The sequence below is a fragment of the Heterodontus francisci genome, unplaced genomic scaffold, assembly GCF_036365525.1.
Source record: "Heterodontus francisci isolate sHetFra1 unplaced genomic scaffold, sHetFra1.hap1 HAP1_SCAFFOLD_1406, whole genome shotgun sequence".
Classification (NCBI taxonomy): domain Eukaryota; kingdom Metazoa; phylum Chordata; class Chondrichthyes; order Heterodontiformes; family Heterodontidae; genus Heterodontus; species Heterodontus francisci.
In genome coordinates, this window is record NW_027140464.1 from 21940 (window position 1) to 84669 (window position 62730).

At 43.5% G+C, this 62730-nt stretch overlaps 1 protein-coding gene across 1 annotated transcript; it reads right to left on the minus strand.

Annotated features, from left to right (window-relative positions):
- Nucleotides 1–32230: 32230 nt before the first annotated feature.
- LOC137359897 (nucleoside hydrolase-like) lies at nucleotides 32231–58481 on the minus strand. The gene is made up of 6 exons (XM_068025555.1): nucleotides 58228–58481; nucleotides 56715–56905; nucleotides 45124–45303; nucleotides 44257–44368; nucleotides 38258–38394; nucleotides 32231–33323 (listed from the first exon to the last, which is right to left on the minus strand). Exons 2-6 carry the CDS (start codon nucleotides 56895–56897, stop codon nucleotides 32976–32978), a joined length of 960 nt encoding a protein of 319 aa, XP_067881656.1. The 5' UTR covers nucleotides 56898–56905; nucleotides 58228–58481; the 3' UTR covers nucleotides 32231–32975.
- Nucleotides 58482–62730: the final 4249 nt, after the last annotated feature.

A 62730-nucleotide genomic window follows, 5' to 3' on the forward strand; every position in this document is an offset into this window, starting at 1 on the left:
TTAGAAGAATGAGAGGTGATCTCATTGAAACATAAAAAATTCTTAAGAGGACTTGACTGGGTTGATGCAGGGAGGATGTTTCCCCTGTCTGGTGGGTCTAAAACCAGGGGACACAGTCTCAGAATAAGAAGTAAGCCATTTAGGACTGAGATGAGGAGGAATTCCTTCACTCAGAGGGTGGTGAATCTTTGCAATTCTCTACCCCAGGGGATGGTGGAGGCTCAGTCATTGAGTTTGCTCAAAACAGAGATTGATAGATTTCTAGATATTAAAGGCATCAAGGGATATGGGGATAATGTGGGAAAATGGCATTGAGGTAGAAGATCAGCTATGATGTAGTTGAATGGCAGAGCAGGCTCAAGGGGCTGAATGGCCTCCCCTGCTCCTATTTCCTGTGTTCCTATGAGTTCTCAACATTGACTCCAGATTCTATGAAGTTTCATGGCATCAGGTCAAATATGGGCAAGGAATCCTCCTGCTGATTACCACCTACTGCTCTCTCTCAGCTAATGAATCAGTAATCCTCCATGTTGAACATCACTTGGAAGAAGCACTGAGTGTAGCAAGCGCATAGAATGTACCCCAGGTAGGAGACTTCAATGTCCACCAAGAGAGGCTAGGTAGCACCACTACTGACTGAGCTGGGCGCGTCTTGAAGGACTTTCGGGTTTCACAGACTGAGCAGACCCTCCCCTCACTTCTTCCCTACCTCCAAGTTAATATCTAGTCCATTGTAACTGAGTAAGTCAAACTTTATTTTTATTGCATGGGATTCTCAATTTTTAGTTGTAGGGGAATCTAATTTCATATTTCCATCCATTCACCAAGAAAACTGTAAATCGTAGAGGTAATGCATTTTGGAAGATCTAATACAGTTGGGAAGTATACAGTAAATGGCAGAACCCTTCGGAGTATTGACAGGCAGAGAGATCTGGGCGTACAGGTCCACAGGTCACTGAAAGTGGCAACGCAGGTGGATAAGGTAGTCAAGAAGGCATACGGCATGCTTGCCTTCATCGGTCGGGGCACAGAATATAAAAATTGGCAAGTCATGCTGCAGCCGTACAGAACCTTAGTTAGGCCACACTTAGAATATTGCGTGCAATTCTGGTCCCCACACTACCAGAAGGACGTGGAGGCTTTGGAGAGGGTACAGAAGAGGTTTACCTCGATGTGCCTGGTCTGGAGGATATTAGCTATGAGGAGAGGCTGGATATACTTAGATTGTTTTCACTGGAACGACGGAGGTGGAGGGGTGACATGATAGAGGTTTACAAAGTTATGAGTGGCATGGACAGAGTGGATAGTCAGAAGCTTTTTCCCAGGGTGTAAGAGTCAGTTACTAGGGGACATAGGATTAAGGTGCGAGGGGCAAAGTTTAGAGTGGATGTGCGAGGCAAGTTCTTTACATAGAGGGTGGTGAGTGCCTGAAACTTTCTGCTGGGGGAGGTGGGGGAAGCAGGTACGATAGTGATGTTTAAGAGGCATCTTGACAAATACATGAATAGGATGGGAATAGAGGGATATGGACCCCGGAAGTGCAGAAGGTTTTAGTTTAGACAGGCATCAAGATCGGCGCAGGCTTGGAGGGCCAAATGGCCTGTTCCTGTGCTGTACTGTTCTTTGTAGACATTGATCATCAAGTTCTTCCAAATAATGTTACATATTGTGTGGCAGGCATGAAATATGGGTTCCCCTGCTCCTCCTAGCCCCACAGAGTTAGGTTCAAATCTTAACTTTGAAGGAATTTTGCTTCTTCCCCAAGAGATTTTACTATGTGGGGCTGTTGCAATGGGTGCTTTGCTCAATCCACAGTATGGCTATAATAAAAACAAGAAATGCTGGAAATAGTCATCCGGTCTGGCAGCATCTGTGGAGAGAGAAGCAGAGCCCTGAAGCATTTGCTCTGCTTCTCTCTCCACAGATGCTGTCAGACCTGCTGAGTATTTCCAGCATTTCTTGTTTTTATTTCAGATTTCCAGCATCTGCAGTATTTTGCTGTTAAAATGCCATTGTGTTCCGAATGCTGTCTGGGACCTTGATTGGCATGGATTAATAAAACCTATGCCTTGGTCAAGTGGGCATATTGTCTCGGCAGGTGGGAATAGAGGACGACACTGGCGAATGTATTTTGAAGGTGCCTGGCTGCTCTATAACCGCCGGGTAGGGTGGTTTCAAATCACGATCTTCCCACCCACTGGAAGTGCCCTGAAATTTGCATGTCAAAACATTTCTCCTCCGACGGGCTGGGACACATTCTACAATCGTCCCACTCAGATGGAAACTGCCCCCCTAAAAACTTAAAAAATTTCACTAAAAAGATACTTAAAACAAAATGTTTCACACTTAAAAACAGAAAACTATACGATAGCATTTCCCCATCTCTCAGATCTATCAACAATACAGTAACAACCTGTGTATCTCTCACATTGCAGCACTTTCAATCATTTAACTGTCCGCCATGTTGTCATGAAAAATAATCCGCTCTTGATCCGTCAAATACTAAATTTAGTCCAGCAATATAATGATAAACAGAAATTCAGCTCATTTGTTTGATGTAGGAGACAGCATTGAAGTTACATTGAAGCATGGCATGATAAGCAAGTTTTTCCGTGCAATTTGCAGAGCTAAAGCTCCTTTAAAATTGCACTGTGATGGATTTGTACCTTCAATTCATTAGGACAATTATTTTGGGTTGGTCAAACATATAATGATACCCATTTTCAGAAATTCTGAATATGTTTCCATGGGAAACCTTGGTGCAATATTTGTGAAAAATACTACTGCTGTGTTCAACCTAACTTTCAAGGGTTTCAATTCACAGATCAACAGGGCAAGAATAATTATTCTGGTGATCACTCATATTCATTGCTGCTGCATTAAGAGGTCCTGCCCTTGGTTAAAGGACAGAATTCAGAGGAGCTGTTCTGTTTAAATCATGTAAGACAACCCACTAATGTGGGAAAGTCTAATGTGTTCATTGTTTTCTGTCCTTACAAAAAGACAGGTTGTAGTGATTGAAACGAATGGCTGTGAAATAATGCAGCATATTGATTTGTGTCAAGCCTCTTCTTTCCAAGTGTGTTCTCAGTCCGATTTCGGAGATTGAAGAAGTACATGTGAAAGACATGACTGTCTTATTTGGGTACCTTTGCTACACTTGGTTCATGCTGTCGTACAAACAGGTGTAGGGCATGACAAATTTGTAACACCTACTATATGCATTGAATATAGTTACTCCAGATTTAGTTTACTAACCCAGGAAATTGCTGTCTGGTCAGCATGATTGTTTTGTTCAAAGAAGTTTCTGAGCCATTAGATACAGTTGGGAGGGAGTGGTCATAGAAGTCCTCAATATTGACTCCAGACCCCATGAAGTCTCATGGCATCAAGTCAAGCATGGGCAAGGAAATGCCCTGCTGATTACCACGTACCGCCCTCCCTAGCTGATGAATCAGTACTCCTTCATGTTGAACACCACTTGGAAGAAATACTGAGGGTAGCAAGAGCACAGAATGTACTCTAGGTGGGGATCAATGTTCAACGCCAAAATTGGCTTGGCAGCACCACTACTGACCGAGCTGGCCGAGCCTGTGAGAGGTGATGAGAGAACCTACTTGTCCTCACCAATCTACCTGTTGCATCAACTAAATTTCCAAATTTGCTGATGACACAAAATTAAGCGGGAATGTAAGTTGTGAGCAGGATGCAAGGAGACTTCAAGGGGACCTGGACAAGCTAATTGAATGGGCAAAAACATGGCAGATGGAATATAATGTGAATAAGTGTGAAGTTATCCAATTTGGTAGAAAAAAACAGAAAAACAGTATTTCTTAAATGGTGACAGGTTGGGAAGTGTTGATATCCAAAGGGACCAGGGTGTCCTTGTTCATGTGTCACTATAAAAGCTAGCATGCAGGTGCAGTAATCAATAAGGCAAATGATATGTTGCCCTTCATCGCAAGGGGTTTTGAGTACCGGAGTAAAGAAATCTTGCTGCAATTGTACAGAGCCTTGGTGAGACCGCACCTAGAGTGCTGTGTACAGTTTTGGTCTCCTCATCTAAGGAAGGATATACTTGCCATAGAGGGAGTACAAAAGAGGTTCACCATACTTATCCCTGGTATGGCGGGATTGTCTTATGAGGAGAGATATGAGGGAACTGGGCCTGTATTCCCTAGCGTTTCGAAGAATGAAACTTACAAATTCTTACGTGGCGTGACAGAGTGGATGTAGATAGGATGTTTCCCCAGGCGGGTTAGTCTAGAACCAGGGGACATAGTCTCAGAATAAAGGGGTAGGCCATTTAAAACTGAGATGAGGAGAAATTTCTTCACTCAGAAGTTGGTGAATCTTTGGAATTCTCTATCCCAGAGGGCTGTGGAAGCTCAATCATTGAGCATGTTCAGGACAGAAATTGATAGATATCTGGATAGAACTGACAATAAGGGATATGGGGATAGTACAGGAAAGTGGCATTGAGGTAGATGATCAGCCATGATCTAATTGAATGGTGGCACAGGCTCGATGGGCTGAACGGCCTACTTATGCTCCTATGTTCCTATGCAGATGCACCTGCTTACGACAGTATTGGTAAGAGTGAGCCGCAGTGGAGGCTTGCTACCTGACCCGAACCCGAAGGGACCTGACGACATGTGTCGGGGTCGGGTCGAGTCGGGCTCATCTTCAGGGTCTGGCTTTCGGGCTCGGGTCAGGTCGGGCCAAGTCCAGGTTGGGTCGGGTCAGGTTGGACACACACGGTAAGTGGTCTGCTGGTAAGTATTGAAATTAAAAAACTTACCTGAGCTGGGAGTCCGGGACGAAACTGAGTCTGCGTAGTGAACGAGTGACATCACTATGACATCTTTGCGCATGCGCTGCAGCTTCGTGGAGCTTCCCAGTCGGAAGGTAAGTAAAGGGATGGTCGGGTTGGGTCGAGTCAAGTCGGGCAGGTTTGTGTCAGTTCGTACTCAGGCAAAATCAAAGGGGCTCGGGCTGGGTCGGGCTTGGGACCGCTATGGTTCAGGTCGGTTCTTTTTTCCCGACCTGAGCAGGCCTCTAAGTCACAATACCGTCTTCACACTGAGGACTCCCTCCATCATATGGTGTGGCGCTACCACTGTACTAAATGAGATCTAGCAGCTTAAAACTCAGCATCCATGAGGCGCTGTGGGCCATCAGCAGCAGCAGAATTGTATTCAACCACAAACTGTAACCTCATTGCCCAGCTTATCCCTCACTCTACCATTACCATCAAGCCAGGGAGAAGTGTAGGACAGCATGCCAGAAGCAGCACCAGGCATACTTAAAAATAAGATGCCAATCTGGCAATGCTACTTACATGTTGGACAGTGGAATCAACATGGTGTAGACAGAACTAAGCGATCCCACAACCAACGGATCATATCAAAGCTCTGCAGTCCTGCCATATCCTATTGTAAGTGGTGGTGGACAATTAAACAACAGTAGTAGGAGGCTACACAAACATCCCCATCCTCAATGATGGGGAGCCCAGCACAACAGTGCAAACAACAAGGCTGAAGCATTTGCAACTATCTTCAGTCAGAAATGCCAAGTGGATGATCCTTCTTTGCCTCCTCCTGAGGTCCCCAGCATCACAGATGCCAGACTTCAGCAATTCGATTCACTTCACGTGATATCAAGAAATGGTTCAATGCACTGGAAAGGCTAAGGGCACTGACAACATCCTGACTGCACACTGAAGACCTGTGCTCCAGAACTAGTTGCGCCCCTAGCCAAGCTGTTCTAGTACAGTTGCAACATTGGCATCTACCTGACAATGTAGAAAATTGTCCAGGTATGTCCTGCCCACAAAAAGCAGGACAAATCCAATCCAGCCAATTGCCATTCCATCATATACTCTCAATCATCAGCAAAGTGATGGGGCCGTCGACAGTGCTATCAAGCAGCATTTACTCAGCAATAACTTGCTCATTGATGCTCAGTTTGGAGTCTGCAACAGCCACTCAGCTTCAGGCCTCATTACAGCCTTGGTCCAAACATGAACAGAAGAGCTGTATTTCAGAAGTGAGGTGAGAGTGACTGCCCTTGACATCAAGGCAGCATTTGACTGAGTGTGACATCAGGAGCCCTAGTAAAATTAAAGTCAATGGAAATCTGTCCACTGGTTGGAGTCATTCCTAGCACAAAGGAAGATGATTATGATTGTTAGAGGCTAATCATCTCAACCCCAGGACATTGCTGCAGGCATTCCTCAGGGTTGTCTCCTCGGCTCAAGCATCTTTAGCTGCTCCAACATGAGGTCAGAAGTGGGGATGTTCGCTGATGATTGCACAGTGTTCAGTACCATTTGCAACTTCTCAGATACTGAAGCAGTTCATGTCCACCTGCAGCAAGACCTGGACAACGTTCAGGCTTGGGCCAATAAGTGGCAAGTAACGTTTGCACCTCACAAATGCCAGGCAATGACCATCTCCAACAGGAGAGAATCTAACCATCTCCTCTTGATATTCAATGTATTATCATCGCTGAATCCCCACCATCAACATCCTAGGGGTTACCATTGACCAGAAACTGTACTGGACTTGCTGTGTAAATACTGTAGCTACAAGAGCAGGTCAGAGGCTGGGAATTCTGCAGCGAGTAATTCATATCCCGACTCCTGAAAGCCTGTCCACCATCTACAAGGCACAAGTCAGGATGGAATACTGTCCACTTCCCTGGATCAGTGCAGCTCCGACAACACTCATGAAGCTCTACACCATCCAGGACAAAGCAGACTGCAAGATTGGCACCCCATCCACCACAGTAAACATTTGTTCCCTCTATCAGTGGCAGCAGTGTGTATCATCTACAAGATGCACTGCAGCTGTTTGCCAAGCCTCCTTGGACAGCACATTCTAAACCCATGACCTCTACCACCTAAAAGGACAAGGGCAGCAGATGCATGGGAACACGACCATTTGCAAGTTCCCCTCCAAGTCACTCCATTCTGAGTTGGAGCTATATCACCATTCTTGCACTTGCTGGGTCAAAATCCTGGAACTACTTACCTCACAGCATCGTGGGTGTACCTACACCTCATGGATTGCAGCAGTTCAAGCAGGTGGCTCACCACCACCTTCTCAAGGGCAATTAGGGATGGGTAATAAATGCTGGCCTTGCCAGTAACACACATCCCATGAATGAATAAAAAAAAATTAAGTTTGGTTGGACAAATGGGATGCAGGTAAAGCTGAATATGTATTATTGTAAAATAATTAGGGAACTGGAAAACTTTGTACACAACAGAGATATGGGGCAGAATTTTATTGAAATAGATCCATTCACAGTGAGTGGGGTAGGAGCAGGGGTCTGGCATTGGGTCGTGAACCTGTTTGTTTCAGCAGCAGGCTTTCCAATGGCATTATAACTCAGCCACAGCATTAGCATCCCGTTCCGCTTTCCCTACCAATCACAGAGTGTGGGCGTGATGACAAACCACACTCTGTCAAAGGAAGGATTTTTAAAGTTAAAGGGACCCCAGAGGGGTCAGAGTGGTTGAATTCTACGTTGCTTCCTGCCACTTCAGCGACCACAGGAATGAGATGTGGAAAGGCTTCCCCTGGGTCTCTGACTCTTCCCTGGAAATCCTGCTCTGGGATCATAAGAAATAGGAGATTCGGCTCCTTGAGAAGTCCCCTGGACCTGAAGGCTGATCTGATTGTGGCCTTAACTCCACTTTCTGCCAGCCCCCATACCCCTTGACTCCCTTGTAGATCAAAAATCTGTCTAATTCAGCCTTGAATATATTCAATAGCCCAGCCTCCACCGCTCTCTGGAGAGGAGAATTCCAAAGATTGACGAACCTCTGAGAGAAGAAATTCACCTCATCTCTGTCTTAAAAGGCAGACCCCTTATTTTGAAACTGTGCCCCACAAGGGGAAACATGCTCTCACCATCTTGTCAAGCCCCCTCAGAATCTTATACGTTTCAATAAGATCAACTCTCATTCTTCTAAACTCCAATGAATATAGACCCAAACTGCTCAACCTTTCCTCATAAGACAACCCCTTCATCCCAGGAATCAGCCTAGTAAACGTTCTCTGAACTGCTTCCAATGCAAGTATATCTCTCCTTAAGTAAGGAGATCAAAATTGTACACAGTACTCTAGTTGCAGTCTCATCAATGCCCTGTCCAGTTGTAGCAAGACTTCCCTATTTTTATACTCCATCCTCCTTGCCATAAATTCCAACATTCCATTTGCCTTCCTAATTATTTGCTGTATCTGCATACTAACTTTTTGTGATTCGTGTACAAGGTCACGCTGGTCCCTCTGTACTGTCGCATGCTGATGTCTCTATGTAAATAATACTGTTTTTCTATGCTTCCTGCCAAAGTGGGCAACCTCACATTTTCCCAAATGATACTCCATCTTCCAAATTTTTGCCCACTCACTTAACCTATCACTATATCCTTGCAGACACTTTGTGTTCTCACAACTTGCTTTCCTACCTATCTTTGTATTGTCCGCAAATTTGGCTCCAATACACTCGGTCCCTTCATCCAAGTCATTAATGTAGATTGTAAATAGTTGAGATTCCAGCTCTGATCCCTGTGGCACTCCACTAGTTATAGTTTGCGAACCTGAAAATTATCCATTTATCCCGACTCTGTTTCCTGTTAGTTAGCCAATCCTTTCTCTGTGCTGATATATTAGTCCCAGCACCATAAGCTCTTATGTTTTACAGTAACCTTTTATGTGGCATCTTATTGAATGCCTTTTGGAAATCCAAATACACTACATCTACTGTTCCCCTTTATCCACCCTGCTTGTTACATCCTCAAAGAACTCTAATAAATTTGTCAAACATGATTTTCCTTTCATAAAACCATGTTGACTCTGCCTGATTACATTATGATTTTCTAAATGTCCTGCTACTTCTTCCTTCATAATGGATTCCACCATTTTCCCAGTGACAGACATTAGACTAACTGGTTTATAGTTTCCTGCTTTCTGTCTCCCTCCTTTCTTGAATAGAGGTGTTGCATTTACGGGTTTCCAAACCACTGGGAATTTTCCAGAATCTAAGGAATTTTGGAAGATCACAACTAATGCATCCACTATCTCTGCACCCACTTCTTTTCAGATCTTAGGATGCAGGCCATCAAGTCCAGGGGATTTGTCAGCCTTTAGTCCTATTAGTTTTCCTAGTACTTTTTCTCTAGTGGTAGTGATTGTTTTAAGTTCCTCCCTCCCTTTTGCATCTTGATTTTCTAGTATTCTTGGGATGCTTGTTGTGTCTTCTACTTGAAGATAGATACAAAATATTTGTTCAAAGTCTCTGCCATTTCCTTGTTTCCCATTGTTAATTCCTCAGTCTTATCTTCTAAGGCTGACCCTTACTTTAGCTACTCTGTTCCTTTTTATATATTTCTAGAAGCTTTTACTGTCTGTTTTTATATTTCTTGCTAGCTTGCTCTCATATTCTAATTTCTCCCTCTTTATTTTTTAGTCATCCTCTGCTGGTTTCTAAAATTTTCCCAATCTTCTGGCCTAACATTAATATTTGGAGCATTATATGCCTTTTCTTTCAATTTGATACGACGCTTAACTTCCTTAGTTAGCCACAGATGATGCATTCTTCTCATAGAGTCTATCTGCATGGACTATATCTTTATTAAAAGTTATGAATTATCTCCTTAAATATCTGCCACTTCTTCTCTACTGTCTTACTTTTTAATTTATTTTCACAGTCTACTTTAGCCATCTCTGTCTTCATACCCTTGTAATTGCCTTCATTTAAGTTTAAGACATTAGGTTCAAACTCAAACTTTTCACTCTCAAACTGAATGTGAAATTCAATCATGTTATGATCACTCTTGCCTAAAGGATCCTTTACCATGAGGTTATTTATTAATTCTGTCTCATGACACATTACCAGTTTGAAAATAGCCTGCACTTGACTACACTTCCTCACACTCTGTTTCCTGTAAGGCCTCCATCCTCTTCTCCCAGTTTCTCGGTCTCCGACGTATCTGCTCTGATGATGCAACCTTCCACAACAGTGCTTCTGACATGTCTTTCTTTCTCCTCAACCAAGGAATTTCCCCCACTGTGGTTTACAGGGCCCTCAACCATGTCTGACGCATTTACCGCACTTCTGCCCATACCCCTTCCCCTCCCTCCCAGAACCACGACAGGGTTCCCCTTGTCCTCACTTTCCGCCTCACCAGCCTCCATATCCAAAGGATCATGCTCTGCCATTTCCGCCACCTCCAGCATGATGCCACCACCAAACACATGTTCCCTTCCCCATCAGCATTCCAAAGGGATCATTCTCTCTGCAACACCCTCGCCCCCTTCCCATGGCACCTTCCCATGCAATCCCAGGAGGTGTAATACTTGCACTTTTACCTCCTCACCATCCAAGACCCCAAACACTTCTTTCAGGTGAAGCAGCGATTTACTTGTACTTCCTTCAATTTAGTATACTGTATTCACTGCTCAAAACTGCTCTGCCTCTACATTGGGGAGACTAAACGCAGATTGGGTGACCTCTTTGCAGAACTCCTCCGTTCAGTCTGAAAGCATGATCCCGAGCTTCCGGTTGCGCCATTTCAACACACCACCCTGCTCTCATGCCCACATATCTGTCCTTGGACTGCTGCAGTGCTTCAGTGAACGTCAACGCAAGCTCAAGGAGCATCACCTCATCTTTCGATTAGGCACTCCATAGCCTTGCGGACTCAACATTGAGTTCAAACAATTTCGGAACATGCCTGGCCTTTTTTTTATTTTTCATTTCTTTTTCAAGTATTTTACTTTATTTTATTTTTTAACCATGTGTCTGTTTTTCACGTGCTTTTGGACAGAGCTGTTCATTATTCTGCCATTAACACTCTCTTTGAGTAATGCTTTGTCTTTAACTGGAACTATTAACATGCTCTTTGCCTTTGTCCCATGACATCTTTCTTATTTAATCTCTCCTGCCCTCTGCCCTATCACACACCTTCCCTTTTGTTCTCTTCTGCACCACCTTTGCTAGTTCTTATCTCCACCCAAACCCTGATTCTACATCTTGATCTTCTGTGCCAAGATAATTTCTCACGACTGCACTGGTCTCATCCTTTATTAACAAAGCTACCTCAGCTCCTTTTCTTCTCTTCTTATCCTTCCGAAATGTCTAATAGCCTTGAATATTTAGTTCCCAGCCTTGGTCACCTTGCATCTATGTCTCAGTAATGGCTATCATATCATACATTGGTCCCAGTGACGTTCAGGTGAAGGCCATCCAAATGGTACTGCTCCCTCTTTCCCCAGTACTGTGCCAGTGCCAAAATCCATTTCTCCCACACCAATCGTTTAGCCACACATTCAACTCTGATCTTATTTAACTTATGTCAATTTGCTCATGATTTAGGTAGTAATCCAGAGATTATTACCTTTATGGTTCTGCTTTTTAATTTAGCCCCTAGCTGCTCTTACTCCCTCAGCAGAACCTCATTCTTAGTCCTACCTATGTCTTTGGTACCCACATGGACTGCGACAACTGGATCCGCCCCCCACCCCCACTCCAAGTTCCTCTCCAGCCCCAAGGAGATGTCCTTAACTCTGGCACTTGGCAGGTAACACAGCCTTTGGAACTCACACTCTCAGCTGCAGAGAACAGTATCTAGCCCCCTAACTATACTGTCCCCTACTACAACTACATTCCTTTTTACGCCCCTCACTTGAATGGCCCCCTGTACCATGGTGCTGTGGTCAGTTTGCTCATCCTCCCTGCAGTCCCTACTCTCGTCCAGACAAGCTGCAGGAACCTCAAACCTGTTATACAAGTACAAGGGCTGCGGCTCCACCATTGCTGCCTAGCGTAAGGGGGTGTGAATGCCTCCTGGAACAAAGTGGCCAGGTAACTTTCCCCCGCCCTGATGCATCACAGTGTCCAAAACTCAGACCCCAGCTCATTAACTCTGGGTTGAAGTTCCTTGAGCTCCATACACTTATGCAGATGTGATTGCTGTGGATCACATTGGTGTCCACCAGCTCCCACGTGCTCCAACTGCAACACATCACCTGCCCTGCCATGTTTATTGTGTTTTATTTAACTAATTAGGGATCTGAGGGACTGAAGTGAAGTGCTGTTTCCCACAGTCAGGAGGGAGACCAGCCTCTCAAACCAAGCAGGCAAGGATGGAAGTGGCCAAGGAGTGAGTAGCCAAAGTGTGGTCTCTCGAACCTGATACAATGCCCCAAGATGTTCAATGCTTTAATAGGACAGGAAAGGTGAGTGGTATCCCACTTTCAGATGTCAACCCCCATTCTCTGACTTCCCCAGCATTCTCCTGCACAGCACTCCTCAGACCAACACACCTTGCAGCTCCACTGATTCCTCTCTCTCCAGGAAGCCTCTCATTCCCATCTGAACAGCTGACATCCACACTTATACTCATCTTTGACATCCCGCACTTATTCTTCACAATCACCCTCCACAACTGTTGTCATTCCCTCCTCTCCAGACAATCTATTTCTCACAGTCATAACTCTATTTTCTCTTGTTGCAGAAGAGAGCGCACGCTCCAGGGAGAGGCAGAGAACCGGAGGTTGCCCTCCATTGAGTACCACCGTGACAGCCACTGGCAGGTGTCTGCCCACTTGGTATAGACAGTGAAGGAGGCCTTGCTCCAGGAGGCTGCAGATGCCAGCAATGACCTACCATGAAAGCCTGAGCCTCATGAGGCACTAGTGCTCAGATATGTTGAGAAAACTGATTCTCTGGCTGTATATCCTGTGTTGGGGTATCGCCTCCTTCAAGCTGGAGCTCTGTGTCCATCCTCACTGTCCTGTGGAATGGCATGTAGCAGCGGAGAAGGCAGCTGGTGCATTCTGCTGCTGCTGCTGTTAGTATTGCTGCTGATGTTCCCTTTGTTCCTCATCAGAGGCCCAAGGTTGAGCTGCATAAGCTGGTCCCATGCTGCAGTGAAGGCTGACAGCAGTGAAGTTCAGATCAAAGTGAGTGAAGTCCAAGATAGGTGAAATAAGTTCCAAAAATTTGGAAATCATCTCTGAAGCAGTGAAATCAGGCTCTCAGAACAAGTGCTATGAGTACAAGCCTTTCACCTAGGCTGATCAGTAGCTAGGCAATTTCACTGTTTAAAAGCTTTCAAGCCTGAATGGCTTCCTGCTGTTTGCTTGCTTTGTTGACACTGCTGAATTCCACACAGCTTGGGAAACCTGTGTGCTGGCTGTTAAAGATGAATCCTGGGTTAAATGCACAATTAATTGATTATTTAAATATTTAAATTACTTATCCAACAGATCCATGGGGGTTTCCCACTTTCTTCCAAACTTGCCTCAGTAAAACCCAGAAGTGGGCGAGATAAAATCGGATTTCTGACCCGCCGGTACTCTTCTTGACTTTAACCACCCACCCCTCCAGCCCCCATGCTCGCTTCCAAATCGCAAACCCCAACCCCCCCCCCCCCCCACGCCCTTGGCAGTTAAAATTATGCCCAAGGAATCAGTTGCATACAGTGAGATAAACTTTCTAAATTTCTAATCTAGAGAATATTATTTTCAGAGTTTCCCTAATAACTCATTGGATAATATACACATGACACACTTCTGAGCCATAAAGTCCAGGAAGCTATCAGCTTTGATCCCTGTTTGCTCCAGTCAGTTAACATCAGCCAATCAGGCACTTTTTGTAGGACAGGGGAAGAAAAGTCCATCACAACTTGATTATATCGTAAGTACATGAAATGAATATCAGGTGAGAACTGGATCAGGTTCAGGTGTGAAGCCCCCATGGTTGAAGAGAATGACACAAACAAGGTATATGACATACTTTCCATGTTTCCTCCCATGATGTACAAATGTCTTAACTTCGATGGAAAAGTGGGATCCATTTTAAATGCCAGGGCAACATTGGTCAGGGGACCAATAGCCACAAGAGAGACCTGTAGGATAATAAACAAGTGCTTATCACAGTGTCTGCGATATGTTAAAGTTACAGTAGGCTTGTAAAATATAACAGATACTATTTGCATTCTTTTTCAATTTTACACATGCATTTATACTAAGAATTAGTTTTTATATTTTGATTTGTTGCATCAGTAGTTCAAATACCATCCTGATGTTCAAATATGCTTGTTCTTATTAAACAAGCTTGAGCTATCCTCATTAGATGCAACTCTGTGCAAAATCTGACATCACCAATCAAAACACAAAAAGTATAGGCCATATTGGTAGCCAATCCTTGAATAGCTAGATGTGAAGGGCAATATGTTTGTTATGCCAGTATGAGTATCCATTTTAAAGTTCCCACCTAAAGATATTTTTAGGGTAAATAAAGAGCAATTAGCTCGTCTGGTAGGGGAGTCAAGAACAAGTAGGGCAAAACCAAATTAGAGCGAGGCTGTTCAGTGGTGATGTCAGAAGGCACATCTTTAGAACAAAGAAAATTACAGCACAGGAACAGGCCCTTCGGCCCTCCAAGCCTGCGCCGATCCAGATCCTCTATCTAAACCTGTCGCCTATTTTCTAAGGGTCTGTATCTCTTTGCTTCATGCCCATTCATGTATCTGTCTAGATACATCTTAAAAGACGTTATCGTGCCCGCGTCTACTACCTCCGCTGGCAATGCGTTCCAGGCACCCACCACCCTCTGCGTAAAGAACTTTCCACGCATATCCCCCCTAAACTTTTCCCCTCTCACTTTGAACTCGTGACCCCTCGTAATTGAATCCCCCACTCTGGGAAAAAGCTTCTTGCTATCCACCCTGTCTATACCTCTCATGATTTTATACACCTCAATCAGGTCCCCCCTCAACCTCCGTCTTTCTAATGAAAATAATGCTAATCTACTCAACCTCTCTTCATAGCTAGCACCCTCCATACCAGGCAACATCCTGGTGAACCTCATCTGCACCCTCTCCAAAGCATCTACATCCTTTTGGTAATGTGGCGACCAGAACTGCACGCAGTATTCCAAATGTTGTCGAACCAAAGTCTTATACAACTGACCTGCCAACTCTTGTACTCAATACCCCGTCCGATGAAGGAAAGCATGCCGTATGCCTTCTTGACCACTCTATTGACCTGCGTTGCCACCTTCAGGGAACAATGGACCTGAACACCCAAATCTCTCTGTACATCAATTTTCCCCAGAACTTTTCCATTTACTGTATAGTTCACTCTTGAATTGGATCTTCCAAAATGCATCACCTCGCATTTGCCCTGATTGAACTCCATCTGCCATTTCTCTGCCCAACTCTCCAATCTCTCTATATTCTGCTGTATTCTCTGACAGTCCCCTTCACTATCTGCTACTCCACCAATCTTAGTGTCGTCTGCAAACTTGCTAATCAGACCACCTATACTTTCCTCCAAATCATTTATGTATATCACAAACAACAGTGGTCCCAGCACGGATCCGTGTGGAACACCACTGGTCACACGTCTCCATTTTGAGAAACTCCCTTCCACTGCTACTCTTTGTCTCCTGTTGCCCAGCCAGTTCTTTATCCATCTAGCTAGTACACCCTGGACCCCATGCAACTTCACTTTCTCCATCAGCCTACCATGGGGAACCTTATCAAACGCCTTACTGAAGTCCATGTATATGACATCTACAGCCCTTCCCTCATCAATCAACTTCGTCACTTCCTCAAAGAATTCTATTAAATTGGTGAGACATGACCTTCCCTGCACAAAACCATGTTGCCTATCACTGATAAGCCCATTTTCTTCCAAATGGGAATAGATCCTATCCCTCAGTATCTTCTCCAGCAGCTTCCCTACCACTGACGTCAGGCTCACCGGTCTATAACTACCTGGATTATCCCTGCTACCCTTCTTAAACAAGGGGACAACATTAGCAATTCTCCAGTCCTCCGGGACCTCACCCATGTTTAATGATGCTGCAAAGATATCTGTTGAGGCCCCAGCTATTTCCTCTCTCGCTTCCCTCAGTAACCTGGGATAGATCCCATCTGGACCTGGGGACTTGTCCACCTTAATGCCTTTTAGAATACCCAACACTTCCTCCCTCCTTATGCCGACTTGTCCTAGAGTAATCAAACATCTATCCTTAACCTCAACATTCGTCATTCTCCTCGGTGAATACCGATGCAAAGTACTCGTTTAGAATCTCACCCATTTTCTCTGACTCCATGCATAACTTTCCTCCTTTGTCCTTGAGTGGGCCAATCCTTTCTCTAGTTACCCTCTTGCTCCTTATATATGAATAAAAGGCTTTGGGATTTTCCTTAACCCTGTTTTCTAAAGATATTTCATGACCCCTTTTAGCCCTCTTAATTCCTCGTTTCAGATTGCTCCTACATTCCCGATATTCTTTCAAAGCTTCGTCTTTCTTCAGCTGCCTTGACCTTATGTATGCTTCCTTTTTCCTCTTAGCTAGTCTCTCAATTTCACCTGTCATCCATGGTTCCCTAATCTTGCCATTTCTATCCCTCATTTTCACAGGAACATGTCTCTCCTGCACGCTAATCAACCTCTCTTTAAAAGCCTCCCACATATCAAATGTGGATTTACCTTCAAACAGCTGCTCCCAATCTACATTCCCCAGCTCCTGCCGAATTTTGGTATAGTTGGCCTTCCCCCAATTTAGCACTCTTCCTTTAGGACCACTCTCGTCTTTGTCCATGAGTATTCTAAAACTTACGGAATTGTGATCACTATTCCCAAAGTAGTCCCCTACTGAAACTTCAAACACCTGGCCGGGCTCATTCCCCAACACCAGGTCCAGTATGGCCCCTTCCCGAGTTGGACTATTTACATACTGCTCTAGAAAACCCTCCTGGATGCTCCTTACAAATTCTGCTCCATCTAGACCTCTAACACTAAGTGAATCCCAGTCAATGTTGGGAAAATTAAAATCTCCTATCACCACCACCTTGTTGCTCCTACATCTTTACATAAAGTGTAGTGGAAATCTGGAAATTTCTACCCTAAAAATATGCTGAGAGAAGGTCATTTGAAAACTTCAAACTGAGATGGTAAATTTTTGTTAGTTAGGGTTATTAAGGGTTACAGAACCAAGGTTATACATATAAGCCATAATCTAATTGAATGGAGAAACAGGCTCATGGGGCTGAATGGCTGACTCCTGTTCCTATGTTCCACTGACCACTAGAATTTTATTTCCTGAAACTCACATCTCACCTGACCAGGATGTTCAGTGGCTATCCTTATCATGGCATTCACTGCGTGTTCAGCTTGTAGATATTCCAACCCTGGAGCTTTAGCGTCTGGAACATCACCCAGACCATCCTTTCCATGGTAATGATCAGCATTTAGCTGATCTTCAAGGAGAGAGGTACCTGCACCTCGGTACACAGGTATCTGCAATTATAAGGATAAAAAATCTTTAACAGTCCTATGGGACTGAACTACAGTTGTTGCTACATGTCATGACAGTGTGTAAACACATGGGCTCTGAAATTCATCGAGGCTCTAGTCTACCACCAGACATGCCACAGGGCAGAATTTCTGGCCACCAGTCTGGCTTGATGCTGACCTCACCCTAAATCCTAGGTATGAGGTCACTTACATAGAAGAGGTGGGTGACCATACCCTTTTTCGCACTGCCTGGGCATCTGCCCTTCCAGGGCCCTTACTGTTATTTAGGTGAGAGGAGGTAATGGGCCATTAAAAAAATCTCCATTTTCATGGTATTGCCTTCCTAAAGGCAATCATTCACTCAGGGATCAACCGGTAGTGGTAAACTAATATTGGACCCCATCTTCGCATTATGGAGACATTCTTGACGTTGACCACAGGAAAGGTAGAACTGTTGAAAGTTTTAATGGGGTGCATTATCCCACCAGTCCCACATCTTTTAGTGAGGCCAGGATGGGCGGGGATGAGCACAAGAAGCACCCGCCTCACCCAACAGAATTTCTGACCATCAGTTCCTGGTCCCACATCAAATTCTGACCTCTCCCTTGCCTCTCCTCCCTGTACCCTCCCATGACATCCACTCTGGTTCTGCCTTCCGAGGCCCAGGAATGTTGGGGCCTTTAATTTTTTTACGTGATAACGCATCGGGTGGCTGTTTTATATGCGCCTTGCAGCTGCTCGCAGGTCAGGGAAAACAAATGGAAAGAAGGCAACAAGTTCATGCATTAAGGTGAGCCTTTATTTGACTCTCTATGAATGGACATCAGGGTGGCTGACAACAGGACATTATGAGGTTGTCTCTTGGCTCCTTTGCACGTTGCACAATGCGTCAGGCCTCCTGTGCAGAGTCTTCACCGTCCATTGTTGCTTGTCCCTCTTCCTCCTCTGCATCCTCCTCATCGTTGGATTTGTTGCTCAGGCATCTCATCATCATGTAAGGCCTCCCCCCTCTGCAGTACTAGATTGTGTAGAGCAGAGCAGAACACCACAATACACAATACCCTCACGCGGGCATACTGCAGGACTCCACCAGATCGATCAAGGCAATGGAATTTCATCTTCAGCAGCCTAATGGCTTGCTCGATGGTCGCTCGGGTACAGCCGTGGCAATTGCTGTACCTCTCCGCTGCATTGCGAGGGTTCCTCACAGGCTTCAGCGGCCATGTCTTCAATGGGTAGCCCTTGTTGCTGAGAATCCATCCCTGAAGGCGAGCGGGGAGGCCTGAAAAGCTGTAACACCTGGGACTGTTGAAGTATATAAGCATCATGGCTGCTTCCCGGGAAGTGGGCACTCACCTGCTGGAAATGCTTTTGGTTGAACGTTGATTAAATGGAAGCCCTTCCTGTTGATGAAAGCAGCTGGCTGGTCCGTGGGAACTTTGATAGCCACATGCGTGCAATCTATCACACCTTGCACCCAGTGAAATCACAATGGCTCTGAATCTGATGGCCCTATCAGCCTGTCAGAGTTGTTCCGATAGTGCACATAGTCACCGGCCCTCTTGAACAGGACATTACTCACCTTCTTGATGCAGAGGTGGGCTGCTGCCTGAGAGACCCCACATATGTTACTGGCGGAAAGATCCAGAAACGTAGAAGTTTAGTGCAATGATGATCTTCAGGGCCACTTGCAAAGGGTAACCCCCAAATCCAAGAGGTCACAAATTGTCCTGCAGCAGGGTGCATAAGTCGGTGACAGCCTCCCTGGAGAGCCATAGTTTTTGCTGACAATGTGCTCTGACATTTGGAGGTAGCTGATCCGAGACTGGTACACCCTGTGGCACTGGGGGCCATCCATGGAATGGCTGGCTGCTGCTGCTCTCATTGTGGAGCTTCACAGACAGGCCCAGAAGCCTGTTGTTCCTTCCTCCATTGGTGACGCCGCATCATGGGGGTCACGCCATAGGGGTCCAGAAATACTGGGTGTATGAGACCCATGCCAGGTGACCTGTGGGCCTGCAGAATGCTGTCGATGCAGAGACGACCCTGCCTTAACAACTGAGGTTCTGACAATTCTTTCGGCGGAGTCGCTGACGGACCTCAGAGCCCAACCTTGATGATGGCCCACCCTCTTCCAGCAGTGTGAGCGACCAAACACATTACACAGCAGTCTGTCAACCCTATACTACGCCGCACCATAACCCACAATGAACCCCTTTGCACAGTCCCTGAGACCCCAGACACCCTTGCAGAACCTCCAAGACCCTGCACCCCCTTGCAGAGCCCCCGAGACCCCAACTCTCTTGCAGTGACCCCAGACTCCCTTGCAGAGCGCAAAGCAACACAATCCCATAATGGCCTCCGAACCCCCCTCTTCCCCTATGGAACAATGCTCAAAGCTGCCTACCCGTCATGGCAATGTGGCCTCTCACCTTGATGCCGTCAGGTTTTAACAGGCATGAACCCGAAGGCATGTGAGTACCACCCGCCATTCACAAAATTGAGGACCAATCATTAAATTGGAATTAATTACATTTAAATGCTTTTAAATGAGCATTCCAGCAATTTAAAATAGCTTCCCGTCGCTTTGGGGCAGCAATACCTCCATGGTGCTTCCCCACCACGGACAATATCCAGAACCAATGTCACGATGCTGGATTTCTGGGCAGATGGATCCCCAGCGATTCTCTGTCCCTCCACCCCACCTTCAATGCCCACATTAAATTCAGAAATGAGTGCATTTATCTTGTTACACAAAGTAAGAGGAGCAATTCTTCCTCCTTTGTACTGAATCTTTAATTTTACACATCTGATCATTCAAAACATTTTACAAAACTGTAATGCAGTTCAAACTGAACCAAGGACTTTGTTAAAGGGCAGTTCATAAGGGTAGTCAAGAATTAGAAAGAAACTTGATGGCTTGCAAATATTTCAAGTTAAAAAAGCAAATGTAATTCACACAGCTGTTTCACTGTGTATGAATTTCAAGTACATAATTTAACATGTCTGCATTTGATTGGCCCAATAAGATGTTGCTATTTCCCTTAGTAATATAAAGCACACTGTACTTTACCCATAATTTTCATCACGCACCTCTTTCCTCTGGCAAATGTTTAGTACTCGAAGCACATTTTTGCACACATTTTCAATTTTAGTATTTCCATGAGTACATGTTATACCCAGGATCTGCACATTCGGAGCTGCAAGAGCCATCATCATCGCTTGGGCATCATCCACACCACAGTCGAGATCTAACAGCAACAGCTTCTTTGCCATCTTAAAATCTATGGCCGAAAAATAAGTAAGATTGAGTTTAAAACAGTACCTTTGGTCTGACATTCTGGAGTTAATTCTTCTGGTTGTGCTGAACACTGGTGGATGTCTGTAGGCAACTGTAAGGCTAATGAACGGTGACTGCAAAATCTGGGCCACTATATGAATGCGAAGTTGATGTTGTAGTTTCATATTACTCGTCCCTACCGTTCCTGATTAACTGAACAACAATGAGGCAGAATGTATTTTCTCACTCCTAGCTCCTACGTCCCAGTGTTTTGTGGACTTATACTGTCAGTTTTCCAACCCCCACTGATAGATACTATTTCTGTACTGCGATTTGCTAATATGTACAATTTTCCTGTTTTTAAAATCAAGATTTCACTGCAAAAATTATCAAAAATTGCATGAAGCAATGTAAACAAGAATTTCAGAACCAAATATCTCAATGTAAACCAACAGGGTAAGGTTGGGGAATGTGTCACTTTCATCTTTTTCTGATCATTTACAGCTCTCAGGCTGGTCTGCAACAATAATCTTGACCATAACAAGTGGTATATATTTGTCTTGCATGGAAGTTAAAAATAGGCAATTGCAAATTAGCTGCCTATTTTAAACTCCGCTGGATTTTCTCTTCAAAAGTGACTAAAACAGTTTGTAGCATACCTGGAGTTGGCAGCCGCAGAGATCGCTGAAGAATCCTGAGTAAACGCATTTCTTGATGGAATCATTCAAGCATTAAGTCTCTAGTTTACATATTTAAGGGAGCTAACATCCGTTTTTGGCACCCCAGGAAGGGACCCTAAATTTAGCAGAGGGACCAACGAATGCTCAGATTGCATGCACACTATTCCACTGATAAATTTCTATGCTTTACATCCCTGTGAAGCCCCACTGTCAATTTCCTGCATCTGCTCTTCCAGCACAGCACAGACCAGCCCAGATACCAGGAATTTGAGCCACCTGAGTCCCTGATTTTACCCACTATGGGTGGGCAGGAGCTCAGCAATCGGATTGCTTCATCCAACAGCCTATTTCCAATCTTCCTAGATGTCAGTTTATCTCTGCTATTTTACATCACATTGTAAATATTCAAAGCCAAGGTAATTATTCCAAAATTATGGGTTGTTTAACAGTCAGGCATCCACACTGCATACTACGTACTTGGTAGAGAAGGTTGTAAAGTTGGTGAGTCCAAGCACCAAGTATCAATTGAAAGTGTTTTGTTGTTTTTTTGTCTCCTTAGAAATCAGATATGCTTAACTTTTGACATTGCTCAATTGTTGATCCTGCGCAAATATTTGTAATAGCTTTCCTCACAAGGTAGGTGTGAGCCCTTTTTTCTATCATACATTGCTTGGATTTGTTTAGCAGTTTTGATTTCTAAAAACTTAATTTAAAAAATCAACTTTATAAATGCAGTCCAATTGTTTTATATATTTGGATTTCCTCCTGCACACAAAAATCCATAGGTAGCAAAATTCTAGCTCCACAGCATGAAATTAGACAATGAGAGGGAATTGAGGTTTTCATTAAGAAATTTTGGGAAGGGAGTGAATTTATGATCCAGTTTTGGTTGTGGAACTTATATTAAAACATAAAGTTTTGGGGAGAAAAACAATTATATGAGCCTTCATGTGGCAGAACAAACACAATGACCATCCTTGAAAATATAAATATGACACTTAAATGCTTGACTCTTGAGGTTTGAAGTGCAAACATGGTAACTTGGAGGACAATTCAGAGGCATTGGACTAGATTTCCCAATATTGCCATACCTGGTTTTGGGATGGGTGTACTATCACAAGTCAATCTGAGACATATCACACTCCATTCCTTCCCTCATAAATATTATTGATTTTCCCCCAGAAGTCATGGCGTTGGTAGGAAGTAAAACACAAACTAAGATTATGTCCAAATGATATTCCTCAGGTCTGTGCCTCATTTTCACACAATACTAGGTATAAAACAAGCATCCAGCGATGGCCGTGACAGAAAGGCAGGCATATTTTTAGATTACCTTTACAGATGTTGGCAAAATATGCTTGAAAAATGAGTGGAGCATATACATTGGTATAGACTGGTTGGGTGGAATGGCCTGTTTCTATGCTGTATATTCTACGTAAACTGTGTTTTAGAAACAATTTTTTTTCAGGTTTTTTGCTGGAGAGACCGGGTCTCCTATCTCAAGGCCTTACTTGCAGTCGTCAGAGTTTCCATCGCAGAAACTAAGACTATTCTTACAGTCTCTGTCGCAGATCTGTCTGGAGGAATGCAGTGTTGCACTTACATCCATCGTGGCAGTGCAGAAGTGATTAATAGGACTCCTTCAAATCAGTCACTGAAATAAGACCCAGGACAAATTTATTGTCTCTTTAAGGTAGCATTGTAACATTTATAACTTTTCTGTCATTGTAGTCATGGAACAGCGGCCTGAAGCACAGTCAATAGGCCTGTACAACACAGTATCTCATAGCACCCTGCATCACCTTCATCAACCTTTGTGAGAACCAGCACAGATGTACACATCCTACAGGATGCAGTTAGTGAACTTGGAGAAGTATTATGAAGTAAGTCACAGGGCATAGATAGGTAGAAGCAAGTTGTGGTGGCAGAAAAGAAATAGTCACCATCAAGGGTCTCCACCAGTTTGGGAAATGCAACAATAAGGTGAGAATGGGCAGCAATATCACCCTCCAGTTGCAGTCAAGTTGAAAAGATGAAGTTGCTAGCTAAGCTGAACAGGGCATTAAGATTATTATTTAAGTACAGTGCCCGCTACTTACAGTAGGCATGTTAGTCTTCACACAATCAGTCTGCTATAAACTTCGGATGGTGAATCGTCTTTTTGAGACATTGCTGTGTGCAGATATCCTGGCCTGCCACTAACAGTACCAAACCTATGAGGCAAGCTGGCAGCAGGGCTCCTTGCCTCAGGTGTCACGTTTCTGCACTGGTTTCTTGGTGATCCATGTGGAGTCAGTTTCCCACAGTCATTGCCAGGGCCTGGAGATTTGGTTGGTGACATGCTCAGGTGTGGCTAATTTGACTGTAATGTCATGTACTTGTTCATCTTATACCACTGTAAGCACGAAATACTGTGATTGAGGCACTTTCAAAGTACGTCCCCAACAATAAATTAAGTTACTTGTGTAAAGGCATTGCACTTGGTATAATTTCCAGTTAGATGTCATGCAGCATCCTAAATTGGAATGAACATTTGTAATGTGGGAGACAATTTACAGATGTCATTTTTTCAAGGATAATCTTCTTTTGCAAAACTCTTGGAAAGAGTTTGTGTACTCAGTTCCTCTGTTATATTGATAACAATGATTTGACTGCTGTTCACATTATGTAAGTATTTCCACCTTGGCCTGATTCAGAAAATGCAGGGAAATAACATGAAACTTTAGTGGGAAACAACGAGGTTAATTTTGACCTCCCAAAATCGGGTGGGTTTGGGTCAGGTGGGAAGTAAAAAATTTTAAAATCTTAAATCAGACATCAAACCTCCTCTAGTACTGTCATTTGCAGTATTAACGAAGACAGGTCAAGGAGGCTGATGACCAATCTGCAGTCAGGAGACAAGTCAGTCAGTGAAACCTTAAGGAGACTGTGTGTTCATTTTTATATATCATCTGTTTTTAACTAAAGTTGACCGGGTTTCCCAGGATGGAAATCCCAGCAGGTAAAAGGCGGCAAGAAGGGCTGAATCCACAAGGTAAATGTATTTACGGAACTGCTTGTGGGCCAGGAGGAGCAGGGGTGTTTCCTCAAGGTCCAACAAGCTTAATGCATACCACCCCACAAGTTCCAAATCCACCCACGATCTCCATTCCACTCCCCCATGATCTTTAACCCCCAGCCGCAATATTTGACTCCCACCACCCCCAACTTTTTTTTTTTTAGAATATTACAGCGCAGTACAGGCCCTTCGGCCCTCGATGTTGCGCCGATCATCTGACCTACACTATTCCATTTACATCCATATGTCTATCCAATGACCACTTAAATGCCCTTAAAGTTGGCGAGTCTACTACTGTTGCAGGCAGGGCGTTCCACGCCCCTACTACTCTCTGCGTAAAGAAACTACCTCTGACATCTGTCCTATATCTTTCACCCCTCAACTTAAAGCTATGTCCCCTCGTGTTTGCCATCCTCATCCGAGGAAAAAGACTCTCACTATCCACCCTATCTAACCCTCTGATTATCTTGTATGTCTCTATTAAGTCACCTCTCCTCCTCCTTCTCTCTAACGAAAACAACCCCAAGTCCCTCAGCCTTTCCTCGTAAGACCTTCCTTCCATACCAGGCAACATCCTAGTAAATCTCCTCTGCACCCTTTCCAAAGCTTCGACATCCTTCCTATAATGCGGTGACCAGAACTGCACGCAATACTCCAGGTGCGGCCTCACCAGAGTTTTGTACAGCTGCATCATGACCCCGTGGCTCTGAAACTCGATCCCCCTACTAATAAAGGCTAACACACCATATGCCTTCTTAACAGCCCTATTAACCTGGGTAGCAACTTTCAGGGATTTATGTACCTGGATACCAAGATCTCTCTGCTCATCTACACTACCAAGAATCTTCCCATTAGCCCAGTACTCTGCATTGCTGTTACTCCTTCCAAAGTGAATCACCTCACACTTCTCCGCATTAAACTCCATTTGCCATCTCTCAGCCCAGCTCTGCAGCCTATCTATGTCCCTCTGTACCCTACAACACCCTTCGACACTATCCACAACTCCACCGACCTTCGTGTCATCCGCAAATTTACTAACCCACCCTTCTACACCCTCATCCAGGTCGTTTATAAAAATGACAAACAGCAGTGGCCCCAAAACAGAACCTTGCGGTACACCACTAGTAACTAAACTCCAGGATGAACATTTGCCATCAACCACCACCCTCTGTCTTCTTTCAGCTAGCCAATTTCTGATCCAAAGCTCTAAATCACCTTCAACCCCATACTTGCGTATTTTCTGCAATAGCCTACCGTGGGGAACCTTATCAAACGCCTTACTGAAATCCATATACACCACATCCACGGCTTTACCCTCATCCACCTGTTTGGTCACCTTCTCGAAAAACTCAATAAGGTTTGTGAGGCACGACCTACCTTTCACAAAACCGTGCTGACTATCGCAAATGAACTTATTCTTTTCAAGATGATTATAAATCCTGTCTCTTATAACCTTTTCCAACATTTTACCCACAACCGAAGTAAGGCTCACAGGTCTATAATTACCAGGGCTGTCTCTACTCCCCTTCTTGAACAAGGGGACAACATTTGCTATCCTCCAGTCCTCCGGCACTACTCCTGTCGACAATGACGACTTAAAGATCAACCACAACGGCTCTGCAATCTCCTCCCTGGCTTCCCAGAGAATCCTAGGATAAATCCCATCTGGCCCAGGGGACTTATCTATTTTCACTCTTTCCAAAATTGCTAACACCTCCTCCTTGTGAATCTCAATCCCATCTAGCCTAGTAGGCTGTATCTCAGTAATCTCCTCGGCAACATTTTCTTTCTCTACTGTAAATACTGACGAAAAATATTCATTTAACGCTTCCCCTATCTCCTCTGATTCCGCACACAACTTCCCACTACTATCCTTGATTGGCCCTGTTCTAACTCTTATCATTCGTTTATTCCTGATATACCTATAGAAAGCCTTAGGGTTTTCTTTGATCCTATCCGCCAATGACTTCTCGTGTCCTCTCCTTGCTCTTCTTAGCCCTCCCTTTAGATCCTTCCTGGCTAGCTTGTAACTCTCAAGCGCCCTAACTGAGCCTTCACGTCTCATCCTAACATAAGCCGCCCTCTTCCTCTTGACAAGCGCTTCAACTTCTTGAGTAAACCACGGCTCCCTTGCTCGACAACTTCCTCCCTGCCTGACAGGTACATACTTATCAAGGACACGCATTAGCTGCTCCTTGAATAAGCTCCACATTTCGTTTGTGCCCATCCCCTGCAGTTTCCTTCCCCATATTTGACTCCCTTGCTGCCCCTGAAATCTACAATCTATGATCCCAAATCCCACCAGAATCTCTGTCCCCCAACCCCAATATCTGACCGCCCACCCCTTGCCACCACTGCAATCTCAGACTTACCTGACAAGTGCTGCTCAGCTAGCTGCCTGACTGGCGGGGTGGGAAACCTATTGCAAAAATGTAAAAGATGTCTTGCAGTTAAATCCTGCTAAAGGTTTGGGAAACCCATATGCAAATCCTCCTCCTTGCTCTGTTCATAGCCTCAAGTAAATATCGAGGCCAATGCACAAAACAGTGGTTTCCAAATCTGGAAAAAACAATCTCAAAAATACTTTCTGCACCTGTAAATTTTGACTTCAACCAGCTTCCCTTTAACACCTGGTCATAATGGTGGGAAATTCCCACATTTTTAGCAGGGACCAACAGAAATGATAGCGATGAAGTTTTTCACACCCCACTTGCATGAATTCTGCTAATGGTAACCATACTGCTGTTAACCCTTTTTGCTGTCAGCTGTTTTTATTTTATTCACCAAACAACTTTTGTATTGCTGAATGTATATTTATATATTGGGCATCATTTGTTTCTGAAATTGGAATTGATATGATAAATTGATATGAGTTGCTTTTTCAAACACACAAGATTTACCTGACATTTAGGAGGATTATGTTATGAAAGTGCTTCCATTTTTAAAAATATTTTATGTTTTGAGGGCTTGTGTTAAAACTGAAAAGATTCCATGGATGTGTTTTTTTTTTACCAAGTTCATCGACAGGACAGGATATTGTTTGAAAGCCACCTGTGCTGGAGGCCACCCGTGATTTGGGCTCAGAAAACTGCAGAGCCCTTGGTGACCTGGAAATAAAATTGTTACAGAGAAGCCACATGTCAAGGTTTATGAAGGTCAGGAAGTTGACTCACTGTTTGAAGTTTGAACATTGTTTTCAGTTTTAGTTGTTGTGGTATGAAATGTTTGAAGACAGTTGGTGTTTTCCTGCCAAGAAGAAATCACCCAAATCACCTCCTTCTGTACCTTTCTGAAGAAATCCTGCCAGGATCCAGTGAGGGAAAAAAATCACTGGTGCCGTATAGCTCCCGAGGAGCTGAAAAAAAATCCTGCGATTCAAGTGTGTTTTGGTGGGAAAAGCCTTGATGCCACATTTCTCCTAGAAAGACTACTAGATTAATTCTCGACATCTCCAGAACGGACTACTTCTGAAATGATCCCAGTGACCCTTCTCCGTATACCCAGATGCCAGACCAAAAAAGGCACAACTTCCATATCTTCTTTCTATTTTTTGTCAAGAATTAGCGAGTATTTGGCGAAGTATTTATACTTGTCTTTATTTTGTAACAGCCCTCTGCAGAGTGAATTTCTGTATTTTTTTCCAGTGTATGTGAGTGTAGTTGGGGAGTTTTTAAAAAGAGAACTTTCATATTTTAATCAGTGTGTTAATGCTTTGCTTCGTTACTAGTTAAGTCTTGTTTTATAATAAACTGATAATTTTGTTGTTTATTAAAGACACCTGGTTGGTGTATTTTGTTCTGGGAAAGAAACAAATAGAGTATATGATTGGCTGTATCAATAACCGAGTAAACATTTAAATAGATGTTGTGACCTGTGGAGGTGAAACTAGAAAAGACAGGGCACTCCTTTTGCCTCGGTCGTAACAATTGTTCAGTACTATCTTGGGATCCATGTGGGTTGACAGAGGGTTACTAAACTTAATGGATGTAGTGGTTCTCAAAAATAAATTACTGGAAGTGATCCAGGCTGAAATGAAGGGATTGGTACAAATATTATGATGACTGAGGACTGGTAGATGGTAACTAATGCCTCAGTTAATTTCAGCCAGAATACCTACTTAGTCTTGATGGCATCAGGAAACTTAGCACTGCAGGGGTTAAACAAGGCAGTGTAGGTCAGCCTTTGCCAAAATGTATAATCAAGACTGAATGAATTAGTAAGCTTAATCGTTTGATCTTTATTCAACCAGAATTGGCTGCTGGACCATTTGAGCCTAAATGGTTCAGTCATACTTGGAGGTCGTCCAGTTTTACAGTTGTTTGTTTGTGATCCTGTACCCATGAAATGGCACCCAACAAGTTGCGTTTCCAGTTGTAAATTTTGTTTACCTGAGTGACAATAAGAGACCACTATATGCTCTATGTAACAAAGCTACTTGGTCCTACTTGGAAATTGATCTAAGATTTTGTCAGAGATTTGACAAGTATGCATGATAATATCCATCAGGGCAATCGTAATTTAACATCCTGTAGGGAATGATCTCACTCATGCAGTATTGATGTTCGGTGATTAAATGAATATATAATTGCGATTATGAGATTTGAGTGATTGCATGTATATAATTCAGTGATTATTGTGGACATGGATGAGCAGTGGCAACTAAAATATATTCCAGAGAGGAAGAAAGAGTCTAAGAGGGGGAAAAAACATCCATGGCTAAGCAAGGAAGTTAAGGATAACATAAAGACAAAAACTAAGGCATACCATATTGCAAAGGCCAGTGGCAGGCTGGAAGATTGGGAAACTTTTAAAGATCAACAAAGGGTTACCAAAAAAATAATAAAAAGAGCAAAGGTAAATTATGAAAGAAAACTAGTGCAAAATATAAAAACAGATAGCAAAAGCTTCTATAAGTATATAAAAGTAGCTAAAGTGAATGTCGGTCCCTTAGAGGATGAGACTGGGGAGTTAATAGAGGGGAACACAGAAATGGCAGAGACACTAAATCAGTATTTTGCCTCAGTTTTCACAGTGGAGGACACTAGTACCATCCCAAGAGTAACAGGTAATGCAGAGGTGACAGAAAGAGAGGAACTTAGAAAAATCATCACTAGGGAAAAAGTACTGAGCAAACTATTGGGATTGAAGGCAGACAAGTCTCCAGGGACTGATGGCCTACATCCTAGAGTCTTAAACGAAGTGGCAGTGGAGATAGTGGTTATAATATTCCAAAATTCCCTGGATGCGGGAAAGGTTCCAGTGGATTGGAAAAAAGCTAATATAATGCCCTTATTCAAAAAGGGAGGGAGGCAGAAAGTAGGAAATGGTAGACCAGTTAGTTTAACATCTGTCGTTGGGAAATTGTCAGAATCCATTATTAAGGAAGTAATAACAGGACATTTAGAACGTCAAAACGCAATCCATCAGAGTCAGCATGGTTTTATGAAGAGTAAATCGTGTTTGACTGATTTGCTAGAGTTCTTTGAAGTTGTGACAAGCAAAGTGGATAATGGGGATCCTGTAGATGTAGTTTATCTGGACTACCAGAAGGCATTTGATAAGGTGCCACACAAAAGGTTAATACACAAGGTAAGATCACATGGAGTTAGCAGCAATTTATTAGCTTGGATAGAGGATTGGCTAACCAACAGAAAACAGAAAGTCGGGATAAATGGGTCTTTTTCTGGTTGGCAAGATGTAACTAGTGGGGTGCCATAGTCCTTGGGCCCCAACTATTGACAATCTATATTAATGACTTTGATGCAGGGATAGAAGACACTATAGCCAAATTTACAGATGACACTAAAATAGGTGGGATAGTAAGTTGCAATAAAGAAATAAGAAATGTACAAATGGATATGGATAGGTTAGGTGAATAAGCCAAAATTTAGCAGATGGAGTTTAACATGGATAAGTGTGAGGTTATCCATTTTGGTTGGAAGAATAGAAAGGCAAATTATCTAAATGGAGAGGAACTTCAGAGTGCTTCGGTGCAGAGGGATCTGGGTGTCCTCCTGCATGAATCGCAGAAAGCTAGTATGCAGGTACAGCAGGTAATAAGGAAGGCAAATGGAATTTTGGCATTTATTGCTAAAGGACTAGAATATAAAAGTAGGGAAGAGTTGCTGCAACTGTACAAGGCATTAGTGAGACCACACCTGGAGTATTGCGTACAGTTTTGGTCCCCTTACTTCAGGAGGGATGTAGTTGCATTGGAGGCAGTTCAGAGGAGGTTTACGAGATTGATTCCAGGGATGAGGGGTTTGTCTTATGAAGAGAGATTGAACAGTTTAGACCTTTACTCTCTAGAGTTTAGAAGAATGAGGGGAGATCTAATTGAGGTATACAAGATGATTAAGGGGATTGACAAAGAAGACGCAGAGAGGATGTTTCCTTTTGTGGGGCAATCTAGAATGAGAGATCATAGTTTTAGGATAAGGGGTAAGCAGTTTAAAACAGAGATGAGGGGAAATTACTTCTTTAGTTTAGTTTAGTTTAGTTCTCTCAAAGAGTCATGAGTCTGTGGAATTCACTACCCCTAAGTGCGATGGATGCCACGACATTTAGTAAATTTAAGGAGGAGATAGACAGATTTTTAATTAAAGGGTTGAAGGGTTATGGAGATTCGGCAGGAAAGTCGAGTTGAGGCCGCAATGAGATCGTATTGAATGGTGGGGCAGGCTCGAGGGGCTGAATTGCCTACTCCTGCTCCTAGTTCTTACATTCTTATGTATGGCAGGACTGATGTATGACTTGTATTCGCTAGAGTTTAGAAGAATGAGAGGGGATCTCATAGAAACCTCCAAAATTCTAACAGGACTGGACAGACTAGATGCAGAAAGGATGTTCCCGATGGTGGGGGAGTCCAGGACCAGAAGTCACAGTCTAAGGATAAGGGATAAACTATTTAGGACTGAGATGAGAGTTCTTCACCCAGAGAATGGTGAACCTGTGGAATTCTGTACTACAGAAAACAGTTGAGACAAAATCATTAAATATATTCAAGGAAGAGTTAGATATAGTTCTTAGGGCTAAAGGGATCAAGGGATACGGGGAGAAAGCGGGAACAGGGCACTGAGTTTGGATGATCAGCCATGAATGGCGGTGTAGGCCCAAAGGGCTGAATGGCCTACTCCTGCTCCTATTTTCTGTGTTTCTATTAACCATCACACTGCTGAAATCGAAAACGATTGTACAACTTTAGATCAGATTGGAGATGTAAACTGATAGGAGTCATTGTTCAAATAGAGCCGGACCGCTACTAGTGTAATGAATGCAATGATATTCCCAGTTCTTTTTCAGGTGCTGTTTTAGTTAATGGTACTAGTAACTTTAATTTACTATGGATGGTGTGTTTGAAAACAAGGATTACAACTGGACAATGCCGTTGAATGACTGTACAAATGTTACCCAGATAACTCCTGGCACAAGGGACAGAGAAAAGAATAAGGGGAAAGTGGGCACGGGAGTCCACAATTTTTTGTGTTGATTTTGATATCCCTTGCAAGTTTCATTCCATACTGCCTTTTATCCGCTTGTACTACCTGTTTTGTCACCCTTTGCTGTTCTATATTTCCCAGTTTCCAGCATCTGTGCTTTATTTGTCTTTTAGCATGCTTTTTATTTTAGTTTAATGTTTTCTCTTATCTCCTTATCTTAATATCATACAAGAGAGTTCAATAAATAAAACTGAAAGCCAAAGTGCAGCACTCAAAAGAGTCTTTCTCCTTCATTGCTTTACCACAGCCCAGTTAGTGGAAGAAAGCATTCAAAGAGAAAAAGTGAAATTAAGAACTTTAAGAGGATTGTACTAAATACAATTGAAATAAAATATGAAAGAGCAAACAAAAGCGAAAAGAAAAACTAAGACAATGAGGTACAAATACCGTAGTAGACTAGGTGAGCGCAAAAGAGCTCAGTAATTTATTGAGATGGGGAATTGCAAACATGAGGCAACAAACAATAAACCTTTCAGCAAGGAACATCAAAATAAGACGCATAAATATAAATTTATAAATACATGTTGACCATTTTGGAGAACTAGATCTTCCTATCAAAGCCCTTACCCAAGTGTCAACATTGAGCCAAATATTCAACAGTTAAGGTTAACATTTAAGTCAAATACAACATTGCTCAGGTACAATTCTCAATATTGGTTTAAAATGCACAGATTCTACTCAAACTCAAAGGAAGAAATGGAACCCCACTCAAATCTACATTCCTGCCCAGTTGCATTTCTTGCCGTGTTCTATTAATCCTACTTCAGTTTAATGCATCCTTGAGATTTCTGCAGCCAAATATTTGCCTTGCTGGCCCTGTTGAATCTCTGGCTAGTAGAGTTTTACTTTGAAAGAAAAAAGACTTGCATTTATATAGCACTTTTCACAGCCACTGGATATCTCAAAGTGTTTTACAGCCAATGAAGAACTTTTGAAGTGTAGTCACAGCAAACATCCATACACAGCAATGTGATAATGGGCTGGATTTTACCGAGCCCCCAACGTTGGGCTCCGTGGCGGGGTGGGGAGGGGCGGATGATGATCTGGCAGAGGCCCACCACAAAGACAGACGCCGGGAGGCCCAGCCCGATCCACTGATGCTGGTATTCAACTTTCTTTTTGCTATCACACCTGCTATTTCAGAGCAGACATCATGAGCTGCTTAAACTTCTCAATATCACATTTTGTCATAATAAAAGCTTTATTTTGTTTTTGCAGTAGGTTAACTGTATCCACGATCATCATGCCTCTGGTCACTGATCCTTGTAACTCCACGCTTACTCCACATCGTATATATTCAGTAACAATACTTTCATCAATAGCAGCCGCCATTGCAAAAGAATCGCAGGACACAAAGCCGGGTCCAAAATAAAGCTCTCTATTGCCTTGCCTGTCTTTGGCAAATTTTTCACTGTGTGCAGTTATCTTCTTCATTAAGGAAGCTTTCTCAGTGCCTTGGTTTACCCACTCCTTAAAAAACTCCTGTCATGGACAAAAAAGGTCATCAACTTTGAGCAACTTTCAAGTCATCTTATATTCATTCTATTCAAATCAAAACCAAAAAATAAATTGTCAAGGTTAAAATCCATATGTTGACATCTTTGCTTGTGGTTTCTGGGTGGATTGTAAATGTACTGGCTTTACATTTACAGCATTTATGAAAAAGCAAAAACACTGTAATGATGTATAAAATACAGACCCACAGTATTATACTGGCAATTATTGGGTTTATTTCACTCAGTAACAACCTCATAATTAATTAATATCAGCCATGAATTACTGGTCCTCTACATTTGTGAAATGATTTAAACTGCCTGTGTACTACTTGGATAAATACTTGAAGGGTAAACAATCAGATTTATGTAGATAAAAAATTTGTATGTTAGGTGGCACATTTTAGATCACATCTGCTACGGCAAAAGAACAAAGGAATGGGATTAATTGGATAGCTCTACCAAAGAGCAGATAAAGGCATGATGGGCCAAACAGCCTCCTTCTGTGCTGTATCATTCTATGATTCTAAGAAGGGAGGCAGATTCAGTACCTGCTAGGCAAACCTGAAATGGAAAAGGAGTAGCATCGACAGCATAATCTTAAAATTGTAGAATGGGCTATCTAGATAGCAAGATCAGTGAATTCAAATTGGCCAAATTTGTAGGTAGTTTCAAATTAGGAGAAGTTGTGGATTCAGAGGAGGCACCTCAGAAATTACAAAATGAGTTGGACAAATATGTAAGTGGCAGAATAATGGCAGTTGAGATTTAATATCAGCAAGTGCAAAGTACTGCTCATATGAAAATATTGGTGTTTCTATAGTAGCTGTGCTTTTTCTTAGGGAATGTACTGAAGATCCAGCAAACAAACGGGAGCACAAAACAATTAATATTTGATTCAATTAAGTCAGTATTTCATAATGTTCCTGTAGGTTATGAAAATACTATAAGATCCTTTTATCAATTATTGAGGAACCAACATGAAGGCCCAAAGTGCTTACACTACAAAGACTCAAAAGAAAAAACATGAAGTATATCAGGAAATTGCAGCTTGGTGACACCAAGCTTGGGATTTAAAATTCTTAATATGCAGGATGAAGGAAAGATGGCTCACAAACTTATGTACAACTTCTTTAATGTCTGCACTCCTTTCTTCATTTTCCCCACCATCTACTTTTCAAGTGTACAAGCCCATCACATCCAGCAATCAGATTTATGTAGATAAAAAATTTGTATGTTAGGTGGCACATTTTAGAACACATCTGCTTTCTCCCTCAAAATCCGTCCAAACACGTCTGGTCCTCAACCTGAGTTGAAATGAGATCTGGTCCAGGTGGATTGGTATCAAATATTGGTAGGCAAAACATTAATTGAACAATGGAAGGCCTTCAACAAGGATATGGTTCGAGTAGACACATTCCTAAGAGGGGGAAAGGAAGGTCATCCAAAGCTTAGCCCTCTGGATTACTGATGATATAGATGTTAAAATGAGACAGACAAGGAAGGCTTATGACAACTGACAGGGAACCAAGCTGAATACAGTAAGTACACAGAAGATATAGAAAAAGGAATAAAACGGGAAAAGAGAGTCTGAGAACAGATTAGCGGCTAACATAAAAGGGAACACAAAAGTATTTTATAAACACATAAATAGTAAAAGGGTACTCAATGGAAGGCTGGGACCATAAAGGGCATGGCTGATGTACTAAAGGAGTACTTTGTATCTGTCTTCACAGGAGAAGAGGATGCTGCCAATGTAGCAGTAAAGAAGGAGCCAAAAGGAGTGATATTGGGCAAGATAAAAACAGATAAAGAGGATGTACTTAAATGTTTGGCAGTCCTCAGTCATCCAGTCTGGATGGAATGCATCCCTGGTTACCGAGGAAAGTAAGGGTGGAAATTGTGGATGCTCTGGCCAAAAATCTTCCAATCCTCCTTGGATATGGGTGGGGTGCCACTGGACTGGAGGATTGCAAATGTTATACTTCTGTTTAAAAAAAGGGAGAGGGATAAACCCAGTAACTATAGGCCAGTCAGCTGGGTTTCAGTGGTAGGGAAGCTTTTACAGACAATAAACTGAGAGAAAAATACTGACATTTGGAAAAGTATGAGCTAATAAATGAAAGTCAGTGTGTTTTTGTTCAAGGCAAATCGTGCTTGACTAACTTGGTCAAGCTCTTTGATGAAGTAACAAGGTTGATAAGGGTAGTGTGATTGATTTTTTAACATTTTTTCTTGGGATGTGGGCGTCACTGGCAAGGCCAGCATTTGTTACCGATTTCTAATTGCCCTCAAAAGGTGGCGGTGAGCCACCTTTTTGAAATGCTGCAGTCCATGTGGTGTAGGTACACCCACAGTGTTGTTAGGAAGGGAGTTCCAGGATTTTGACCCAGCGATAGTGAAGGAGTGGCGATATCGTTCCAAGTCCGGATGGTGTGTGGCTTGGAGGGCAATTTGCAGGTCGTAGTGTTCTTCCCTCGTCCTTCCAGGTAGTAGAGGTCACAGATTTGGAAGGTACTGTTGAAGGAGACTTGGCGAGTTGCTGCAGTGCATCTTGTCGATGGTACACACTGTTGTCACTGTGCATCTGTGATGGAGGGAGTGAATACTGAGGTGGTGGATGGGTGCCCATCGAGCGGGCTACTTTGTCCTGGATGGTGTCGTGATTCTTGAGTGTTGCTGGAGCCGCACTTATCCAGGCAAGTGGAGAGTATTCCATCACACTCCTGATTTGTGCCTTGTAGATGTTGGACAGGCTTTGGAGAGTCGGAAGGTGGGTTACTCACCACAGACTTCCCAGCCTCTGACCTGCTCTGATAGCATCAGTATTTATGCACTTTCAAAGGCATATAACAAAGTGCCATATATTAGACTTGTTAGCAACATTAAAGCCACGGGATTAAAGGGACAGAAACAGCATAGATATAAATTTGGCTAAGGAACAGAAAGCAGAGAGTAGTGGTGAACGGCTGTTTCTCAGACTGCAGGGACGTATACAGAAATGTTCCCAGTGTCGGTATTAGGACTATTGATATATATTAATGATCTGGACATGAGGATACAGGGAATATTTCCAAAGTTTGCAGATATGAAACTCAAAAATGTAGTAAATGACGAGGAAGGTAGTAAAAGAACACAGGAGGGCATAGACAGACTAGAAAAATATGCAGACACATGGCAGATGAAATTCAACATAGTGAAGGGTGAAGTGATGATTTTAGTCCTAAGAATGAGGAGAGGTACTGTGAATTAAATGGTACAATTTTAAATGGGGTGCAAAAACAGAAACATGGGGGGGTGGGGGGGGGGCGGGGGTGAGGTGTGCACACAAATCTTTGAAGGCGGCAGGACAAGTTGAGAAGACGGTTGAAAAGAGAGTACAAAATCAAGAAAGTTATGCTAAAACATTATAAAGTACTTGTTAGGCCTCAGCTGGAATACTGTGATCAATTCTGGGCACCACACTTTAGGAAGGATGTCAAGGCCTTGGGGAGGATATTGAATACATTTAGTGGAATGGCACCAGTGATGAGGGACTTCAGTTATGTTGAAGAGACTGGAGAAGCTGGGGTTGTTCTCCTGACAACAGAAAGGATTAAGAGATTCGATAGAGATGTTCAAAATCACAAATAGTTTGTAATAAGGAGAAATAAGTAAATAAAGTAAATAAGGAGAAACTGTTTGCAGTGGCAAAAGGGTCCGTAAACAGAAGACACAGATTTAAGATGATTGGCAAAAGAATCAGAGCCAACATCAGGAAATATTTTTTACTCATTGAGTTGTTGTGATCTGGAATGCACTACCTGAAAAGGTGGTGGAAGCAGATTCAGTAGTCAGATAGATCTTTCAAAGAGCTAGCACAGGTACGATGGGCCAAATAGCCTCCTTCTTTGCAATGTCCAATGATTCTAACCTCAAGCTATCAAAAACAACTTGTGATATACAGTGCCTTGATTGTAGAAAGAAAAGTCCCAAGACAGTTACAGATGCATGAGGAAGAAAATGAATGCTGGGCTAAAGAAAGAGATATTGGGAGGGGTGAATAGGTGAGTTTTAAGGATTAAAAAAGAAGCGGGAGATGGATGGTTTGGCAAAAGCAGAGAAGGTGGCAGGAGAATCGCACCCAAGGAGGCAAAGTGAAAAAATTATGTGCTCAGGTTTAGGAGGGGTGGGGGAGCGGGGAAAACAATTTTTATTGGATGTGGGGATGGTGGGAAAGGGTTGAAAGGCAAATGTTAAGAGGTTGGTGGGGGTGGGGGGGATGTGTGGGTCGGTAATAAAGTTTAATTTTCTGCTAACGTCCTGTAAAAAAACATGGGGGGGGTGGGGAAAGGGCCTCCATTATTATTTAAGTTTTAATGAATAATGATTTGCAATATCACTTTAAAAATTAAAATTTCTCCTAAGAACTTGCAGCCCTTTAAAAATGGTGTCCACACCTGCGTGTTGGCGCCGGACGTTGTTGCCGGGAACACAGCAGCCGCTCCCTCTATGTCATCGGGGGCAACCACTCTGCCCCCTCCGTTTAAATGAGCCTCCACACGTAATATCATGGGGCTCCTCGTGGCACTTCCATGCCGGAAGGCCGCCAAGTTGAAAGTGCACCGCCGTAGAGTGCAGCATGCTAATAAAATTCAGGCCATAGCAATTCACCCCCAAGATCCCAGTATCAGCCTTCTGCAGTTACTTGCATTTACCGCGTGGCGGCTTTACTTTGCTTTTCCTCTTTATAGAAGGCAGGTAAATAAAACCCAGCAGAGAAAACAATATATTTTTAAGCATCCACAGCAGAGCACAATCCTACTTTCACCTGACATTCACCTTATGTTCAGGATCAAGTTCTCATTTTCTAAATCAAAAGATGTGTACATGTATCACTGGTCTCAATTTTATATTTGTTAAGATGTTTTTTCAACAGCTTACCCAAGGCAGTGCATGACGAAGACAATATTCCCAAGTTGCGATATAGATGGGGCATGCAAAACGATTCAGGGCAATATAAGCTGCTTCTGGATCTGCTGCAAAGTTAAACTCAGAACACATTGTCACATTCCCCCTGCCTGAAAAAGATAAAATTCATTCCATCACAACTTTAAAATCTTAATCTAGTCACCTTTAGCAGTGGTGAAAATATTTTTATTGGATGGAATTGACAACTGTCCAACATTCTAAACCATGTGTGTATTTTAAGCAATCAAACATATAATGATACCCATTTTCAGAAATTCTGAATATGTTTCCATGGGAAACCTTGGTGCAATATTTGTGAAAAATAATACTGCTGTGTTCAACCTAACTTTGGTGGCACAGTGGCGCAGTGGTTAGCACCGCAGCCTCACAGCTCCAGGGACCCGGGTTCGATTCTGGGTACTGCCTGTGCGGAGTTTGCAAGTTCTCCCTGTGTTTGCGTGGGTTTCCTCCGGGTGCTCCGGTTTCCTCCCACATGCCAAGGACTTGCAGGTTGATAGGTTAATTGGCCATTATAAATTGCCCCTACTACCTAGTATAGGTAGGTGGTAGGGAAATATATAGGGACAGGTGGGGATGTGGTAGGAATATGGGATTAGTGTAGGATTAGTATAAATGGGTGGTTGATGGTCGGCACAGACTCGGTGGGCCGAAGGGCCTGTTTCAGTGCTGTATCTCTAAACTAAAACTAAACTAAACTTTCAAGGGTTTCAATTCACAGCTCAACAGGGCAAGAATAATTATTCTAGTGATCACTCATATTCATTGCTGCTGCATTAAGAGGTCCTGCCCTTGGTTAAAGGACAGAATTCTGAAAAAGATAAAACCTTCAAATTAAATTAATTTCATCACAAATTTCAAGGCTTCTTAATCCAAGCACATTTAACAGTCTGGTGAAAATATGAATTTATATGGATGGAATTATCAACTACCTAACAATGTAAATATGTGTATACTTTAAGCAAACAAACACATAAAGATACCCATTGTCACCTTTCAGTAATTCTGAAAATGTTACCATGGGAAGTCTTTGGTGCAATATTTGTTTAAAAGTATGACTGCTGAGTTCAACTTAGCTTTCAAGGGTTTCAATTCACAGATCAACGGAGCTGAGCTACATAGATTAGGATTCAGAACCAACATCTGAACCAACCAAGAATGCTCATTCTAGTGACGCTTCCAGTGTCCCTGGTGACCATGTGTGCAGGAAGTGTATCCAGCTGCAGCTACTGGCTACCCGCATTACAGAGCTGGAGCTGCGGGTGGATTCACTGTGGAGCATCAGCGATGCTGAGGATGTCGTGGATAGCACGTTTGGGAGGTGGTCACACCGCGGGTAATGGCCGCACAGGCAGAAAAGAGATGGGTGACCACCAGATGAAGTAGTAGGGGCAGGCAGGTAGTGCAGGAGTCCCCTGTGGCTATCCCCCTCTCAAACAGACATACCGCTTTGGATACTGTTGGGTAGATGACTTCCTAGGGGAAAGCAGCAACAGCAGCCAAGTTCGTGGCACCATGGAGGGCTCTGTTGTGCAGCAGGGGAGGAAATGGTTGGAAGAGCTATAGTGATAGGGGATTCTATTGTAAGGGGTGCAGATAGGCGTTTCTGTGGCCACAAATGAGACTCCAGGATAGTATGTTGCCTCCCTGGTGCTAGGGTCAAGGATGTCTCGGAGCGGCTGCAGGACATTCTGAAAGGGGAGGGTGAGCAGCCAGAGGTCCTGGTCCATATTGGTACTAATGACATAGACGGAAGAGAGATGAGGCCCTGCAAAGTGAATATAGGGAGTTAGGCAGAAGGTTAAAAAGCAGGACCTCAAGGGTTGTAATCTCAGGATTACTCCCTGTGCCACGTGCTAGTGAGGGTAGGAATAGGAGGATTAGGCAAATGAATGCGTGGCTGAAGAGCTGGTGTAGGCGGGAGGGCTTCAGCTACTTGGATCATTGGGATCCCTTTTGGTGCAGAGGTGACCCGTAAAAGAAGGACGGGTTGCATCTAAACTGGAGGGGGACCAATATCCTTGCGGGGAGGTTTGCTACTACTACTTGGGAGGGTTTAAACTAGTCTTGCAGGGGGGTGGGATCCAAAGTAGTAGTCTCTCAGATGAGATAGTTGAGGCAAATGTACAGGTTAAAGGAAGAAAGTCCAGTAGGCAGGCCGGGCAGGGGCAGGACAGGGAGCGTGGAAGGTCTGGTAGGCTAACCTGCATTTACTTTAATGCAAAAAGCCTTACAGGTAAGGCAGATGAACTCAGAGCATGGATCGGTACATGGGATATTATAGCTATTACGGAAATGTGGTTGAGGGATGGGCAGGACTGGCAGCTCAATGTTCCAGGGTACCGATCCTTCCGGCGTGACAGAGGTGGAGGTAAGAGAGGAGGGGGAGTTGCACTATTGATTAGGGAGGACATCACAGCAGTACTTAGAGAGGATATCCTGGGGGGGAATGTCCAGCGAGGCCATATGGGTAGAACTTAGAAATAAGAAAGGAGTGATCACTTTGATGGGATCATACTATAGGCCCCCCAATAGTCAGAGGGAAGTGGAGGAGCATATATATGTAGGGAAATCACAGGTAGGTGTAGGAATTATAGGGTTGTAATAGTAGGTGATTTTAACTTCCTTAATATTGACTGGGACTGCCTTCGTGCTAAGGGATCAGATGGGGAAGAATTTGTTAAGTGTGCCCAAGATAGTTTTCTGAAGCAGTACGTGGATGGCCCGACTAGAGAAGGGGCTACACTCGACCTCCTCTTCGGAAATGAGGATGGACAGATGGTTGATGTGTCAGTGGGGGAGCACTTTGGGACCAGTGACAATAACTCTATTAGCTTCAAGATAGTTATGGATAAGGATAGGACTGGTCCTCAGGTTAAAGTCCTAAATTGGGGGAAGGCTAATTTCAATGGCATCAGACAGGAACTCTCAAAAGTTGAATGGGAGAGGCTGTTTACAGGTAAAGGGACGTCTGGCAAGTGGGAGGCTTTTAAAAGTGAGATAGGAAGAGTTCAGGGCCGGCATGTTCCTGTTAGATGGAAGGGCAAGGTTGGCAAGTTTAGGGAACCTTGGTTGACGAGGGATATTGAGGGTCTGGTCAGGACAAAGAAGGAGGCATATGTCAGATATAGGCAGCTGGGATCAAGCTAGTCCCTCAAGAAGTATAGAGGATGTAGGACTACACTTTAGAAGGAAATCAGGAGGGCAAAAAGGGGCCATGAGATTTCCCCGGCAGATAAGATAAAGGAGTATCCTGAAGATTCAATATTAAGAGTAAAAGGGTAGCTCGGGAGAGAGTAGGTCTCCTTAAGAATCAGTGTGGCAATCTATGTGTGGAGCCACGGGAAATGGGCGAGGTCTGTGATTCTGTCTTAAATGAATATTTCTTGTCCATATTTACCATGGAGAAGGTCATGGAAGCTAGTGAGTTCAAGGGAGGGAACACCGATATCCTGGAGCATATCAACATTACAAAGGAGGAGGTGTTGGAGGTTTTGAAGCGCATTAGGGTGGATAAATCCCCAGGGCCTGACCAGGTGTATCCTAGGATGCTATGGGAAGCAAGGGAGGAGATTGCTGGGGCCCTGGCAGAGATTTTTGTATCATGGTTAGCCACGGGTGAGGTACCGGAAGACTGGAGGATAGCTAATGTTGTGCCTTTATTTAAGGAGGGCAGCAGGGATAAGCCAGGGAACTACAGGCCGGTGAGCCTTACATCAGTGGTGGGAAAGTTATTGGAAGGGATTCTGAGAGACAGGATTTATATGCATCTGGAAAGACATGGTCTGATTAGGGATAGTCAGCATGGCTTTGTGCGTGGGAAATCGTGTCTCACGAATTTGATTGAGTTTTTCGAGGTGGTGACCAAGAGGATTGATGAGGGCAGGGCGATGGACGTTGTCTACATGGACTTTAGCAAGGTCTTTGACAAGGTCCCGCATGGTAGGCTGGTCCAGAAGGTTCGAACATATGGGATCCAGGGTGAGCTAGCAAATTGGATACAAAATTGGCTTGGTGATAGGAGGTAGAGGGTGGTAGTGGAGGGTTGTTTTTCAGATTGGAGGCCAGTGACCAGTGGTGTGCCGCAGGGATCGGTGCTGGGCCCTCTGTTGTTTGTCATATATATTAATGACTTGGATGTGAATGTAAGGGGCATGATTAGTAAGTTTGTAGATGACACCAAAATTGGTGGTATAGTGGACAGTGAAGAAGGTTGTCTAAGGTTACAACAGGATATAGATCAACTGGGAAAGTGGGCAAGGGAGTGGCAAATGGAATTTAACGCAGACAAGTGTGAAGTGATGCATTTTGGGAAGTTAAACCAGGGGAGGACATATACAGTGAATGGCAGGGCCCTGGGGAGTGCTGTTGAGCAGAGAGACCTTGGGGTGCAAGTACATAGTTCCCTGAAAGTGGCAACACAGGTTGACAGAGTGGTGAAGAAAGCGTATGGCATGCTTGCCCTCATCAGCCGAGGCATTGAGTACAAGAGTTGGGACGTCATGTTACAGTAGTACATAACGTTGGTTCGGCCGCTTTTGGAGTACTGTGTGCAGTTCTGGTCACCGCACTACAGGAAAGATATGATTAAGCTAGAGAGGGTGCAGAAAAGATTCACAAGGATGTTGCCTGGTTTGGAGGGCTTGAGTTATAAAGAGAGATTGGATAGGCTGGGTCTGTTTTCCCTGGAGCGAAGGAAGCTGATAGGGGACATGATAGAGGTATATAAAATTATGAGAGGCATAGATAGGTAGATAGCCAGAGTCTGTTTCCCATGGTAGGGGTGACAAAAACTAGAGGGCATAGATTTACGGTGAGAGGGAGGAGGTTTAAAGGGAAGCAAAGGGGTAAATTTTTCACACAAAGAATAGTGGGTATCTGGAATGAGCTGCCTGAGGAGGTGGTGGAGGCAGGAATAGTAGCGACATTTAAGAGGCATCTGGACAGGTACTTGAATGAGCAAGGCATAGAGGGATATGGACTTAATGCAGGCAGGTGAGATTAGTATAGATAGGCATTATGGTTGGCATGGACGCGGTGGGCCGAAGGGCCTGTTTCTATGCTGTACGACTCTATGACAACTCAATAATGTAGAGAGATGTAATGTTTTCATTATTTATGTTCTTATATGAATACCAGTTGAATCGACTAAAACAAATGACTATGAAATGAAATGAAGTGGCATATTGATTTGTTTGAAACCTTTGGATATTGAAAAAGTAGATGTGAGAGACATGAATATATTGTTCAAGACGCAAAGGGGTACTATTGCTAGACTTGGACCATGCCATTGTACAAGCAGATTTAGGGCTGAGTGAGTCAACTCCCACAAAAGTAAGGAGTCAGACTGCTTATGAGAATGACTGATGCCACTGAACCCGAAGGTATGGCAGAACAAATTTGCAATATCTGCTATATGCATTTAATATGGTTATTTCAGATTTAGTTTACTAACACAGGAAATGCTGTCTGGTCAGCGTGATAGTGTAGCTGAAAGAAGCTTCAGAGCCATTAGATGGTTAGCTTTGGTGGGAAAAAAAGCTGAATATGAATTATTGTAAAATAATCACAGCGTTAGGAAAATTGTATGCAACAGCAATATGGAATTAGTTGCATACAATGGGATAAATGTCCTAAATTTCTAATCTATAGAATATTATTTTCAGTTTCCCTAATGACACATTGGGTAAATAGACACATGGCTGGCTGCTGCGCCATAAAGTCCAGGAAGCTATCAGCTTTTTCCCTGCTTTCTCCGGTCAGCTCACGTCAGCCAGTCAGGCACTTTGCCTAGGACAGGGGAAGAACAAATCCCTCACCCCATGATGAACGAAAGTACATGTAATGTCTATCAGGTGAGGACTGGATCAGGTTCAGGTACAAAGACCACTATCCTCCATCCCCCCCAACCACCACAGTTGAAGAGAATGATGCAAACAAGGTATATGACATACTTTCCATGTTTCCTCCCATGATGTACAAATGTCTTAATTTCAATGGAAAGGTGGGATCCATTTTAAATGCCATTGCAACATTGGTCAGGGGACCAATAGCCACAAGAGAGACCTGTAGGATAACAAACAAGTGCTTATCAGTGTCTGAGAGATGTTAAAGTTACAGTAGGCTTGAACAACTGTAAAATATACCATATTATTTTCATTTTTTCTCTATTTTACATGTTAATTAGCTTTATATCCGGATTTGTTTCATCAATAGTTCAAATTCCAGCCTGATGTTCAAACATGCTTGTTCTTATTAAACAAGCTTGAGCTATCCTCACTAGATGCAACCTTGTGCAAAATCTGACATCACCAGTCATGTCCATACAAAGTATAGACAATGTTGGCAGCCAATCCTTGAATAGCTAGATGTGAAAGGCAACGTGGACTATTCAGTCCTCCCAGCTGGCTGTGGGAGATATTTGTTCTGTCAGTATGTTAGTATCAGTATCCATTATAAAGTTCAGGTAAATTGAAACTAGTTCCTCCAGAAGGGGATAATATTAAAATTAGAGCTAGGCCGTTCAGTAGTGATGTCAGAAAGCACTTCTTCACAAAAGCTGTAGTGGAAATCTGGAAGTTCATCCCCTAAAAAGCTATTGAGACTGGGTCAACTAAAAATTTCAAAACTGAGATGGATAGATTTTTGTTAGGTAAGGGTATTAAGGGTTATGGAAGCAAGGCAGTTCAATGGTGTTAAGATACATATCAGTCATGATCTAACTGAATGGCCGAACAGGCTTGTGGGGCTGAATGGCCGACTCCTGTTCCTATGTTCTACTGACCACTAGAATTTTGTTTCCTGAAACTCATACATCTCACCTGACCAGGATGTTCAGTGGCTATCCTTATCATGGCATTCACTGCATGTTCAGCTTGCAGGTATTCCAACCCTGGAGCATTAGGGTCTGGAACATCACCCAGCCCATCCTTTCCATGGTAATGATCAGCATTTAGCTGAGCTCCAAGGAGAGAGGTACCTGCACCTTGGTACACAGGTATCTGCAATTATAAAGATAAAAAATCTTTTAACAATCCTATGGCGGATGAAATACAGTTGTTGCTACATGTCATGAAATTGTGTAAACACATGGGCTCTGGAATTCATCAAGGCTCTCCTCTGCCACCGGGCTCAATTTCTGGCCACTAAGCTGGCCCAGTGCTGACCTCAACCCAAATCCCAGCTACAAGGTCACATAGAAGTGCTGGATGACCATAACCTCTATCGCACTGCCTAGGTGTCTGCCCTGCCAGGCGCCTTGCTGATAGTTCAGGTGGGAAGAGGGAAGAGGGCCATAAAAAAACTCCGTTCTCCAGGTGTTTCCTAAAAGAAATCATTCAGTGACTGACTGGTAGTGGTAAACTTATATTAGACCCCAAATTCCGCACTATGCAGGCATTTTTACATTGGCCACAGGAAAGTGGATCTCTTGAGATTTTTAATTGGGATCATCCCATCAATTCTGCATCTTTTAGTGAGGTCAGGGTGGGAGGGGATGAGCACAAGAATCTCCGTCTCACCCATCAGAACTTTTGACCATTGGAACCTGGTGATACTTTAAATTCTGACACCACCCCCCCCCACCCCGCCCCCACTTCTCCTCCCCTATTCACCCACCCCCAACACCTCATGATATCCAACCTAGTTGTACCTTCCTAGGACCAGAAATTTTGGGGCCATTTTTCTCTGCATGCATTTACATTGTTACACTTGGCAAGCAGAGCAATTCTTCCTCCTTTGTACTGACAGCTTTAATTCTACACATCTGATCAGACAAAACATGTACACATTTAAAAAGAAAATATTATAATGCTGCTTAAGCTGAACCAGGGACTTTTTAAAAGGATAAATCGCAAGGGTAGTCAAAAATTAGAAATAAACTTGATGTCTTGAAAGTACTTAAAGTTAAAATAGCAGATATAATGTGTGAAATTCAAGGATAAAAAGGATGGTCACAAGGACTTTAAACGAGTAACTGGGGGAAAAGGTGGCATTAATAATGGTTCAAAAACAAACAAAAGGGAAGGAAGTAAAGTATCAGTCAGAAATTGTGTTTAGGCAATACAAGTCAAGGGAAAACGAGAAGATGTAAAGCAATTAAACCAGGAAGGAGAAAAAGGAACATAGGAACAGGAGTAGGCCATTTAGCCCCTCAAACCTGTTCCGCCAATCAATGAAATCATGCGAATCTATGACCTAACTGCATATACCTATATTCATTAATAGCTTTGATTACCAAAATCTCAGTTTTAAAATTTGCAATTGATCTAGCATCAGTTGCCGTTTGCGGAAGAGGTTCCAAACTTCTACCACCCTTTGCGTGAAGAAATGTTTCCTAATTTCACTCCAGAAAGGTTTGGCTCTAATGTTTTGACTATGCCCCCACTCCTAGACTCTCCATCTAACAAAAATAGTTTCTCCCGATGTACTCTATCTGTTCCCCTTAATATCTTGAAAACTTTGATCAAATCACATCTTAACTTTCTAAATTCCAGGGAATACAACCCTAGTTTGTTCAATCTCTCCTTGTAGCTAAACCTGTGGAGTCCAGGTATCATTCTAGTAAATCTGCACTCCCACCAAGGCCACTGTACCCCCTTCTACCCACTTGTATTCTAGTCTTCTAAATATAAAGTCCATTAGCCTTTTTAATTGTCAGTACCTGTTCATGAAATTTTAATGATCAATGTAGCTGGACTCTACAAGTGAATTTGGACCTGTGTTGTTTCTAGCTTTCCATCATTTAGGAAGTACCCTTTTTAAGTTCAAAGTGGATGACCTTACATTTGCCTACATTTTTTTTATTCATTCATGGGATTTGGGCGTCGCTGGCCAGGCCAGCATTTATTGCCCATCCCTAATTGCCCTTGAGAAGGTGGTGGTGAGCTGCCTTCTTTCACCGCTGCAGTCCATTTGGGGTAGGTACACCCACAGTGCTGTTAGGAAGGGAGTTCCAGGATTTTGACCCAGCGACAGTGAAGGATCGGCGATATAGTTTCAAGTCAGGATGGTGTGTGACTTGGAGAGGAACTTGCAGGTGGTGGTGTTCCAATGCATTTGCTGCCGTTGTCCTTCTAGTTGGTAGAGGTCGCGGATTTGGAAGTTACTGTCTGAGGAGCCTTGGTGCATTGTTGCAGTGTATCTTCTAGATGGTACACGCTGCTGCCACTGTGCGTCGGTGGTGGAAGGAGTGAATGTTTGTAGATGGGGTGCCAAACAAGCCAGCTGCTTTGCCCTGGGTGGTGTCAAGCTTCTTGAGTGTTGTTGGAGCTGCAGCCATCAAGGCAAGTGGAGAGTCTTCCATCACACTCCTGACTTATGCCTTGTAGATGGTGGACAGGCTTTGGGGAGTCAGGAGGTGAGCCTCAGGATTCCTAGCATCTGACGTGCTCTTGTAGCCACAGTATTTATATGGCTACTCCAGTTCAGTTTCTGGTCAATGGTAGCCCCTAGGATGCTGATAGTGGGGGATTCAGTGATGGTAATGCCATTGAATGTCAAGGGGAGATGGTCAGATTCTCTCTTGTTGGAGATGGTCATTGCCTGGCACTTGGGTGGTATGAATGTTACTTGACACTTATCAGCCCAAGCCTGGATATTGTCCAGGTCTTGCTGCATTTCTACACGGACTGCTTCAGTATCTGAGGAGTCACGAATGGTGGTGAACATTGTGCAATCATCAGCAAACATCCCCATTTCTGACCTTATGATTGAAGGAAGGTCATTGATGAAGCAGCTGAAAATGGTTGGGCCTAGGACACTACCCTGAGGAACTCCCGCAGTGATGTCCTGGAGCTCAGATGATTGACCTCCAACAACCATCTTCTTTTGCGCTAGGTAAGACTCCAGCCAGTGGAGGGTTTTCCCCCTGATTTCCATTGACCTCAGTTTTGCGAGGGCTCCTTGATGCCATACTCGGTCAAATGCTGCCTTGATATCAAGGGCAGTCACTCTCACCTCACCTCTTGAGTTCAGCTCTTTTGTCCATGTTTGAACCAAGGCTGTAATGAGGTCAGGAGCTGTGAGTGCCCTTGGCGGAACCCAAACTGAGCGTCACTGAGCATGTTATTGCTAAGCAAGTGCCGCTTCATGGCACTGTTGATGACACCTTCCATCACTTTACTGATGATTGAGAGTAGGCTGATGGGGCGGTAATTTGCCAGGTTGGATTTATCCTGCTTTTTGTGTACAGCACATAACTGGGCAATTTTCCACATTGCAGGGTAGATACCAGTGTTGTAGCTGTACTGGAACAGCTTGGCTAGGGGCGCAGCATGTTCTGGAGCACAGGTCTTCAGTACTATCGCCGGAATACTGTCAGGGCCCATAGCATTTCCAGTGCCTTCAGTCGTTTCTTGATATCACGCGGAGTGAATCGAATTGGCTGAAGTCTGGCATCTGTGATGCTGGGGACTTCAGGAGGAGACCGAGATGGATCATCAACTCAGCACTTCTGCATGAAGATTGTTGCAAATGCTTCAGCCTTATCTTTCGCACTGATGTGCTGGGCTCCCCCATCATTGAGGATGGGGATATTTGTGGAGCTACCTCCTCCAGTTAGTTGTTTAATTGTCCACCACCATTCATGGCTGGATGTGGCAGGACTGCAGAGCTTAGATCTGATCCGTTGGTTCTGGGATCCCTTAGCTCTGTCTATTGCATGCTGCTTACGCAGTTTGGCACACAGATAGTCCTGTGTTGTAGCTTCACCAGGTTGACACCTCATTTTGAGGTATGCCTGGTACTGCTCCTGGCATGCCCTCCTGCACTCTTCATTGAACCAGGGTTGGTCTCCTGGCTTGATGGTAATGGTAGAGTGGGGGATATGCCGGGCCATGAGGTTACAGATTGTCGTTGAGTACAATTCAGCTGCTGCTGATGGCCCACAGCACCTCATGGATGCCCAGTTTTGCATTGCTAGATCTGTTCAAACTCTATCCCATTTAGCATGGTGGTAGTGCCACACAACACGAAGGAGGGTACCCTCAATGTGAAGGCAGGATTTCGTCTCCACAAGGACTGTGCAGTAGTCACTCCTATCAATACTGTCATGGACAGATGCATCTGCGGCAGGCAGATTGGTGAGGATGAGGTCAAGTATGTTTTCCCCTCTTGTTGGTTCCCTCACCACCTGCCACATACGTAGTCTAGCAGATATGTCCTTTAGGACTCGGCCAGCTCGGTCAGTAGTGGTCTACCGAGCCACTCTTGGTGATGGACATTGAAGTCCCCCCACCCAGAGTACATTCTGTGCCCTCGCCACCCTCAGTGCTTCCTCCAAGTGCTGTTCAGCATGGAGGAGTACTGACTCATCAGCTGAGGGAGGGCAGTAGGTGGCAATCAGCACGAGGTTTCCTTGTCCATGTTTGATCTGATGCCATGAGACTTCATGGGGTCCAGAGTCGATGTTGAGGATTCCCAGGGCAACTCCCTCCCTACTGTATACCACTGTGCCACCACCTCTGGTGGATCTGTCCTGCCAGTGGGATAGGACATACGTGGGGACAGTGATGGGAGTGTCTGGGACATTGTCTGTCAGGTATGATTCCGTGAGTATGACTCTGTCAGGCTGTTGCTTGACTCGTCTGTGGGATAGCTCTCCCAACTTTGGCACAAGCCCCCAGATGTTAGTAAGGAGGACTTTGCAGGGTCGACAGGGCTGGGTTTGCCGTTGTCCTTTCTGGTGCCTAGGTCGATGCCGGGTGGTCCGTCCAGTTTCATGCCTTTTTATTGACTTCGTAGCGGTTAGGTACAACTGAGTGGTTTGCTAGGCCATTTCAGAGGGCATGTAAGAGTTAACCACATTGCTGTGGGTCTGGAGTCACATGTAGGCCAGACCAGGTAAGGACAGCGGATTTCCTTCCCTAAAGGACATTAGTGAACCAGATGGGTTTTTACAACAATCGACAATGGTTTCATGGCCATCATTAGACTAGCTTTTTAATTCCAGATTTATTAATTGAATTCATATTCCACCTTTGCTGTGGTGGGATTTAAACCCATGTCCCCAGAGCAATACCCTGGGTCTCTGGATTACTAGTTCAGTGACAATACTACTATGCCACCACCTCCCCTGAAATCCATTTACCAGAGTTTTGCCCATTCACTTAATCTATCAATATCTCATACAGTCAGAGTTATACAGCACAGAAACAGACCCTTTGGCCCGTGTCCGCACCGGCCATCAAGCCTAACTATTCTAATCCCATTTTCCAGCATTTGGCCCATAGCCTTGTATGCTATGGCGTTTCAAGTGCTCATTTAAATACTTCTTAATGTTAGAGCCAAAGTGTTACACAGCACAGAAGCAGGCCGTTTGGCCATCGTGTCTGTGCCGGCCATCAAGCACCTATCTATTCGAATCCCATTTTGTAGCACTTGGCCCAAATACTTCTTAAATGTTGTGAGGGTTCCTGCCTCTACCATTCCTTCAGGCAGTGTGTTCCAGATTCCAACCGCCCTCTTAGTGAAAAATATTTTCTAGAAATCCCCTTTGAACCTCTTGCTCCTTACCTTAAATCTATGCCTCCGGTTATTGACACCTCCGCTAAGAGAAAAAATTTCTTCCTATCTATGTCCCTCATAATTTTGTATGCCTCTATCAGGTCTCCCCTCAGCCTTCTCTGCTCTAAGGAAAACACCCTAGCCTATCCAGTCTCTCTGCATAACTGAAATGCTCCGGCCCAGGCAACATCCTGGTGAATTTCCTCTGCACCCTCTCCAGTGCAAGCACATCCTTCCTATAGTGTGGTGACCAGAAGTATACACAGTACTCCAGCTGTGGCCTAACTAGCATTTTATACAGCTCCACCATAACCTCCCTGCTCTTATATTCTATGCCTCAGCTAATAAAGGCAAGTATCCCATATGCCTTCCTAACCACCTGTGCTGCTGCCTTCAGTGATCTATGGACAAGTACACCAAGGTCCCTCTGACCCTCTGTGTTTCCTAGGGTCCTACCACCCATTGTATATTACCTTGCCTTGTTAGTACTCCCAAAATGCATCACCTCACACTTCTCAGAATTAAATTCCATTTGCCACTGCCCTGCCCATCTTACCAGCCCATCTATATTGTCCTGTAATCTAAAGCTTTCCTCCTCATTATTTGCAACACCACCAATTTTCATGTCATCTGCGAACTTACTGATCAAACCTCCTATATTCATTTCTAAATCATTAACATACACTACAAACAGCAAGGGTCCCAGCACCGATCCCTGTGGTACACCACAGGTCACAGGCTTCCAATCGCAAATACAACTCTCAAACATCACCCTCTGCCTCTTGCCACTAAGCCGATTTTGGATCCAATTTGTCAAATTGCCCTGGATCCCATGGGCTCTTACTTTCTTAACCAATCTCCCTTGCTGGACCTTATCAAAAGCCTTACTGAAGACCATGTGGACTACACCAACTGCTTTACCCTCATCTACAGATCCAGTCACCTCCTCGAAAAATTCAATCAAGTTTGTTAGACATGATCTCCCCGACAAAGTCATGCGGACTGTCCTTGATTAATCCCTGCCTCTCCAAGTGGAGATTAATCGTGTCCCTCAGAATTTTTTCCAATAGATTCCCTACCACTGATGTTAGACTCACCAGCCTGTAATTACCTGGTTTATCCCTGCTACCCTTCTTGAATATTGGTACCACATTCACGATCCTCCAGTCCTCTGACACCTCTCCTGTGGCCAGAGAGGATTTGAAAATTTGTGTCAGAGCCCCTGCTATCTCCTCCCTTGCCTCACATAACAGGCTGGGATACATCTCATCTGGGCCTGGGGATTTATTCACTTTTAAGCCCACTAAAACCGCTAATATCTCCTCCCTTTCAATGCTAATTTGTTTGAGTATATCACAATCCCCCTCCCTGATCTCTACAGCTACATCATCCTCTTCCATAGTGAACACAGACGAAAAGTAATCATTTAAAAGTTCACCTATGTCCTCCAGCTCCACACACAGATTGCCACTTTGGTCAATAATGGGCCATACTCTTTCCCTGGTTATCCTCTTGCCGTTCATATACTTATAAAATGCCTTGGATTTTCTTTTATCTTGCCCGCCAATGTTTTCTCATGACGCCTGTTCGCGCTCCTAATTACTTTTTTAAGTACCCCCTACACTTTATACACTCCTCTAGGGCCTCTGTTATTTTCAGCCCCCTGAATCTGGCATAAGCTTCATTTTTTTTCCTGATCCAATCCTCTATATACCTTAACATCCAGGGTTCCCTGGACTTGTTGACCTACCCTTCACTTTTACGGGAACATGTTGGCCCCGAACTCTCACTATTTCCTTTTTGAATGACTCCCACTGGTTTGATGTAGACTTTCCTACAAGTAGCTGTTCCCAGTCTACTTTGGCCAGATCCTGTTTTATCATATTGAAATCAGCCTTCCCCCAATTCAGTACCTTTATTTCCATCTTTGTCTTTTTCCATAACTACCTTAAGTCCTACAGAGTTATGGTCACTATCCCCAAAATGCTCCCCCACTGACACTTCCACCACTTGTCCAGCTTCATTCCCTAGGATCAAGTCCAGTACCGCCCCTTCTCTTGTAGGACTTTCTACGTGCTGGCTCAAAAAGCTCTCCTGTATGCACTGTAATTTTATTCTTCCATCTACACTACTTACAATACCGAATATTTGAGACTCCAACACAGATCCTTGGGGTCACCACTAACCACATCCTGCTAATTAGAGTACCTACCAATTATCCCTAGTCTCTGTCTCCTTCCCCTCAACCACTTTTTTAACCAGTTCTTTTTTGGCAAGTAGAACTCTTGCCCCTTCGGGGTATAAACTGGTTCTATATCACACTAAATTATTTTTTGAACACCATGCACTAATCTACAAACATCAACTGTTCTACTTGCCAAAAAAGACAGCCATGGACAACTAAAGAGGTAAGAGGCAACATAAAACTAAAAGGGAAAAAAAGCAAGCAAAAAATAGCACAGATCCTGGCAAATGGGGAAGATACAAAGAACAGCAAAGGGTGACAAAATACTAAAAGTTACAAAAAGGGAGTACAAAAGGAAACTTGCAAGGGATATCAAAATTAACACAAAAAATTACAATTATATTAGAAAAAGTGGGTGGTTAGGAGCAATATGGACTCCTTGACAACTGATAACGGTGATATTGTCAATGAAAATCAGCAAATGATGGACATGTCGGATAATTACATTTCCTTTACGGAGGCAGAAGTCAGCATGTCAGAAGTCCCAAGGAAACTAATATTGAATCAGGGACTCACCAAAATTAACATAAGCAAAGTAACGGTAATAAAGAAAATAAAGGCACTAAAGGGTGACAACTCCCAGGACCAGATGGTTTTCATTCCAGGGTTTTTAAAGGACATAAGTCCAAACATTGCAGATGCATAATATAATCTTCCAAAGTTCTCTTGATTTGGGAACCGATCCTTTAGATTGGAAAATTGAACATGTCACTCCACTATTTAAGAAAGGTGAGAGAGGAAAACCAGGGAATTATAGACCAGTTAGCCGAATGTGTGTTGTCGGGAAATTTCTAGAGTCTATAATTAAGGATAGGGTGACTGAACACCATGAAAAATTTCAGCTGACCAGAGAGATTCAGTGTGGATTTCTAAGGGGTAGGTCATGCCTGACGAACATGATTGAATTTTTTGAAGAGGTGACTAAAGTAGTGGACAGGGGATATCTATGGATGTTATTTATATGTACTTCCAGAAGGCATTTGATAAAGTCCCTCATAAGTGTCTGTTAGCTAAAGTTGACACCCATGTATTTGAAGGCAAATTACTGACCTGTTTAGGAAATTGGCTGAATGGCAGGAGACAGAGAGTTGGGATAAAACGCTGGTACTCTAAATTGACAGAATATGACCAGTAGTGTCCCACAAGGATCTGTGTTGCGGCCTCAAGAATTCACCATATTTATTAACTATTTAGATGATTGAATAGAAAGCCACATATCCAAATATGCTGATGACATAAAGATAGGCAGCATTGTAAGCTGTATATATGAAAGCATAAAATTACAAAGAGATATTGATAGATTAAGTGAATATGCAAAACTGTGGCAAATGGATTTCAAAGTAGGTAAATGTGAGGTCATACATTTTGAACTTAAAAAGGATAGAACAGGGTACTTTCTAAATGGGGAAAGCAGAGATCCAAAGAGACTTGGGGGTCCAGGTAGGTAGATCATTAAAATTTCATAAGCAGATACAGATAATAATCAAAAAGGCGATTGGAATGCTGGAGTTTATATCTAGAAGACTAGAATACATCGGGGTAGAAGTCATGCTTAGCCGTACAAAGCCCAGATTGGCCCACACTTGGAGTACTGGCAGCAGTTCTGGATACCACACCTCAGGAAGGATATACGGGCCTTGGAAGGAATACAGCGTAGATTTATCACAATGATACCTGGGCTCCAAGGATTACACAAACTGTGGGTTTCCTCCGGGTGCTCCAGTTTCCTCCCACATGCCAAAGACTTGCAGGTTGATAGGTAAATTGGCCATTAGCAATTGCCCCTAGTATAGGTAGGTGGTAGGGAAATATAGGGACAGGTGGGGATGTGGTAGGAATATGAAATTAGTGTAGGATTAGTATAAATGGGTGGTTGATGTCGGCACAGACTCGGTGGGCCGAAGGGCCTGTTTCAGTGCTGTATCTCTAAATAAAAAAATAAATAAACTAAGGTTGTATTTCCTGGAATTTAGAAGGTTGAGGGTCATTTGATTGAAGTTTTCAAGATATTAAGCAGAACATATAAAGGCAAATAAAGAGAGCATATTGACATTGGCTATGGAGTCTAGGTGAAGGGGCATAATTTAAAAATCAGAGCCAGGCCTTTCACAAGTGAAATTAGGAAACGCTCCTACACACAAAAGCTGGTAGAAGTTTGGAATGCGTTTCCACAAATGGCAATTGATAAAGTATCAATTGTAAATAATTTTGAGATTGACAGAAGTTAGGTCGCAGATCAGTAATGATCTCATTGCAGCCTTGGTCCAAACATAGACAAAAGAGCTGAACTCAAGAGGTGAGGTGAGAGTGATTGCCCTGGATATCAAGACAGCATTTGACTGAGTATGGCATGAAGGAGCCCTACCCAAATTGAAGTCAATGGGAATTGGGGGGAAACTCTCCATCAGTTGGAGTCATACCTAGCATAAAGGAAGATGGTTGTGGTTGTACCAAGACATTGCTGCAGGAGTTTCTCAGGGTAGTGTCTTACACCTAACCATCTTCACCTGCTTATCAATAACCTTCCCTCCATCATAAAGTCAGAAGTGGGGATGTTCGCTGATGATTGTACAATGTTCAGTACCATTCGTAATTCCTCAGATACTGAAGCAGTCCATATCCATATCCAGCAAGACCTAGACAACATTCAGGCTTGGGCTGATAAGTGGCAAGTAACATTCATGCTACACAAGTGCCAGGCAATGACCATCTCAAACAAGAAGAAATCTAACCATCTCCCTTGACATCCACCGGCATTACCATTGCTGAATCCCTCATTATCAACATCCTGGGGGTACCACTGACCAGAAACTGAACTGGACCAGCCACATAAATACGTGGCTACAAGAGCAAGTCAGAGGCTGGGAATTCTCCGTTAAGTAACCCACCTCCTGACTCCTCAAAGCCTGTCCACCATCGAAAAGGCACAAGTCAGGAGTGTGATGGAATACTCTCCACTTGCCTAGATGAATGTGGCTCTAACAACTCAGGAAGCTTGACATCATCCAGGACAAAGCAGCCCGCTTGACTATCACCCCATCTACCATCTTTAAAAATTCACTCCGCCCGCTACTGATGCACAGTGGCAGCAGTGTGTACCATCTACAAGATGCACTGCAGCAACTCACCACACCTCCTTTGACAGCACCTTCCAAACCCACGACCTCTTCCACCTAGAAGGACAAGGGCTGCAGACGCAAGGGAAGATCACCATCTGCAAGTTCCCCTCCAAGTAACACACCATCCTGAGCTGGAACTATATCGTCGTTCCTTCACTGTCACTGGATCAAAATCTTGGAACTGCAGATAGACTACAGCGGTTCAAGAAGGCAGCTCACCAGCACCTTCTCAAGGGCAATTAGAGATGCGCACAAAATGCTGGCCTCGCCAGCTATGCCCACATCCTATGAAACAAATAATAAAAACTCACTGAATGGTGGAACAGGCTCATAGGGCTAAATGGCCTACTCCTGTTTATACGTTTTACAAAACAATTATGATTCTTACATATATACCAAAGCTTTTTTGTCCTAGATCTGCATCTCCTATATATGATCAAAACATTAATTGAAAAAAAACACGTTAATAAAGGGATTCTAGTCACCGTAAATAGGCTATCTTTCAAAGCACACTGTACCTTTACCCATAATTTCCACCACCTACCTCTGTCCTCTGGCAAACTTTTAACACTCGAAGCACATTTTTGCACACATTTTCAATTTCTGTGTTTCCATGAGTACATGTTACACCCAGGATCTGCACATTAGGAGCTGCAAGAGCCATCATCATGGCTTGGGCATCATCCACCCCACAGTCGACATCTATGAGTAACAGCTTCTTTTCCATCTTAGATTCTATGGCCGAAAAATAAGTAAGATTGAGTTTCAAATAGTACCAATTGGTCTGATGTTCTGTGCTTAATACTTCTCTGGTGGCATTGAACACCGATGAATGTCTGTGTGCAGCTGTAAGTGGAATGAATGGCAAGCACTGTTCATTTGCTGCTGGCTGCAAACTCGGGCTGTTCTATGAATATGAAGTTGATGATGTACTTTCACATTCCTCATCCCCACCGCTTCTGGTTAAGTGCACGACAACGAGGCCCAAGTTCCTGGGTCTCGGTATTTTGTGGACTTTGTACTCGCAGTTTTCCAAACTCACTATCAGATACAATTTCTATCCTGACATTTGCTAATATGTAGAATTTTCCTGTTTTTAAAACCAACAGTCCACTGCAAAATTACGTGAAGCAACTAAACAAGAATTTCAGCACCAAATAACTCAATATGAACCAACTATGCGAGCTTGGGGAATTTTCCACTTTCAGCTTTTTCTGAACTTTCGCAATTCTCAGGCTGTTCCGCAACAATAACCTTGACAGGAACGAGTGGTATAAATTTGTCTTGGGCAGAAGTTCAAAAATGGGCGATAGCAAATTGGCAGCCTGTTTTACACTCTGTCGATTTTCTCCTCAAAAGTGAATAAAACAATTTTTTAGCATTTCTGAAGTTGACACTTCTCTGAAGAATCCTGAGTGAACTATTTTCTCGATGGAGTCCTTCATGCATGAAGCCCCTAATTTACATATTTAAAGCAGCTAACGCTCGTTTTAGGTGCTCGAGAAGAGCCCCTAAAGTTTGCAGTGGGTCCAACAAATGTACAGATTGGGTGCTAGCCATCTCACTGCGAAGTTGCGATGCTTTACACCCCTCTAACTCCTGATAAATAAGGTGCAATGCGTACTAATTTCTAAACCTTGTTTCTTTAATATTTGTCAATCCTCAAACCAAATATTCACATCAGACGAAGGAGACCATTAAGTTCAACTAGGTGTCCCACGTCGCAGGCCCACACAGGTTGCCGGTAGTTTGAGAATCTGGTCTCGTTCCTGATAAAATCAGTACAAAAATAATGACAGTACACTTTTGGCTAGTTGTTTACGTGCAGCAATGAAAGTTAGCATAAATTGGTCCTGGAAATCACTGTGAACAGCCTCAGCTGTTAGTGAAATGCTATTCAACAGTATTAGGAGGAGTGAGTAACATCGAGAAGGAGACCTTGGCTTTGAATCACATTCTCCACTGGCAGGATGTTGGGGCGCCGCACAGATACGCACTTTAACAGCCATTTGAGATAATTTGCAGCTCGTACATTTGGTCACTGCCTACAATAATACCTCAGCATTGAAGATGTGAAGGCCGATTCTCTACGTCTGCTCTTCCAGCACAGCACTGGTCTCTGGAAGTAAAGCCTTCCCAGCCTCTGACCAAACCGGCTTTTTCCTTCCTTCCTGGTGACCAGTTTACGTCTGCTATTCTAATGACATTTATTTCACATCACACTGCAAAGTTCAAAGCAAAGGCAGTTATACCAAAATTATACCAAGAGTGAGGCATCAACACTGCACAGTACTTTGGTCGAGAAGATTATTAGCTTGGTGTTTGTAAAGTTTGTAAAATATTAATCGAAAATGTTTTGTTGCCCTTCGTCTCTGTAGAGATTTTTAAAAGTTGCTCAACCTTTGCACATTAACCGTTGACACTCCGCAAATATTTGCAATGGCTTCTTCACAAAGTAGGCAAGCGTGATCCTTTATTTTCCATATATTCCCATACGTTGGATGGAGCTATCAAGCAGGCTTGCCTTTTTAAAAACGTATTCAATTTAAAACTGAAAAATAGCATTTTCAACTTATTAAATGCAGTCCAATTGTTTGCTATGTTCGGATTTCTCACTGCACACAAAAACATTCTAGCTGCATATCATGGAATTAGACAATAATTGAGGTTTTCTTTTAGAACTTTTAATGAACACATAGTTAACCTGGAACATCATTCTTCACACAAAAGCCTCCCTTGCCGAAGGAGATGCATCAAGTTTCTCTGAACTTGGGTTCCAACTATACTTTGACATGCAGGGAGTGAATTTACCATCCAGTTTTGGTTGTAGAACTCATATTCAAACAAAATTTTGGAATAATAACTATTACACAACCCTTCAAGTGGTACAACAAACACAATGACCAGTGTGCAACTTTGAAAATCGAAAATATGACACTTAAACGTCTCACTTTTGAGGTTTGAAAGGCAATCTAACCTCACAAATAAGAGAACATGGAGGACAATTCAGAGATGGTGGCCAGAATTTTACCCCCACAGCTGGAGTGGTCTGGAAGCAGTGGAAGGGTGCCTTCCCGCCTGGCTGCAGTTTTACCATCAGCAAGGGGAGGTGACAAACAGCCCGTCTGCCCCAGGCCAATTAAGGCCCTTCGTGGCCTACCTTGTGACGGGTATGGGGGTCCTGATCGGGCATTCTGTGTCGCATGGAGGGCCCCCCACATGGCACAAGCCATCCCTGCTGGAGCAACCCCCCCTCACTCACCTGACCCACCCTGCCTCACCAGGGTCCAGCCAATTGTCCCCAGCAAGGCCCCAACAGTAACCTTAATTTCAGGGCTTTGTCCATTGCTGCTCCTCTTGCTGGGTGCAGTCCCAGCAGTGGCAATTGCTCCCAGTGGCGCTGCTGGGACTGAAGAGCTGCCTGCCCGCTGATATGCTGGCAGCTCTTGGAGGCAAGCCATCCTGCCTCAGTGGGGTGTAAGTCCAACTCAAGGCCAATTAAAGGCCTGGGCAACGTAAAAGCATAGCCTGGCTTCCAGGCCTGGCAGAGGCGGGCTCGCCCCCAACTTTTTGGACGGTGGGTGGGGCCTCACCCTGTTGTAAAATTCCAGCCATTGGACTAGATTTCCCAACTTTTCCTCACCTGGTTTTGGCATGGGTTCTATCGCAAGTTGATCTGAGACACTGCATTCCTTTGCAAAGAAGTATTATTACTGTTTTTTCCCACAGAAGTCGGAAGGAAGAGACATGTAAATTAAAATTAGAAGTCAATTTTTCTGAAGCCTGCACCTGATTTTCACACAATACTATGTATAAGACAGGCATCCTGCATTGGTAGGGAATGACATATAGGCAGGAATATTTTTTAATTTCCTTAAAGATATTTGCAAAAACTCAAGTGGCGAATAAAGACTGGTAATGAACTAGTTGGACTGAATTGCCTGATTCTGTATATTCTATGTAAACTGTGTTTAACAAACATATTTCTAAATTTTTTGGTGAGAGGTTGGGTTTCCAATTTCAAGGCCTCAGTGGGAGTCATCTGAGCCTCCATCGTAGAAAGCAAAACAACCTTTAGGGTCTCTGTCACAGATCAATCTGGAGGAGTGGGCTGCAGAGTTGTGCATAGATCCATCATGGTGGCACAGGAGGACTCCTTCAATTCACTCACTGAAACACTGCCGAAGATAAATTTATTGTCTCTTCAAGCTAGTATCATAACCATTACATAAAAACAGAAAGTGCTGGAAATACTCAGCAGGTCTAGCAGCATCAATGGGTGTGGAAGTGAGCAGAAAGGCATGGCACTATGCTTAATGGGAAATATAGCCAAGTTAGGAATAGTAGCTTTGCTGAGCTTTGATTTTAAGTAGCAGAAACCACAATGAAATAGTTAAAAGTAAAGGCAGAGCGTGTGAGACAGTAAAGACTAGCTGACACTGGTAACTGCCAGGACATCTGTTCTTTATGGCCTGATTGTGTGACTCCCTGTGGTTTGGAACAAATGGACTCCTGTGAATCAAATGATGTCCATCCCTGTGTGAGTGATAAGGAGTGCTAGGCCCCTCTTATCTTCGTGAACGCCACTACTTGATGTAGCTGCACACTGCACGAAACACTCAGGAATGTAAACCTAATAGAGATAGCAGGATGCTCCGCAATTACTTGTCACAAGGTAGAGACAGACTCATGATCCATGTAGGGAGTGAGACCAGCATGGTTATTGATGATTCCTATGCTCTTGTTAATTAGCTTGCTTATCCGCTTTCTTTTATCTTGCTGGTACAAAACAATATTTTATTAGTAACAAGTATGTATTGAGAATGGAGTGTATTGTAACCTCAGTAACAGATGTACTGCATGTCACCACGTGGGTGAAGTCGAATTGTACCGCACTGATTGGTTAAACAAGGAGGTGTAGCATGAATCTTAATGTATAAACAGTAGTACCTGTATCACAAACTTCACTTACTCTGGGGGGGACCCGACAGACTCTGGTGGAGTCAGTGCCGCTGTTCTCAGAGTAAGTCCGCTGGCGACTACGCAAATAAAGTAATTTTACCTACACATCCGACTCGGTATATTTACTGAACCAGACTGAAGGCAAAAAGAACTCAGATTAACATGGGGAGAGAAACAGCAATATAATAGAGTACAAGAGCAATGAGGTCATGTTGAATTTGTATAAGACACTAGTTCAGTCTCAGCTGCAATATTGCGCCCAGTTCTGGGTACCGCACTTTAGGAAAGATGTAAAGGCATTGGAAGCAGTACAGAAGAGATTCACAAGAATGGTTCCAGGGATAAGGAACTTCAGTTAATCAAGATAGATTGGAGAAGAGAATGCTGAGAGAAGATTTGATAGAAGTGTTGAAAGATTTAGATTTAGAGATACAGCACTGAAACAGGCCCTTCGGCCCACCGAGTCTGTGCCGACCATTAACCACCCATTTACACTAACCCTACACTAATCCCATATTCCTACCACATCCTCACCTGCCCCTATACATCCTCACCTGTCCCTATATTCCCCTACCACCTACCTATACTAGGGGCAATTTATAATGGCCAATTTACCTATCAACCTGCAAGTCTTTTGGCTGTGGGAGGAAACCGGAGCACCTGGAGGAAGCCCACGCAAACACAGGGAGAACTTGCAAACTCCACACAGGCAGTACCCAGAATTGAACCCGGGTCGCTGGAGCTGTGAGGCTGCGGTGCTAACCACTGCGCCACTGTGCCGCCCATGTGGGAGATAGTTTACTGTTCAAAATCATGAAGGGTCTGGACAGAGTAGATCGGGTAAAACTGTTCCTATTCGTGAAAGGTTCAAGAACAAGAGCACACAGATTTAAAGTGATTGGCAAAAGAAGCAAAAGCGACATGAGGAAAAACTTTTTCACGCAGCAAGTGGTTAAGGTCTGGAATGTACTCCCTGAGAATGTGTTGCAGGTAGGTTCAATCGAGGCTTTCAAAAGGGAATTAGACTGTTATCTGAAAAGAATGTACAGGGTTATGGGGAGAAGGCAGGGAAATGGCATTAAGTGAATTGTTCATTCGGAGAGCTAAAGTGGACACGATGGCCTGAATGGCCTCCTTCTGTGCTATAACAATTCTGTGATTCTGTGACTTAAAGCATGAAATACTGTGATTAAGGTGCTTTCAAAGTATATTCCCAGTGGTAAGGTAACAGTAACTTGAATAAAAGGCAATTACCAGCAATCACTTGGTATAATTTCCAGTTAGATGTACCTCAGTTGGAATGAATATTTGTAATGTGGGAGATAGTTTACTGATGTCATCTTTTTTAAGGATCATTCTCTTTTGCAAAACTCTTGGAAAGAGTTTGTGTACTCAGTTCCTCTGTTATATTGCTAACAATGATCCTGCTGCTATTATGTGAGCATTTCCACCTAGTTCTAATTCAGAAAATATATGGAAAATACATGAAACTTTAGTGGGTAACAATGGAGGTCACTTTAACTTGGGTTGGGTGGGAAGTTAAAAAATTTTAAATTTCATATCCAACTCCAACCCATGTCAAATCTGCCCACGTCTGG

Excerpts from the sequence above, each read along its gene's own strand:
- LOC137359897 (XM_068025555.1), bottom strand. The coding sequence starts at position 56,897 with ATGGAAAAGAAGCTGTTACTCATAGATGTCGACTGTGGGGTGGATGAT. Across the intron at positions 38,395-44,256 it reads CATGGGAGGAAACATGGAAA|GCAGGGGGAATGTGACAATG; the intron begins GTATGTCATATA and ends TATCTTTTTCAG. Across the intron at positions 33,324-38,257 it reads TTCGTCATGCACTGCCTTGG|GAGTTTTTTAAGGAGTGGGT; the intron begins GTAAGCTGTTGA and ends TGTCCATGACAG.